This window comes from Coffea arabica, chromosome 8c (assembly GCF_036785885.1).
Source record: "Coffea arabica cultivar ET-39 chromosome 8c, Coffea Arabica ET-39 HiFi, whole genome shotgun sequence".
NCBI classification, from domain to species: Eukaryota; Viridiplantae; Streptophyta; class Magnoliopsida; order Gentianales; family Rubiaceae; genus Coffea; species Coffea arabica.
The window spans coordinates 42,843,544-42,896,456 of NC_092325.1; the positions used below are offsets into that span (position 1 = coordinate 42,843,544).

Here is a 52,913-nt window from a genome sequence, read left to right on the forward strand (position 1 = left end):
TGCCACTCCTAGATAAGTCTTTTAATTCATCTATTGCTTTCAGGGTTAGCTTGATTTTGATTAGAAAAAGAATGAAGGGATTGTTAAACAGTTATGTGAAGGCATCATCAATATTTGGAGTATCCTATAGATACATCGATTATCCGCGTGGGGAGGATGACAAGGCTGGTGGAGCATATTTCTAAGCCAGGCATTTTACACGATTCAATTCCCGGAGCTAAGCCGGAAAATGAAGCAACTAAATTCTGAAATGTTTCAATATGTAGTAACCACGTAATGGAGGGAAGCTCTGGGGAAAATTTCTACCAAGAGAGAGAGCCCTCTAATGTACAATTTTCTTCATGCTGCACTAACTACTGAGACTCCACAAGAACATACAACGGCTTCCCGTTCAATCGATCCCGCCCCTGCATCATCCAAGGGAATGAATAATAACATAGGATCAATGGCAATCATGAATTCGTTGGATGGCAACACAAATTTTCCTATTTACTGAAAGCTAAAACTAGTCTCTCAGGTCTCGCAGCAATGTCATGGAAAGGTTCGCATTTTCTAACACCAGTCAAAACGCAGTATATGGTAGCTTACCAATCTTAAAAGCAATTCGTCTGTTATTGAGATCAAATTTGTAACTGGACTCAAATAGCAACCATGACCAAAAATGTGAAAGTAGTTGACTACCCATCATTTTATACTCAGATCTTCGAAAATTTCTTAGGAACACCTTTGCCAATGGAAATGCAGTGGACAGGCATGCTGCTGTTGATGATATTACAAGAGTAACAGGGTCACGAGACTTTGTCGGAAGCAAAAACTCAATGTTTGCCTTAGGCCAATTCATAGTGCCACTAAGCAGATAGAACGCCAAAAGCAAAAGCAACCATATGAGACCGCTATACCAATTTTGGGGGGGGGGGGAATAAGTCTGATGATTTTAACTTATTCATCCAGAAAAGGAGATCAGCAAAGAGGCATCAAATTTCTAGGATTCCTAGGACAAGTACAAGTGTTGACCACACCAGAAGGAAACAAGGGGAGTATATATGAAAGCCAAAGACAAACCTTTAGATCCGGTATTTCAATCACACAAGCACATTCAACAACTTCAGCTTCAGCACGTTCTGAAAATAAACAATCTCAAGTCAAATGAGGATTATCAATTCTAATTCATGTGGTGATGCAGAATGCATAATGCTAAAGGATATTGGTTTTCAGATATTTAAGCAACTAAACCACTGGCACAAAAGCAATACTTTGCCAGTGTCCTGCTGAATTATGACTATGATATCCAATACAAAGATAACCCTACACCAAATAACACAAGTATCATATCAACAATCCTTTTTAACCTCGCGACTACTAGGCTGGACAAGTCGCTTCTAGCTACCTATATTAGCTTGACTCCAATAAGAGTGGCAAGGAGAAGACAATGTTATTTCTGGCATTTTTAAGTTGAAAACAACAACTTTTTTTGTGTATTCTGGAGGGTTTTACCAAGACTGCATCAATTTGAGATATGACAGACTCGAAAAAAAGAAGGTGCATTATCTGGATATGTTTGAACAAATGCACTTGCTGCAACCTTGTTGTTCAACGGCTTCAATTCGAACTTATTTTCACCACATGTTAGAATGTTGTTTAAGAGACAAACAAGCTCCTCATGTCAAATTGAGATCCACTATAACCAGTCTAAGTTGCATTAGATTAGTGCTTCGCAATTAAGATGCTGACTCTTGGATATTCAGAGAAAAGTGTTTCAAATTTCCTAAATGTCACTGACAATCATTTAAGTTCTCATTGTTTAGGAATCTCGACATCTTGTAAGATGAATCTAGTTGTCTATGTAAAATCACAAGTTGTACTGTTTTTCCATATGTAAAATGGCATAAGTAAATAGTGTAATTAATGGATAACAAACAAGTACCCAATAAATTCATAGCTGCACGCAGGGTGCCACCAGTAGCTATCAGATCATCAACTACCAAAGCACGTTCTCCAGGGTCTACAGCTCCAACGTGCATCTCGATACAATCACTTCCATATTCTAAGTCATATTCTTCTCTGTAGACTTTACCTGTAACCAAATGTTTGAAATACAAACCATATATAAATCAACGGTAAATCTAAATTTTAAAATTTAAGATCACAGAACGCTAGACAAGATGCAGATTGACTATCAATAGAATTTCTGGCTTCTGATGATCTTGATCTTAAGGCAACAAATTCTGATACGTGTACATGATAAGATTTGGGAAAAAAAATCTCAACATATGTCACTGAAGCAAATTGAAGGATAAATACTCTTGGTTTGACTGCAATACTTAGACGCCTAAACCTATTTCAGTAGTGAGTATTAACCAGGGGACAGCAATTGAATTCAAAGCAGGCAGGCCTTATGCTATACGTATGATAGTTGCATCTTATAGTATATACATTGAGTAAAGAAAATTCACCAGATCTATGGCATCTGTGTATATGCATTCAAAACCGTTCACTTCCACGTATTAACTTGATAATAGCTTCCATATTATCCTTAATGGCATCACTAACCCATATGATCAGAAGAAAGATAAGATTCTAAGACTTGTTTCAAATCAGACAACAGAGTTTAACAACTAAAGTAGCAGGCACCATAAAAATCCAGAAAGGGTAAACTTCCATTAAACCATTCCATTTCTGCCTTTCTCTTGGCTTATTGTCCTTTTAAAGCAATGTTTCTACATTGAAAAACTATGTTTTACCATGTCCTTGAAAAGCATCACTGTTGAATAGCTGGTTCTCCACAGTTTTGTCACCTCATTAAGACTAAAGAACCTAAAGCACTAGAAGAGTATTGATAGTGGAGTAACCATGATCTCACCCAAAGGGGAAAAAAAAAAGTCAATAAAATTATACTAAATCACATTCTGAAATATGCCAAAAACTTGTTGGATCAGCCGGCCATTTAATTCTAGTGGCCATATGAATAGATTTGAAGCAAAGAAAGAGATACTGGTGAAATTACCTAAGCATAGATAGACAAATAGATGCATCCAAGAAAGACCCAATTTGCAACCACATAACTACTAAAACAAACTATGCATTATAGTAGCAACAACTTTTTCTACGCAAAGAACAAAGCTTTTATTGATAGAGAGAAGTCATATAGTAGGAAAAACTTACCTGGCAGTTTTTTTCGTTTTCTCAAGGGAACAAATTTTGCCCCTATTGCCAATGCTATAGGAGGACCAAATATAAAGCCCCGAGCTTCTATTCCTGGGGACAGCAGAAGCAACACAAAATGCTAGTTATCATTTTATGCACTCTGATATGGCTTTGTTTTGACACATGATTCCTTATTTATCTCCAGAGCAATGCACACTTTATTGAATGACTTGATGAGAGAAGAAAATTCATCACGTCACCCTTGATAAGCAGAAGGGAGCATGCTAGTAAGAAATGCTACAGTAGTCTTAGTAATTAACCTAGTCATTATGTAAGGCAGATAATCACAATCCCGCCTGACTTTTTTTTTTGGAGGAGGGGGGGTATTATTCGGGACAGAGGAATGTAAAAATTAGTGACGTTTCAGGCAAAAGTGCAAGATGAACTGCTTAACAATCTCCTAGCACATTTTCCATATAACATCCACAACAAAAATGTGCAATTTGCCCATCTATTCGACTGCATCCCTGAAGAGTTTTGCAGCTACTTTATTTTAAGTCTCACTGGGGATTGTAGGTTGTCTGCGGTTGGAGTATGAAGGGGAAAAAGGATAAGAGGGCATTTATGATGAATAACACTATAGCATGGTTAGTGCTAATTTACGGGAGTACATCATCATACCAGCTAAAAACATAAATGAACACTACCTCATACAGTTTAGAAGACCAAGGCACCTGACAGTAGCAACGAGGGGAAAATTCAAAAGAAACACATAGATTTTTGCTTTAAAGACTATGAAAAGCTTAAACCCACTTGGATGTAGATTTCATAAACACAGTCTACTTCATTTTGACGTTTTCCGAGTTGTCTATTTTTGGCATATGTAAGAGACAAAAAAAAAAAAAAAAGAACTAAAAGATATATCGAGAAAATAGGAAGATGCCTTAAGGCTCATAATTGATATCAGACCAAAAAACAGTAATCAGCACCATCATTTGACCAACTAACAAACTTTATCATGGCCCACCCTTTTCTTGCTGGTGAGATAATGCCTTTTCTGTTGAAAGAATACTGATTAATCAAATCCCTCACAAGTACAAGGGATTTGCTTTATAGGATACTATGATGTCAACCAAAGCAGCAATTAGAGTAATGAGGCTAGTGCTTATATAATCAGAATACAAGCATACTTTAGTCACATGGAACCAAACAGTGACAAAATTCTCCTAACAGCTAAACCACTCCCAGTTATATAGGCACAAAAGGACAAGAATGGCCATATGCACCGAGATTTAAAGGAATTAACCCGGATACACATCAGGACAAAATAAGAAGTAAATAAATATTGTAGCCAAACTTTGCTGGTTCATCCTTTCAGGCATAAGGTGTAACTAGGCCCCTGCAATTGAAAAGTTTCATAAAGGGAAAATCCTATGAACTTTTAGAAGGTGTGACAGTACTCTAGAGAACTGCAATCATATGCAGAAGGAACTCTTTATTAACCATAATGGGCAGCATAACAGAAAAAAGCACTAAACAAATAAGAAAAAGACATATCATAATTCCATCCTTCAAGCACTTAACAATCAGAAATAGACCATATTGCAAAAGCTTATGGAAGTCACTTTTTAAAATTGTCAAATGACTTTAGATATCTAAAAAGATAATGATCCATGATTTACAGAATCAAAACATGGACTGATAATCTAGATGAATATTGAAAATAGATACCAGTGGGGAATACTGAAAAAAAGAAAAGGAAAAAGGGACTTCGAAATAGGAAATGAACTACTCATTGACAGTCTTAAACCTCGATAAGGGTTCAAGAAACATAGCATGACATAACAGAGCCGACAGAGAGCATTCACCAATGGCACTGAAAAGGACAAAGAAACTACCCATTATAGTGGAGTCTGGACCTCCATCAACAATCTATCCATCAATAATTGATGGTCATCATTCACCATAAAAACCTCATTGCCACTCAGGTGTCATACTGTCATCATGTATCACAGCATTTCTATTGTACACCCCCAAAACCAAAAAAGAAAAGATAAGTACTTGAGGTCCAGAATTACTCATCCAACAGTAATTTAGTGAACCGTCTTACTACCAACTGAGACAAACAACAAAATTACAGGGGAAAATCATCAATACAGTGGGGCCCTATCCTCATTTCCACAATGTGGGCATCCATCACCAACCAACACCACCATTAAACCCCAAAATCCAAATAGTAAGATGACTGAGCACATGCCTCCCATGGGAACACTCTCACCCATTCATATTTATTTCTTCTCAGAAAGAAATCAATAGCAGACCCCCTCCCCCTTCTCAACCCCAAAAGAATAGATAAAGAGGAAGCCAAATGATAGTCAACTCCCCAAAATGCCCCAAAAATTAAAACCGGTAATTACTGCCTACATTGCCAGTCACCAAGTACAAAAACTCATCACAAACTTGAGTGGTAACACAGCTCAAGCCTTTCTGTGTTGAAAAAACCGAAAAATTCAACCTTTTCAACTAGAGAAGTGAAAAAAAGAGCCAAACAAAATTCCCATATGTGGAAAGGCCCCACAGTGTAATATGCAAAGTGGAAGGAAAAAAATGAAGGGTCCCGTAGTTGAGAGTATATACCAGCTACAACAGAAATGTTTTTGCCTTTGTAGCGATCCACAAACAAGTCTATGGAATCTTTGAAGGCTTTGGGATCAAGTAAAAGTGTAGTTATGTCTTGAAACATTATCCCTGCAAAAACGCCGACGTTAATATGCTCAAAATCGCCTCTAAAAATCTGAATGAACTTTATGCATATTTTGCCCAAAAAGAATTGTCGGGCACAATTATAAATTTACAATACACAGGTTTACCTGGTTTGGGAAAGTTGGGTACGACCCGGATTTTGGATTGAATGGAACGGATACGCGGATCATCATCTCTGCAAGCTGACATTGTTGGATTTAGTGAAAAAAGAGTTAGCCCGCAAGCAAATTCCTTTCTGCCTCGCCCCTTACAGTGTTTGTGTGTGGTTCTTTATGGTGGAGGTAAATATGTAGTGTTGAGTGGTGAAGTTTTAAGAGAAGCTGTGTTGGTGTGTGTGTGTGTGTGAGAGAGAGAAACAGGAGAGAGGAGGGAAGATGGAATGGAGAAGGGAGGGAAAGAAGGGAAGGATAGGGGTATTTATAGGGAGAGAGAAATATTTAGAATCAGAGAAGGTTCAACAGTGGAGAGGAGAGTGCCTGTATGGCTTAGGGCAGTTAGGGGACGGTGCTCATAAGAGTGCAGTTCTAGTTAATTTTTCAATTTTCTATATTTTGGCTAAATTTAGACATTTTTAGGTGTTAGAAGGGGAAAAAAATGTATTAAAAGAAAAGGCAAGATATATAAACTCTATCATGCCAATAAAATCAAAATTTAAGATTTTTAATCATATGTATGCACATACGTACATAGGCATATGTATACATATAGAAATATATATACACGCACACCAAAAAAAAAAAATTCTGCCAATAGTGGATTTAAATGTTTGCCATCAAAACTTCTGCCACTACCTATGTAATGCTTATTAAAAATCAAGACCTGGCCTCCTTGTAAAGATGCACCGATTAATAGCTAATCACTAATCTAATCTAGGCATTTGATAAATTAATGATGGACTCATAGTCAATACTTTGTCAGCGTCCAATTAAAACATCCACAGTTGGTACAAACTAAATAATAATATGAGTGTGTTTCAATTGTAATTTTTTTCTCAAATATTTTTTAATTGCATAGTTATCATGGTCAGTAAGAAATAGTTTGAATTAATGCAAATGGATGTATCCTTTGGAGCAAGCAAGCAAGCTTCATAGAACATCGATCAATAGAAATTAAAAGAAAATTTGTTGAGCATCGTAATTTCACGAAAGTTTATGTCTTTATAGAAAATTAGTAGAAAAGGTTTCCAGTTAATAGGTTAAATTAATTATTCATTAAAAAAATAAAAAATTTAATAAGTTAGGGTAAAAAAAAAGAATAGGTGAGAATCAAACTCAAAAAAAAATCAGAAAATAATAAGTATAACAAGTCTAACTCTCTATCAAGTCAAAAAATATATTTTTTTTTATAAGAGCACAACTAACCTATAATAGTAGATCAAGACAAACTAAATTATAACTAATCACGTGATTAACACTACACCCTCGAATAATGGAATAATAATAACTCACATAAAGTTTTTTTTAATTTTTTTTTTTTTTACTTCAACTAACATGAAGTAGGGCAAACTCACATTCAGTAAGTTACGAATGCTGGACGTCAAATTCCTGGACCCCTCATTGGCCAGGTTAAAATAATTCAAATCTCTGCAGTAGCTTCGTATCTTTACCAAGCTGATAGAACTCAAAAGTCCGGCCGAAATTGTCATGCTGGAGCCATGGATGTTCTAATGGGCGTTGAGGACACTGTTGGACCCAAAAATGGAACATTGGATGACCTGTTTAGAAAGCAGAACTGGAGAGGACGATCCCAACAGGGGCTTGGCTGGCCCCTTGATGATTAATGGATTCGTACAGATACATATCTCTATAGGGCTTGTTTGGTCCACAAATAAGAATTAGGTGAGGATACGGGATTCCCCCGCATTAAGAGAGTCAAGATTCTTAAATTCTTTCCAGGATGATAATCATGCACCTGGGAGCTGTTTTGGACAAAATAATCAACACTGTGTATCTTATGGAAAAAAGAAAGTAGCTTTATGCAACAGCAATAGTGAATTAATTCGGTATTCTTTAATAGGTTGCAAAATAAATGAGATCACAATTTATCTAACCCTATTAATGAATCATACGCAAAAACAAGCAAGACTTTAGTTGGATCCCCAAGACCAAGAGTGGATGCAGCAGAACGCTGCTGACATTCACTTGGTTTTTGCAGCGAACAAGGACGAGGCAAATCTACTCGATGAGCAAGACGATCATCCTCCATAAAAAGGCAACTGAAAATTCCAAAATAACTTTTCAAACAAAAGGGTATCACGAGGCTTCTTTTATTTTTATTCTTGTTTTCATCTCCCCTCTCCCTCTCTCTCATCGCTTTCTCTCTTTTGGCTCATTCCCTCTCAGCCTCTCGCTGTTAAAACTTGATACTGCTGAAAAGTGTTAAACACTCGTGGGCTTGGCTCGCTGCTGCTGCAGCGCGGTGTGCGTCTCAGTACAGCCGTGATTAGTGACTCTTCAATAATTTACTGTTTTCGAGCCTTTCGGGTTTTCGCGCGCGCTTCTTTAGGGTTGTCCTTCTTCCTGAGGACACTTTCTGGGCGTCCAAGTGCCCTCCAACCTTGAATTGAATCCTGTTGTGACCCTTTTCAACAAATTTTACTACTACATACAGTACTAGTTTTCTTTCTTAAAAGAGTCATTAAAGAAGCACCGCTGTGTTAGTCTCGCTTTTCAATATTTGAATATTACGAGTCTGGGATTTTGTTTACCAGTAGTGCATGTCATGCATATTTCGTAAAAAGTTGTGCACCGTCGATAAATTACGTCGTGCACATATTCTAAATGCCAAATCATTTTCGGGCCAAGTGTGGTCATGATACTGATTTGCGACGTGCTCCCATTCATATGGTCTTTGGTTCCCGCGGTCCTAGAAAGTTTAACTACATTTGTTTAAGTAAATCAGCAACCGTTTAGTAGTGGTAAATTTTGACTTAGTTTTTTTGTATCCTCTTAAAGGAAAAAAATCTTGTCCACACCAGAGAACATGAACTAGGACATGATAGATCACTTGCACCTTCATCCCAAGTTTGAGAATTAATGCATGGTAACCCAATTTGAATGGTAACCCTTTAAAGAAGTTATAGTCAAACTTGATGGACTTCTTAATTAAGACTAATTCTTCCCGTCCTATGTTAATATGTGGAATCTTAATTAGATTCTAAAGGTATATGACACCTACAAATTCTTCCTTCTTTTTCTTCTTTTTGTTAAGTTGTTAGCAACACGTGAAGACAAAGTATCGTTCACTTTAATAAACAATTACTATTGGAGCATACCTACCTATAGTCCATAGCTAAATCCAGGGATCAACAGGATTTCAAAGGTGTGCAATTTTTGGCTTTTTGTGAACTCAGCGCTGGTTTATTCACTATTCAATGCCCTGCACGCGCTACTAGGTAGAGAACTAGAAATTCTGTGAAATGGACAGATATCGATTTTTCTAACTGTGTTTGTGTGTTGTTGTTCCTTTGCTCGAGGACACATATCGATTTTGTCTTTGTCAAAGCGGATAGAGCGGTAGCTCATCAAACAGTGTTTCTACTCTTCCCCATGCACCTAAAATTAGCTGAGAACTGACAACATGTTGAAGGGCAAAATAGACAGTAGCATTTGATTCTCATGAATGTATGCTAGCTTATTAACATGCTTTGATGCTCGTTGTTGACGATGGCAAGTGTTTGAATTTGTGACAAAAGTACATTGTTATATTGACGATTCGACCTATATTGTCCCAAGGAAAATCCTAGTAAGTCCGAACCATTCTGATATTAGAATATGACTTGATCGAGATCATTACGTGGTGCTTGTCTGGGCTCTATTTGGATTCAGACTTTTTTGAAAAATAATTTTTTTATCTACAATGTTACAGTAATACATAAATAAAAATAACTCCAAAAATATCATATCTATACAATATATCAAAAACAACTCCAAATATATAAAAAAAATACATAACTACCCATCACTCTCCACTACCATGGCCACCACCTCGACACTCACGACCCTCTCCCCATCTTTTCTCCATTTCTCCTCCTTTTTTCCTCATTTTTTCTCTCCTTCTCCTTTTTCCTTTCTTCTTTCCCTTCCCCCACCCCCCAATTTCCTTCCTCTCGACTGACCGCAACCTTCCTAGTCACGATCAAATCCAATCACAACTAGAAGCCGAGACCAAGACGATCATGGTTAGAGTGGTGGCTAAAGTTGCAGCCACCACCCGCGAGCGGGAGAGGGGTTTGGGGTTGGGGAAAAGGAGGGGAGGGGGGAGAAGGGAGAGGAAAGAGGGAGGAGGAGGAGGGGGAGGTAATAAAGGGGAGGAGGAGAGGAAGAGGAGGAAAAGGGAGGGGATAGTGGTGGGTCGCGTAAAATTTTTAAAAAAATATCCCAAAAAAATTATAAATTATAAAAATATTCAAAAATATATTTTAAAAATACCTCTAAAAACAATTTTAAAAAATCTACAGTAAAGTTTTTCATATACACGCTACAATACAATTTTTGAAAAACACCTCAAAAATCAGCTAATCCAAACAGAACCTGTATTGTAACAAAGAAAATACGTTAAATGCTAACAAGTTCTATGAATAGTGGCATTTGTAAGTTACCTTTTACTAAAATATAAATCAAATCGTTTATGGTTTGTCACTTCTACAATCTTGCTAAACACACACTTTATAGTTAGTAATTGGTTTGGTTTTCCCTCTAATGGTAACTAGTAGGGTTTAGAACATGAAGGGATTGTGCAATATATGTTTTGGAGATAATTTCAGAAACTCCCCTCGAGATTTCTATAATTTAATCGACTACTCTTGAGATTTTTAATATTATATTTACCTTCATTGGCCTTATAAAATAATCATAATAATTTTGATATATCAATATTTTCACACAATTAAAGAATCCACTCCTAATCTTGTGCATCTGAATGCATTTCACACAATTAGACATTAAACGGAGATAAAAACAAAGTTCACTCATGGAATAACCAATTATATCCTAAATGCAAATTATTTTAATTTTGCTTGGAGGATCTAGAAATGTGTACAAAAATATGTAGGCTGAAGGTCTAAAAAAAGATAAGGTTAGTATTGGTACTCCAATATTTGAGGGATAGGGTGTTAAATTAATGCAGTTGGTGGAATTTTTTTGAATTTCACAATTTCATGAGGACATTTTGGATTATTTATTCAAAATTTTGACCACGAAATAGCTTTGCTACCAAAATGATAACTTAAAAGGAGGTATGTATAATTTTTGAAATCTTAACAAAACTAGATGAAATTATCAAAAACCTCAACAGAGGTTTCTAAAATTATCCCTATGTTTTGTTCTCATAATACAGTGAAAAGAAAAATTAACTTTTGCGCGGGTATTTTCTCCGTATAACACAAGTACAACATATTGCCGATTCCTTTGCCGAGTCTAACCTCGCAAATTGGGAAGCTCTTTGTGGTTTTCCTTTTTGCTTGTAACAAGCCGGTAGAGAAGTAAAGATTATTACATAATTACAAGCAAGACTTACCAATCAAAAGAAACAAAAACAAATGCCAGTAATCATTAGGCCAATTAACTTTTCAACTAAATTGGCCATCATCAACAATGTAATTCTGTGTTCAAAAATCAAGATAAAATTTCTTAGGTCAGTTATGATGTCCTTTCAGTGGGATTCCAGATAGATGTTTATCATCATTTTGCCCTTTTGGTGTTAGTACGTTCCACATAGCTATACGTATTGATATGATTTTATGGAGAAAGGAATAGAGGTTTTAGTCAGTGAGAGGAAACGGAGAGAAAAGCCTCCACTTCCCCCCAACCCCCCCCCCCCCCCCCCCCCGGCCCCGGGTAAATTTATGGTAGAAAGAAGAATAAGTTTTATGGTAGTAGACAATTATGATGTTTAGCCAATGTCTTGTTGATAAGCTGATATTTGCTGATGTTTGTTTATGAACACATAGAAGGGCATACACGAACATAAATATTAGTGCTTCCAATTTAATTGATATTGGAACAAAACATAGAAGCAACGTGACATTACTATACCTAGATTAAGTTTTAGGTTTCGGGTATAAAATCTTCCTCTCTTCTGCTTCGTTCGTTTTTTGCTTTAAAAAGTTAAAAGAAAAAAAAAGAGTTTGGGATGGACTTGGTGCTATGTTTCCAATAATGTATGATTTCTGCAAATAAAAGTACACTATAATTACGTACGAAGTAATTGCAGATCTCGTAATGGTTATGAAAATCGAAAGGCTGCTTGAAAGAGTAAAATCAATCGTTGGTTTACAAATTTTTGCGTCTATAAAAGTCAAAATCCAAAAAGAAAAGAAAATCTATTTTTTTTATCAGATTTTTGAAGTTAGTTAATTAAATCTATTCCTAAATTTAACCCCAAAAGCAGGCAACTCTTGAGGCAAACTTGGGGACTTAACTACCCAACCCCCAAATCCCTTAGAATCGATGTGAAATTACGGGAAAGTTAGTAGAAAAATCTTTACTAGGTCTTGAAGAAAAATTCACTTATCCAGAGAAAATCTATTTCGTAAAACAAAAAATTTAAACTAATTGGGAAGAGTACGATTTTTGTGACAGCTTTTCTTGGCCATGGCTATGGACCCCATAGGCACGGGAAACTCTTAAGAAGGAAAGGGAAAATTGGTGTTTGAGCTTTGAGGGTCCCCAAATCCCATTGGAAGAGTCAGGCATACTGGTGTAGGAACGATATGGGAATGTTCAAACCTGCCATGATCTTAAGAAAGACCGGACGAGTACTGTTCAAGCATAATAACCCAATCAAATCTCCTTTTTGAAGACACTTTTTCAATCTGATACAGGGGATTCGCTAATTGAATGAGACAGCATTTTCAAAGATAGATTTTCTTGGAGATTCATTTGACAGCTACAAATTGAAGAAATTTAACCAACGCCCTTTGGACAGTTGGCAATCACCAAAGACTTTAAGTCTTGGTGGAGTAGAAAATCAAGGGTTTAACCCCTGTTACTTTATATGACTTCTTCTAAATTCATACGGGTGTGCAGTGCATTCATCTGATTCGATGATGGTTCAGTTTCCGTTAGATCTCTCCCCCAATGAAGATTAGAGTAGGAATGGGAGTAGATTAGGATAGCTGTTACTATTTGATAAAAAAAAAATACAAATTGAAGAAATTTTGTTGAATAACTAGTCCACAAATGTTAAATATCGATATAAAATTGCTTCCTCTATTCTTTTCCAACTTCTTTCTACTTTTTCTCCTTTATTAAAAAGCCTTCTTTCATGGTTTCCCTCGCAAGAATTTCGTTTGTTTTGTTTTTCTAATAAAATCTCTTCTAAATTTTCTTAATGAAAGTTTTATGTTTTTTCTAGGGATTTCTAGCAAAAATTTTTTGTTCTCCTAGGGATACCTAAGGAGATTTTGTGTTTTTTCTTATTTTATTGTTAGATTTAAATTTATTTTGGATCTGATTGTCAAATCTAAAATTTTTTAGAATTTTGAATCCATTTCAACAATTTTGATCATCGTCACTGAAGTTTAAAACCGTTGATTAGCAGATTCGACCATTGCAACATACACAGAAGGAAGTTGTAATTATTTATCTATTAAAAGACAATCGTGAAATTTTTCATATTTTCAGATATGTAAATCAAATCTCGTTGGACAATTTCCAGCAATATGTAAATAAAATTTGCTTTAAAAAAAATCAAATATCGATCATTACTTTTCGGTTTGTGTTCCTATTATTTTCCTCATAACTATTAAGGGCAACACTATTGCACTTAATCGTACAAAACTATTCCAAAGGCTTTCCATGTGAATCTTTGGCAACAATGAAAAAGAACAAGAACCATAATCAAGATTTCCTTGCAATTTGCGCCACGAGTGAATCATTTATTTATTTGTTTATTTATTTACTGGTGTAGGAAAGTTCCCTCCACATCCAAGCCTCTCAGAACATCCAATTCCTCCAAATTATACACTAACGGGCCGTTTGATAAAAGTTCATCAATCACCATCACTATCATTGTTAACATCATTAATTAATTAGTTTATGATAACTAAAATTGAAGTGTAGGTTTCACATTTTTTTTTTCTTTCTCCTACTCTTTTTTCTTGTAAATTTTTCTCACTCTCTCAATTTCTTCTAATATTTTGTAACTTGTTTATTTTTAACTATAAATATCAATTCTACAGATAAATAAACATTGACTTCTTACTAAAAAGAGTAATTAATCACAAAACAAAAACTCATAGAATGGACCTATCATGCATCCATTAACTCGTTCAGATTAACATTTGCCAGACGATAAGTATAAGGATCACTAACTTTGAAACCCATTCCTCAGTAGAAACCCACTCACCAAATGCCCCTCTAAAAGAATTCCATGATTAACATTTACCAAACAATAAGTATTACTATCACTAATTTTGAAACCCATTCCTTAGTAGAAACCCACCTACCAAATGCACCCCTAAAAGATTTTCATTAAATCAATTGACTTGGTGACACATTTTAATAGGAAAAAAAAAAAGAACACTACAAAAACCTCTAATTTTAAAAGTTATAGGCCCCGCTCTTGGTTGCTAATTTTTCTAAATCTATCGTTATCTTATCTCTTTATATCTCTATTTTAGATATTTCCACATCATATAAGTAAAGATTGAGCCAATTTTATGTCTATATAACTTTGCTACTATGATCCATTTAACATATGCATAAAAAATTGGGGGTGTAAATAACATTTCCAAAAAAAAAAAAAGGCATTTGTAACAGTCAAGTTGAAGTCCTAGCCAGTCGCAAAAGATTAAAAAGTGAAGGATTCATTAGAAACACTTGATTCAATAACGTGCCCATCTCTTTCTTTTAACATCAAAAGTTGCTTTCAAATCTCCACAGCAATATTCTGTGGGCAACTCCTACGTGCCCCTTTTCTCCACATTAAGCCAAATATCTTTCTCTCTTGCATGCAATGAATAAATTATTGCCGTGCGTGCTACTGCTGCATTTTGCCTGCCTGGCTCCTCTCACTCTTCTTCTGCCAATCTCTTGCCAAATCTATGCAAAAGATATTGACTTTATATAGACCTCAAGATCAGGACAGATGACAGACGCTCTCATAGTCATATATATATTATAGCTTGTGTCGCAGTACTAGTATTTAATTTCGATATAGACTGGACTTGTGCCAAAATCATGTAATTGCAGATTTATTATCATTTTGGAACATGCAAATCTTTAAGGCGCATCGGACAAATTTTTAATGCGTGATCTTGATAGATTGATCGTAATATCAGAACTTTATGAGTATTGTTCTTCCCATACTTTGCTTTTGTCTTGGGTAGGTGGTGCTGTGCTCTATACCCAAGTCTCAAATATCTTTTAGATGAAGCCCTCGGGGTTCGCTCGGTGGCATCAGGGCAGCTCCTTCAAATCCTGAGGTTGCGTGTTCGAGTTGTCCCTCCTACCGTCCTGTGTATCTTTGAGAGGTAAGGTGCACAGGCGTAGAAAGATTAGTCCGGCAAATTAAATTGAGATACTCTCTCTGTGTAAAAAAAAGAAAAAATATCTTTTAGATCTAGCCTATCTAAGTATTTGTTCATAAGATTTATTTTTTGTTCCTTTTTCTCTTTCTTGTGCTTCTTTTTTACTTTTTAATAATGCGCCATATATCATTTCGGCTGTCCTAAAGAGACGAAATATGTGAAAATCTTTGCTTGGTTAAGCTATACCATCAGATATCGATTCTATTTCACATGTGGAGTTAAACCTCCCTAATTTTCGTGGTTTAAGAGATCTTCCAAATCACTGTCTACCTGGCAGCAAACCAGTAGTGTGTCTTGTGAGTTACACCAGAATAATAAATGGCATGTAAAACCCACGACTAGAGTCTAGAGTAGAAGAGAAATGGAAGGAAAAAATGTCAAACCACACAAACTTATGGTACAATTCTTGATGTACTGGAGAAGCGTGCCCGTCTATACATTATAGGTGGAGAGCATGAATAGTAGTCATCTAAGTACATGCATTTTTGCAAATTGTGATGCCATGACATCACAGCACTTCTAACGATCGGAGATACAAATCAGGTAGGAGTGGGACGGTGAATAAGATAAATTTGACGAGCAGTGATGTAGATATATCACTAATTTCAACCAAATACCCTTCTTTTTGTTTTTTGGGCCGGGGTTAACTCTCTGGTTTTCAGTTTGTTTATAAATGTGGTGGTTGATTAAATGAGGGACAGCCGGTGGGGTTACCGGAGACTAGGAAGGAGGGTGGCAGACAGCCAAACGGGAGGTTCTCGGTTGTGTACTTCGTGTTTGCTCCGTACTATATTAATGGCATAAATGAAGACACAATGGCCCAACATCTTCCTGTCTCCATTTTTTCTACGTAGACACTTTTAACTGTAATAACAAACGTACACACGAAAGCCAAGCCTTGTAAATTATCCATCTTTTTTCTTGTTGAGTTTATAGGAGAAGTGCGAGAAGAGAAGATAAAATTTCTGTGTAGAAGTTAACAAGTGAAACTCTAAATTAAATGCAAACCTAATGGAAAGCTATGTTCACGTACAAGACCAATTCACGTACAACTGATCCAAATCAACGCTGAAATAAAACTCAATGCAGATTATTTTATTTGGGATGGTTTGGAACGGAAATTCGATGTATGTACTCAAATAAAATATAGTCACATGCTAATTCAAGAATCTATGTCGCATCAGTTATCTGTCAATTTTTTTTTTTTTTTGTGTGGTACATTTTGCAATTAAGCTGAGCCAATTTCGAGGAATAGGTGAGATTTTATTTTTATTTTTTTTTATGGATTTAGCTAGCTGTTCAAACTTGGGCTCGAGGTATTTGCAAGGAGAAATATGGCTCAACCTCTTTTTTTTTTTTTTAACAGAATGGGTTCGTGGCCTTTGGCAACAGACGTAATTAATTAAATGTCAAAGGTTAAATTCCCACTTTCTTGGAGTATGTCATGGGACGTAATTGGTCGTTAAACAGATCACAAGTTGTTTGTAGTTTGTAGTCTCTACTCGACCAAATATAGTACATCCCTCTAATAGCTGTAAAACCATTACATTACATCTAATCCTTTTTTTTAAAAAAAAAAAAATTGTTAAAACTATAAAAAATTCCAAGTTTCCCACCTAGTCCACTTTGATAATTTGTTGAACCGGTGCCTTATCTATTCTAGACAGAATCATTGGTTGCCTTCTGTCTTGTCCGTTGGAATTATACTACTGTTTACGGATACTGACAAGCTGCTGCTCATGATTCAAGTTGCTACAAATTCCGCAGAATTTCTGATACCATCGTAGCAAAATCATTCAATAGGACCCTTGAGCTCCAATTCGCCCAAAAAAAAAAAAAATTTTTTTTGCATGTCATTAAGTTCAAGATAAAAAGATGGAAAGACCACGGAAATTGGGCCTACAATAACATTCATTTTTTTTTTCTACAATAACATTCACTGACGAAAAGAAAATCATGGGAATATTATTGTTGATTTCAAATTGGTAAAGAAGTTCCCTATCTCAAGACTAATTTCCAAACGCATCAATGACAAACTCTGACCCGTTTCTTATCGGATAAATTATCACATGCATTGATTGAATTGGAATTTTTGTACAAGAAGCAAAGTTATTTTGGCTCAGACAAACTAGACTCTAAGCCCTCGTTTGTTTGGTACGTAGGAACCACCTTTGATAGAACGGCTTCTCCGACTTATTGATTCCATTCTCGTATTTAGTATGAATTTTTCGAGTTAGAAAGGCCTTTTTCCCTAGAAAACTCATTCTAGCATTTTCCTGGGAACCCATTCCTCACAAAATTCTAAAGAAAGTTCTTTTGATCACCTTTACCCTGAAATGTCCAAAATTATTGGAGCCAAATTTATTATCATACATATCTTTGTTCTATTGCCAATAGATTTTTTTGTTAGTTTAATGAATAATTGACCATGATTTTTTTTTTAACAAACTATTCTAGTTATTTTTACAATATTTTTTCTTTGCTAATTTTAAGATATTGTTCTTTTAAACTTCAGTGCAAACATATAAGGACTTTTTTTTTTTGGTACTTGACATAAATGGTGAAAAAAATAATAAAGAGAGAATATGAATGTTTAATTTTTTGTAAGCTAGTAATTATAATATTGTTATTTAAAACAAAAAAAAACTTAAAATGCATATTCATAATTTAAAAATAATAAAATTTTATAATCAAATTATTTTAATAAGCACGCAAGTTATTCATAATGTACCAAGAAAAAAGAGTCAAAGTTCCTCGTATAAAGTAACAAACAGCGTAGTAGTACGAATGAACAAAACATGTAAAACTATAAAATGCTCAGTAATAGATTTCAGGGAAATTAAAGTCAATTTTATACATGTTTTATTCCATTTTGACATCTGAAAATTGATTGTACCAAATATTGGAAATGCCACGAACATTCCATTCTGACAAACATACCACACACACATGATAACGAAAAAATAAACTTTTTTTCTATATCATTTCGACTAGAAAGACATTCTGGGTAGAAAGACCTTTTCATCCAAACATAATCTTAGCTAGTGCCTGTTAATTATTTGATGCCATTTTTTTTCTCTCTCTTTTTTTTTTTTGGGCTAATACGTTTGCATCGCATCGCAAAAATACAAAACCTGCGTCTCTGGCATCTGTTAACGCCGCGGGTAATAATCTTCTTCTATGAATAGATGTGTCGTATGGAGATGTCATGATGGGCTAGAAAGCAATAGGCAGTTTGTCTCTAATCATACTGAGTAAGAATTCAGGCCCCAGATTTGCCTGCAAGAAATGATATAAAGCATGTTCCCACTTGAAAAACTAGCCACATTTATTTTGTTGTCGCGGAGACAAAGCCCCACTCCAAGGAATTGAACAAAGGAGAAAGAATATAGAATTGCCGATGCCTTTTATTGGTTTTTATTGCTAATTCACTCCCCTGTCTCTCTCGTTTTCTTGGAGTCCAGTCAAAGTTCCGTGCTTTTCCATGTAGGAAAACCCGATAAAATGGTACAAACTAGTTCCACCACCCCTTCTTTTGACATAAAACTATGGTACAAAGCCCATTGTGACCTTACAAGGGAGCCCAACGGAATTATCGAAGAGGTGAGACAAACTAGAACAAGAAGTTAATTATGAAAGCTTCTTTATCAAACCACAGGCCAGCTGGAGTAAACTAATGCTGATGGGGCAGAGGGTCTGATCAGAGATGAAAATGGCCGGAGAGGCAAGCCATCTTAAGCCAGATCTCTGGGCTATGGTGCATGGATTGGGAACTTGGACTCAGGAAGATTGTAGCGGACTCCAAAGTCTATATCTTCCTTGACGCTGGCAGAAGATCAGGGAATTGACTGCAAAATCATGGGAATGTGAGTAAAAAAAGCGCATGGACAGAGAGTAATGTCTCTGTTAATCACTTGGCCAAACTTAGCCAATATTAAGTCAGGTTTTCTTTCTTTCTTTCTTTCTTTAGACTTTATTTTGAGAAAATTATAGTTTTGATATTAAATGTTTTTGGGCCCTTAAAGTTTGGACAAAAGCAAATCTAGTCTTAAATATTTTAACTCCTAAGCATGTTTTGTCCGATTGACTAATTTTAGCAAAATTGTTACTGGAATTCGGTCACATAAGTTGCACATGCTAGCGGCTAAATTTATAAAAATATATATATATAGAAAAAAGACAAATTGTGTGTAGCTCATAATCTATAATAAAAGGGCACTAATTACTTGCATGCATAGTAGTCATGTAGCTAAAGAGTGAAGACTAATTACTCAACTTGCGACTGATTAGTGCCCTTTAATTTCAAATTATGGCCACCAATATTTTTTCCTTCTTTCTATTTTTTTTTTCCCAAAAATTAGCCTCAGGCACTTGCTACTGACATGACCGAATTCAGATAAAATCAGTCACTTGGACTAAATATCCTTAGGACTAGATTTGCTTTTGTCCAAACTTTTAAGGACTAAAACTGCTGATGCCCTAAATATTTGATACCAAAACTGCAAATTTCCTCTTTCGTTTTTGGGTGAACAAGTTATGTCAACTCTTTCCACTCTTTGAATTCACAATTTTATTATGATTATTTTTTGGTCGACTGGGAGGTATCTTGACCTGATCAGAATCACCTGAACCGGCTAGATTACTCCTCTCAGGCTATGAGAGCCCGCCCCAAGGATCACAGCACGGAAGCACCCGGTAGTCGAAGTCGAGACCTGCTCTTAAAGAGGAAACTACGAAACCGTCTGAGTTGCCCCGAGGGGGGGGGGGGGGCTTTGAATTCACAACTTACCAGGCAGTTTTTGAGTTCCAAGCGTAAACTCAACCAACACAGCCAAGCGATAATTGTTTTCCTCTCACCATCAATGACATCTACTGTTTTCTTAGATGAAGAAATTATGTCAAATTTGTCATCAAAGAACTAGTATATTGGCATGTCAATACAAAAAAAGAGGGAAGAGAAGAAACTGCTTCTAGGCGCAACCACAAGATGCTCCTACCTTCTGTCAAGAAAGTTTAGAATGTCTCAAGCCATATGTTCCTTAGGGCACATTGGATCGGTGCATGGACTGGATAACAAACTAGCAGTGATTACGTCATCTCAAATTGATTTAACTGAGCCTACACAGTGGAAGACGCAGCGTCTGTCATCTTGATCTACATAAATTTATGGTCTCTAAAACAAATGCAACCAGATATGTTCACCAATGACTGTATTTTATACCCATTAAAGGTAATCCTAATTAATATCAAGTTCATCAATAATATTTTCTACCTATATAATTGAGTCTTGACCTCCTGCTTCTTACAGGAGTGAACCAGTTCTGTGTGTTGGCCATCTTGGATCTAAGTTTTTTATACTCTCTGGATCTAATTACTCCCTCCATAATTCTAATATCTTCACAAATCTCATGCCTAGCAAGAGATGCCATGCCTGGTAGAATGTCCTTCTGGAAGTCCTTCATTCTCCTACCCCTCCTCAATCTAATTCCGTAATCTTTCTTGTCTGTGTCATTCACTTCCATGGGCATTGAAGACACACAGTAGTCTTCTACGTTGCTTTCCTGCAGCTTGAGCACCATGGATTCAAAAGTATCTGAAGAACACTGTGGCTGATCTCTCTTCCCTTTCTCAATCTCATTCATCTTGTCAACCTCAGCAACACGATCATCCTCCTCTCTACTCGATATTTCCAGCAAAAAGTACATCAGAGAAACGGCACCTTTTTGGATTAGAGCATCATCTCGTGCTGATCCTTCTGTTTTCCCATCAAAGGATTCAGATTTTGATTCAGCGTGAATAGAAGATTCATCTTGAGATGACTCAGAGTTTTGGAAGGAAACAGATTTTCCCACACGAGTCCCAGATTGCACAGTCTTAAAGCTACTTGAAGGATCAGTTCCAATACAACCAAACTTGAACGAGGCAGGGGAACTGTCTCTGTCCTCATCCTCGACGTTATCTCCCCTAATACATAAATTTGGAGACATGGCATCCACTTCGCCCATCATATCATCCACTTCGATCATCGTTTTGCCTTTATGATTTTTTCTGGGAAGATTTGACACAAATTTTGCATCTTTATGTTGCAAGTTATCAGTGAGGCAGTCATGAACATCACTTTGGTCAGATGGTGACTTGAAGCATGACTCTAGATCAACAGAGGGTGATTTACTTCCAGTCATGATAGTGCTACTATCGGTGCTGTTGGAAGCCATCACTGTAATATTCAGGGTATCTTCTTTAGTCATAGCAGAAATGCACCTACTCTCTGGTTTTCTACTAGTTCCAACAGGTGACGAGACTTTGTGCCATTCACCACTCACTCTCTCTGAAACACTAGAAGAGGCACCAGCTGAGCACTCCATTACAAGGTACTCCTCTGAGTGAGGTGCTTCATCAAGCAGAGGCTTGTTAAGGTCTATGCATGCAGCTTCACGGGAAGGACAAATGTTGGTCGCACAAGATATACCCATACTTGGAACGTTTCCAAGCCAATTTTTAGCCCCTGCACAAGGTGCAGAATCGGGAATAAAAATCAAATAACTGATGTGAATAATTTGGTACTCTTATGTGAGAAAAATGCATAGACAATGCCATGCGTGCAATATAGAGATTATCAAAGCATGGGAAAGTGCCAACCTTGATCTAAGTTGTTCTGCTCTAGAAAATTTTTAGTCTCATCTACAAGTGACTGAGTTCTCTTAATTCCATCATCAAGATATTTATTCACGCCATTTGGGCAGCTGCAACTAATCTGGAAAACATGCAGGTTTCCAGAATCAGCAGAGCAAGCAGCACAGCCGAGTGCAGACTTAGGTTGGATATCTCTACTCGATGCTGTGGGAGCTGATTCCTCCAAGTCAATTGCATATTGGGAGGATATCGAAGTGAGCTTTTTATCCCAAATTTTCTTGCAACTCTTATTTTGCATAGTGTCCCCACTGATGCTCAAGGAAAGCTGAACTTCTTCTGAAGAAGCTCCTAGCTCACCATCAAAATACTGATCTACTTGTACAGGATTTTCTGCAGTACCCCAACCATCTCCCTTCTTAGGGAAATGCAGATCACTATGTTTCACGTGGTGACTGGTTGAAACTTCAGCATCCATAGGTCTTCGTGAGATTCCTTGAAAAGAGGAGCTTGCAGACTGTTTGGTGGACACATTAAGGACATTAATCAAATCAAAGTGTAGTACTCACAAATAGGAAACTTATTGTTTGGCATATAAGATTGCAAAGAATACAGCACAAGAGGCAAAGTAAACATTTTTGCTCCATGTAAAACTAGGCTGCCATTGCCATGTGTACGAGGGAGCTAAATATCTTAAGAAAATCCTTTTCATGCACCATTTAGATGATAAATGACTAAAGACTTTTTTTTCCTTTTCTGATGGACAGGAGCATAAAACAACCATGCCTCAGAGTAGGTTGTCTTGTCCAATAAAGAAACAAAAATGCAATCACCAAAAGTTTACTCTTATACCTACAGTTTATCAATTGCACAAATGTATAATATTGCAAACAATTCATATCATGTACCACTTAATTGATAAAAGAGTAATGACTTCTCTTTCCTCTTTTGATGGACAGGAGCACACAACCCATGCCTCAAAGCAGGTTGTCTTGTCCAATAAAGAAACAAAAATGCAATCACCACAAGTTCACTCTTACATCTACAGGTTATCAAAAATCGCACAAACGTATGATATTGCAAGCAAGCCATAACTTTTACAAGCGGAAAACGTTCATCTCACTCAGATTCAACCTACCTCTTTCAACCGCAAATTCTTCATCAGAATCGTTTGTATCTGGTACAACCGATGAAGTTCCTGGACCTGAACATCATAAGCAATGAGATTGAAAAATCAGCGTGCAAGAAGTCATGCTTAGTTCATGCAAGAAAACAATTTCAGCTAAGCCAAGGACCATGTCATAAGAACAGAGTACAATGTTCAGATACTCGTAGATTCAGGAGTGAGACCCAAATTTTACACAAGTTTTTGTGGGAAATAGGCATCACCAGATTGGTTTTCAAAATCGTCCCTGCCACAACCCCAAGCCCAAATATAGAAATTTCAATTGTCTTCAAAGATACACTAACTATAAAGCAGCAGATTTAGCTGATAGATCTTGGAGCATCAATTACTGACATAATTCATTACGAACAAAATTCACTTTCAGGCACGGGCATTAGATTGAATTGACTGATCATAAAGGCTCAGAGTTTGGCTTACTAGACAGCCATCACATAATTCATTAGCATGATGAAGAGAAAAGACGGTCAGGCTTTTCAATTATTACTTCTACAGGTTGCTCTGGCTATGAAGTGCATAATCAGTTTACCTGCTTCTTGAATGTATACTCCTGACTGAGCATTTTCTGCTTTAAAGCTTCTCTGGGGGATCCATCATGACTGTACTTCTGACGTAAATAATGATCACCTCTTCTGGGTAACATCCTGTCCCCTAATAACTGAAACTTCGGTCAGCACTAATTATTTTGCATACTCACGAGTAGTGCACTCTTCTGAGGAACTTTGATGTCGTAATCCGAGCCATGTTGCTGCAAAGCTATTCGTAAGTCTCCATTACTAAAATACAAATCCATCATCAGATAATGGGCTCATATCAGAAGTCAACAAATGCTTGTCTTGAAAATCAAACAAATCATAAAAGAATGGATAAGGCAGCAATGAAAAGCATATCAAATAATGGAAGTATGTTGTTTCAAGAAGATGCATATGATTTAAATGATGGAATGTTCAACAGGCTGCCAGACATGCAAAGGTGTGGAAGCTTTGAGTCCAACTATAAAATTTTCCTGCAGCTTTCCATACATAACACGATTTAAGAAGAATACATACATAAACTAATTCTCACATACTTCTAAGATATGCCAGGCTTCTAATAACCATATGCTAAGGAGAACATAGCCAACTTCCAACTTCCAGAGAGTGACCGATGTCTGATAAAGAAGATTCAGAAGAAGAAGCACGATCAACTACATTGCTCCCCGCCCCCCCCCCCCCCCCCCCCCCCCAACAAAACCAAAAAAAAATAAAAGGCCCCTATAATGCTAGAATGAATCTAGCGACTAAAGGCCAAAAGTGTGGCAATGACTTCCAAGCTATGAAATGCCATCTTCTCAGTTCAACTTCAATCCGCCTGTCTCTGAATGCTGGAAACAGCCAAAAACATATCTTGGCCACAACGGGGTTAAAGCCAACTCATTCCCGTTAAAGTCTTGACTTGAAATGTCAAAATCCAAATTCAAGTGCAGCAAGATTAAATATTCAAAACGGGATATTTCAGCTGGCTCAACAGTTGCCCAAGTCGTTCTGAAGAATGTTTAAGGATCACGACTTGACCAAGTCTCGCAAAGTCTATATCAAAATTGACATGCTCTTCCCTTTATTTAAAAATCCAACATTATTCCTCCGCACAATAAAAAGCAAGAATAAAAGACAAGCCCAGAGCAGAAAGCCAGCCGTTAGGCATGTTACCTTGGACACAGATTATAGATAGAGCAGCCAAAGAAAGCAGACGCAGAAAAAATGGATATTATATTGTATGAACTAAAAGCTTCTGAGTCTGGACAAAGATTAATCCAAACGGCAAAGAGCATTATAGAACTACAACAGATGACCAAAAAAATAAAATAAAATTTGCAGTCTTAAGTTAGTACTGGGACCAAAAAGTTCAAGATCCAAAACTACAGTTCATTTTCTTTCTCACATTATTCCAGCTACTACGCAACAAACTATAACTATTTCGCAGCCACGTTTATGATTATTGCATGTACAGTTCGTCCACACAGATGCACAAATATCCACACCAAAAGAAGCAGAGTATCCTATTCAATAAATCAATAAAAAAACAGAGGAAAATCTTGCAATAAAAATCAGGAAAAATGCAATCCAAGAGAAGCCCACATCACGAAATATATACTAAATATGCCCACATGAATCAAAGATACAGAATGAAAGAGATACCGTGACGGAAATGAAGAAGAAAAAGAGCACTGAGCCAACATTCGGGATCAAGAAAGAAAAGCCTGCTGGGTACTTATTCCTCCACCAACCTGCACATGTTAGAATAAAACAAAGGAAAGGTAGGAAGTTGAGGACTTCACAATATTACCACATTTATTAGGCTATATTTAGTGATCCTGGACGATCAAAATAAATGCTTCTTTCCATATCCATCCATATATCTACGTAGGTATTGCTGTATGTGTATGCGTAGAAAGAGAAAAAGAAAAGGAGAAAAAAGAAGAAGGGAATCAGATTGGGCTAAGAAGTCATGGTGATGGGGAAAGGGAAAGAAAAGAGAAGGAAAGGAAAGATAAATCCTTCAGGGGTGTGTGTTTTTTGAGTTCGGCACAAGCCAGCTGCATCACTCTTTCATTCCTCCATACAAAACACACCCTTTTTTGTTTTTGCTTTTGTTTTTTTGTTTTTTTGGTTCTTTTCCCCCTCTCTCTGCCTCCCTTTTTGCTCTCTCTTTTTCTCACTGGCTTCTTCTATGGTGGTTTTTTCTTGTCAAGTCAAGTGGTATCTAAGGATTTTCTGCTGTCTGCAAAATATATAAGCACTTTGGGATTTCTGATTTTAGTGAGAGAGGGGGGGGAAGGCTGAGAAAGGGGGGGGGGGGGGGGGGGGGGGGGGCGAGGGGGCTTGTTATGTGTCAGAGCATCGTTGGGCAGTGGGGCTGTTAACCACTCTGCGAAAAGGGACAAAAAGTAGAAAAATGGGCCACTTGAGGGAACCGAAACATACTATAGTCTACAGTATGACTATTACCCTTTGAATTTACTTTTGTTTCCCTTTACCTTTCCTATCTTTTTTTTTTAATTTTAGTAATTGTTTAATTTGTTTTGCAATGCCCCTTTTGGTAATCTCCTTTCCGTCAAGCCTAATTTGGGAACAGACAAGGACACAATAAAAGATTTGTGTATGATAAAAAAGATCAATTGAAAAACATTTTTGGAATAAGAAGATAAAAAAAAAATGGAAGATGATTTTATGATTAAAATCAAAATCTTTTTCTTGCCTTTTGCAAACAAATGGATTATCGAAATGAACTGATTATTATGCATAAAAGAACCCAAGAAAAGATAACTCAGGCAAATTTCCATAAATAATACTAAAAAATATTTGACCTCCAAATGAGACAACAATAGGATGTCATGCTCGCATGTACATTCTAATATTTATTTATGGGGCAGCCATTTACTGACAGATGGGGTAATCTTATAACCCTCCAAAAAATTCACATTTGGAGGACAAAAAAAAAAAAATTTTTTTGAGTATTATATGTAGAAATTTGCCAAAAAAACTCGCGATATTTTCTCTCCTACATGCTTGGGAGTTTAGAAATTGTCCAAAGTTAACATGTTCAATTTAGATGGTGTAAGATGTCACCGTTTTGATTGCATTTTTCTGAATTTTTTTGTAGAAAAATTATTGTAGCAATTTGATATATGTGAGGTAAAAAGGTGATTGAAAAATATGTCTACGGGAAAACGTAGCAATTTTTTCAATCCAAACGGGATCCACATATATAAAAGTCATGGAATGATTTAAAAGTCAACTTTTGAAAAACGATTTTAAGTTTTCTTAATCAAGTTGTGTATGATTAAAACTTGCAATGATTAATAGATCTATGTTTTGCTTAGTTACAGTTAACGGATTTCTTCATAATCATGCTAGTTTAGAATTGCTTTTTATTTATAGGGTCGATGACCCGAGGCATTTTTCATTTTCGTATTGCATTTTGAGGGGGGAAAAAAATCCATTTAAGTGATTCCTTCCCAAGTTCTGCCGATGCTCATAAATATTTCATTTGCTCGGTAACCGGCTGTATATATGTTTGCAAGCCATTTTGGAAGCACGCTAGGAGTACTTAGGACTACTGCTTATGAATCATCTTTGGCCCTGGTTCTCATTGCTTTGAATTATGCATACATTGATTATGAAAAGTTATTATAAAGAATAATCAGAGTCAACAAAAATTACATTTCGATAGGTTATAGATTTTATTGTTTTTCACTATTAACAAATTTTATAATTCAAATACAAGATCAAGTGAGAAAATCAAAATAGATAATTATCCAATAATTAAAATGAATAATCAATTAAAATGATGAATGTAGAACAAGCATAGGGGGTTTTTTTTTTTTTTTTTTTGCAGAATTGACCTGATGTATGTTGAATTCTTCATGCCACCAAAATCTTTATGATTGGCTGTTTTACTTGGAATTTTTGTAAAATACGTCTATTTGAATTGCTATTTTCTAGAGTTTTTTTATTAAAAACAAATGTACTGTATCGATTTGATATATGTATTGTTCTATTGCCGTGCTGAGAATACAATAATACGATATTGCTATTTTGATACAAGAATTTTTGTATGTAAACAAATATGTCATAGATTTGTGCCCAATAATGTGGTATGCTTATACGTCAATCCATTTAACAAATACAGTGGTAGTATACGATCACACCATTTACAATTCTAACCAACCGTCCACGGTCCAGATTCTCAATCGAGATAGATCAATACGAGCCACCATTATTTTTGGAAGTAAAATAAGGCAAGGATGGAGCCCTCAAAGCTAAAAAAATGTGAAGATAGTTGTTGAAGAATCAACGTCTTCTTTATTAGTTTTAGAATTAAAGAAAATTTTGAGGTTCCTAGCCTATGGGGACCATCCTTGTAACGATCTGACTTAAAGTATTGTATCGAAATCTAATCTAACTTAAGTCAGTATATCAATCGTATGGACCACGTCGTACACACTGTTGTCTACATCTACACAACTATAAAATCAGCAATTTCCTTGCCAAGACCCCAGGAGAAATCGAGTATGTAGCGGAGCCTGATGAAGATAATAAAATAAAATAAAGAAAACATTTTTTTGACCTATAAGAATAACTTTATTTCTTATTTGGCTAAGTGGACTCATAGTCTACGTGTAAAATAGATTTGATGCTTGATAGTAATTTCTTGTCTTGAATAACTGATATTCAAATTTAATAAACTCAAATTATAGTTTTTTTTTTTAACAAAGAGCAAACTTCATTAATTAAATGCTGGAAATCGTCCAACAAAAATTTAATTTACATCATTGCAAGCAGGTTAAACATGTATTAGAAATAGCAGACCGGATCTGCAATTTAACACATATACAATGAATTTGAAGAAATTTATAGTTTAGACAATGGTTACGTGACAAAAAGCAAACTTGCACATAAAATCCAATCAGCAAATTATATAGATTCATACTTGTAATTTTTTTTTTAAAAAAAATTATTATGATTATTATTTTGCTTTGTGCAAGAAAATTAGGTCGATAACCTCGCTTTTGTATTAGGATAAGACGAGAAAGGTGTATTGAATCGCTTTTTTTCCTATATTCTACGAGTGATATCAACGGATCTAGGCAACGAAAACACAATTCGGGGCCTCTCCGGTTGTAGATGCAATCGCAAAAACAAATTTGCTGCTCAAATTAATTGGCAACCGATCTTAAACTGTTTGAACCCCATTTTTTAAATTAATTTACTAAATATTGAAGTGTAAATTGTCTTCTATAGAATGGACCATATTAATCCCAAACCAATTAAGATCATTAATGGTTCTCTGCAATGAATTGCGGCTATCCCACGGGAAAAAAAATTTGTGCAGAAGCCAACTACTAAGCGCATGCGCTTTTTGTCGAGAATTGACGCTTGATGCAATTGTGATCTTGCGTCGGGTCAGATCAGATGCTCTCACTAAAAGCTAACCTTTTAATATCTCCGCATTGTGGCGTTGACTAAACCTTTCTTGAAAGCTTTGATATTATGCATTAAGAAGGTAAAATCATAACGCGGATATTTTTCTTGACAACCAGTAGAACTCTCGTAGTTTTTTTTTTTTTTTTGACAAAAAAGTAGCAAAGCCGACAAATTAGTATTCAAATTTGTTTGATTATTTTAATAAATTTGACTGATTTATTTGTCGTATTGAGTTTGAAAGAGCTCCTTTTTTTTAATATCAAATTTGATAGTTATTGAACATAAAAAGCGGTTCGAGTTTGGTTTGAATAATTGGTCAACTAAATTCGAACCATCTCTTATCAAACTAAACTCAATTCAAAAATCGAGTAATTTGATTTATTTTTCAACCCTATTTTTAGTTTCAATGAACTGAAAGATTGAGGTTAAATTTAATTTGTGCTTAGTGTTTATTAAGCTCAACCTCGCATCCAGCATTCTATATAATTGCCATTTTTCAGCTTATTGTAAAGACCAAATATGAGAGAGATGTTATTATATTCCAAGGGTGCATGACTCGGTTGGAGGATCACTCGCAAAAATTTTTTTTTTTTTTGGAATAAGTTAGAGGTCTATTTACAATCACTCCCATCTTACCATCCGACCCAATCCTCCCTCGACAATCATTCACACCTTGCTGCCAATTTGCCAGGTGGTAAGAGATGCATTTGCTACTGAATATAATATAAAGTAAACCACGCAAGTTACGCTACTAACGCCCAGTTGCCCTCCTGCAATGCACTCAGGAGTCAGGTTCTGGAAAGGAAGGTTCTACTCTCAACCTTCTACGCACTTAAATGGCCTTAGATTAAGGAGTTCAAAAATGATGATGTCTAGTGTCTACAACCATGACCGGGTAAGGAGTGAACCCGCTTCAACTCTGCGAAACTAAGTGGTGGAATAGATAGGCTATGAACCCTGTAAATTTGACAATTAAATCCAGATTGACATTTTTAATCCAAATTTTTACAACCTCGACTTTATTTCAAAACAAAAACATTAAGGTAAAATCATAATATTCTAAGTATTTTAAATGAGTACAGCAGCTTGATATGGAAATCAAAACCTTAAGCAAGTTGGAATTATCGAAAGGGTGGTTTTGTTTTTTGTTTTCACTTTTCATAATTTAAACTTTTAATATTAATCCTTGATTTCATAGATTCCATCGGTTTAGCCAGTAAGTTAGTGACCTACTAATTGAACCATTAACCCGTTGAAAAGCCCCGAGTGAGTTGGGGTTTAATAACCGTGCTAGAAACCAAATAATGTACATGAATCTCACAGTATTTTTGTGCACGCATATGGTTGTAAAAATCACTACAATATTAGAATCCGCAGAAATCATCTCAATCGTTCAATAAGCAATAAAAACCCCCAACTATCCTTGCCGGCTTGGGCCAGTCGCCAAGGACCCCAGCAAGTGCTCATCCTCCTCTCCGGCTTGTTAATAGTGTGTAGTGTGTATGGATAATGGTGATACCAAAAAGACAAAAGATAAAGGAGGGTCATTCTGCGGGATCAAGGATTAATGCGAAGTTGGCTTCCTCTTGAACCTTCAAAATTTTTGATCAGGCCAAGCCGGGATGATTCATTCCCATTTGTAAACCTTTTATATTCAAGTCAACTTTGAAATTAGAGACATAATATGTAATCTAGGGACGTACGTTTAGTTAGTTAATCGTGCATTGCAAATGGAGTTTTCCATTTCAGACATGATTAGCTATCTCGGCCGAATTATAATCGGAACGGAGGGAATTAATACGATATTGATATCTGAATTATCAATAATTTCATATCCGCGATGATTATATATTGGCCGATTCAAACATATGATGCATGAAATCGACCAAAATATCTGAGTCAATTCGAAATCGGCTCCGATATATTTTTAGATTGTGCATTTTATGGTATTTTTTATTTTTAGTATTTTTTTCAGATTATTTGAAAATTTTTATGTGTTATAATGCGCCGATATCCAATCGATATGTTGCGATAGATGTCAAACAACTATGACCGTGATCCACGACAAGACCACGACCCGCGACGATGAACCATGATTTCATAACATTAATATAGGTAGGTGCTTAAGTTATTCTTTTATGAGTTTATCTAACGAGCGTCTAGTGAACATTCGTTAAAAGAAAAAAAAAAGTAGTTCAAGTGTTAAATTTTTTGATAAAGAAAAGTTAAGTAGAAGATGTGCAATGCATTCAAGTGATAAGTTGTGTGCAAGATTGGATTCAATAACTGTTATTTATTTATTTATGATGATGATGAGTGAGGGAAGTTTACCCTTTGTTTGTCAAAATGTATAGCGTTGGTTATTGGTATCTTACTTGCCATAAGTCGAGGACATAGTGTATATTTTTATGCCGAATTTCTAGATTCCTTATCATGGTCCACGGTCTTCATATCCAATCAACATTCACAGGATCAGAAAGACAGATATATCAACGGGGCTTCAAGGGTCGGCCCCTTCCATAATACTGCTCCGCTGTTCTTTTTTCTTATACTAATATTTTTCTCCTATACATACATATATATGTATATATATTCCCATCTCAGAAGTTTAGAAATGGGGTATCACAAGTTGTCTTTCTCTTGTACAGTAGTTTTTTTGCAACAAAGTAAAAGATAAAACAAAGTAGCAGGAGTCGTCAATCTATTTGATAATTGTGTCTTGAAACTTTTTAGTCCCTCGAAAGAGAATCCAGCTCTGTGATCAACAGACAAAATATTGCATGCACGATTAGTTTCGTATGCGTATTAAATTTCTTGCTAATGATGTTTGTGTGGTGAGACCGGACTAGGCCCCACCCTTAGTTGTATCAAAAGTCCATATGAGCTTACATCTAATCATAAGAAGGCGACACCACATTTAGTCCTAGTCCTTGCTTGAGGTTATATAGAAAATGACGAGAGTGGAAAGAAAGACCAAAAACTATTCAACCGTACTCAAAATTTTTTAACCACTTGGAATTCCATGGTATGGTCGAATTACTAGTATAATCGTGTCTTGTGAATTCCATGGCTGAAGCAAGGATGCCTCAATTTTCTTCCCTCTTGTTTCTCTGGTATCCCGAGGGGTATCATATCTGCTTTTGGATGATGGCTTCTTTGGAAAAACAGAAACAGTGGGATCGTTGAACCAGACAACTCTTTTCACTGCACATCTTCAAATCTCGTGTATCAACTCCGCTTCAGAATGCTTCTCAGGGTAACCGGGTTGCAGAAGTCTTTTCAAGAAGCTTAGGCTTTGCATCCTCTACTCTAGCAGACTGTTGGGCCTTACGAGATGGATTGTCCTTGGCAGTCCAATTTAATATCAACTTCTCAATAGTTAAAGTGGACTCTTTGATTGCCGCAAATCAGACAACATCATCAATTCTCAATGTGTATTCACCTCACTTACTTGATTGCAAGCAACTCATGGGCCGACTTGGGCAGGTCACCCCGAGGCACAACCATTTTTGGGGCTGAAAAATTCAATGCGTGAACGTGTTAGGTGTCTACTCTGGGTTGATTGATGCTACTTTTGCAGCTTACTTCATCTGAACTCCCCCTTTGCATAGTAATATTCATAAAGAAGACACAATTACAAAGCGTAGAAAATTTTTCACATCCGGAAATTTTGTTGCCATTTATGCAACGCCAAGCGAATTGAGTAATAGTTTTTGGACTGCTAGATAGGTTGAGAGGTCGGCCGTTGCAGCAGTTATGATATGTTTAATGCGCCTTAATTAGATGAAATCAACTGGAAAAGAATGGAATGGCAATAGCTTTGAGGCTATAAAGATGCATGGCTGATTACTAGTTCTCTGGGCATCATTATCAACTTTGAATACATAGGAAATTCTAGAGGACTGAATGAGGTTTTCAATCGAAAAATGGTTAGCCACACATATGTTTTTATGGGTTCAGTAATTGAAAAATACAAATGATTTGAGGATCTAAAAGAGGCAGTGGATGTTGGAGGAGGGCTTGGTGCTACTCTTGAGATGGGAGTTTCCAAGTACCCAGAATCCGAGGGAGGGATCAACTTTGACTTGCCATTTGTTATCAAGAATGCCCCACCCTGCGCAGGTATACCTTTTATTCATTTCAATTTCTGAAGATTGGATTCGAACTAATTCTTCAAATTCGTCTCACCCCCATAAGGGGCAATAGAAATTTATTCAGATCAACTGGTTCTAGTTTGTGTGTGTGTGTATATATATATTCGAATTGTCTAACCTGATAAAAGAATTAGTTCATTACGTCAATTTCCCTGCTACATCTTTTACAATGAGACAGAGACTTGGCACTACTTTTTTCTAGAGCTGTTAATCGAGCCGAGTCGAGCCGAGTATTTGGCTGTCGAGCTCGACTCGAGTTTAATTCGAGCCGAGCTCGACTCGAGCTCGTTAGGAAAACGAGCTTTAAAATGTGTTCGAACTCGGCTCGTTAAATGTATATGTGGCTCGAGTTCGAGCTCGAGCTCGACTCGTTTATCACAAACGAGTCGAGTTTCACGAGTTCGAGCTCGAGCTCGTGCAAATTAACCTTAATAAAAACCTATAATTTTTAATTTTTATAATTTTGATTTCTAAAATGACAAATATGCCCTTCATTAACGAGCTCTAACGAGCTACTCGAGTATCAAACGAGCCGAGCTTACTCGGCTCGTTAACTAAACGAGTATGTTTCGAGCTCGAGCTCGACTCGTTAACCAAAATTAACGAGCCGAGCTCGAGCCTTAACGAGCCGAGCTCTAACGAGCTTTCGAGCTACTTGATTAACTTAACAGCTCTACTTTTTTCCTAGGTGTGGAGCATGTCGAGGGAGATGTGTTTCAATGTGTTCCTAGAGGGGAGGCAATCTTACTCAAGGTCAGTGCTAAAAACACGTTAATTTATTCTACAAGTAGTGATAGACATACCCAAAAAGGAAAAAAAAAACTATAATTTGCCTAATAACTAATTAAATTTAATTGCATATCATCTTTGCAATTCAATATTAACTAAGAAACGTTATGCTAAGTGATTTTGTTTTTGGACATCATGAATTGCATGTGCATGCATGGCTTTTTTTTTTTTTGGTATAATTCACGGGTGTCTACATCCGTTTTACGGTTTGCGACTGATCCTGTTTGAGTCAGGTCGGGCCTCATAGGGGTAGCTCTCCCAACGTCATTTTTTTTATTCTCATGAGTTTCGAACCCGAGATCTCATGATTAAGGATGCAAACCCCTTAGTTGCATGTGCATGGTTCTTATTTGTCTATAACGAGTTCTTTCTAAAATGCTAGTTCTGTATACTACACGACGGGACCGATGACCAATGGCTTCAGCATTCCTATCTCTATATTCCAATGTAGAATAACGTTTTCATTTTCCAAAAAAAAAAAGCTCATAAGGTTTTCATTGGTAAAAAATGCTCTAATCCGGCCTAGCTCTTAGATTTTATAGAATCATGAGACCAATATGCTTATTACTATGTTAGCCACAGAGTGCAAAAAAGCGTTTGGTTTAATGTCACTTTTACATTGAGAATTTTATCTTATCCAAAATTACTCGCTTTGATTTCTTATATTTAAGCACACTAGTGAATGTCTCAATTTTAGTAATAAATGCATATTAAATGTAAATAGGATTTTTAGAAAGAATCCGATTCCATCCATTAATTGCGAACCATTCTCGATCCACATAATCAATGATAATTTACAATTACAGTTGCATTTGTAGAGGCCCCTCACCATGTTTTGCAATTCCTCCTCGAATTTGCATATTTTGAAAGTACAATAATAAAAAAAAAAGAATAAAAGATAAAGACAGAGATTTTCACATTCTCGGCTTTTTCGACAGCAGACAGTCACGTATGACGAGTTAACGACGCCACATGATTGTTCCAGCCCAGTCCCGATTGTCCGGTTTTCTAACCCGCCAACCATGTATCCAATTGCCTCCAAAAACGTCGCCGTCATCGGGGCCGGCGCTGCTGGGCTCATCGCTGCACACGAGCTCCGACAGGAGGGTCACAAAGTGGTGGTTTTTGAGAGAGAAAACCAAGTGGGAGGCATATGGGTCTATAATCCAGCGACCGAATCCGACCCTCTCGGAGTTGACCCGACCAGAAACCTGATCCACTCGAGCCTCTACGCTTCTCTCCGGACCAACTTGCCTAGAGAAGTAATGGGTTTTCGGTCATACCCGTTTTTGTACAAAAGGGGAAGTCACCGGGACCCGAGAAGGTTCCCGGGGCATAGAGAGGTATTGGAGTATTTGAAGGACTTTGCAGTTGATTTTAAATTGTGTGGGCTGGTGAGGTTCGGAACTGAGGTATGGCATGTGGGATTGATAGAAAATGGTAAATGGAAAGTGACGTCAAGAAAAAGGGAGGGAAATGCATATAATGATAGGAATCAAGAAAAGTTGGATGAGGTTTATGATGCTGTAGTAGTTTGTAATGGGCATTATACAGAACCCCGACCTGCAGAAATCCCAGGTACCACCTCAAAATAGAAAAAAATTTACTTGTAACGTTGAATTTTATGATTATAGTACTATTATACGATGCTCTGATTTTGTTGACTGAACTATGGAATATGCAAAATGGAAGTTATATGACTTAATCAACGATAGAGAATTGGGTTGGAAGGAATAATCTAGTGGGTTTCATCTGTCGGGAGTTTTTTTTTTTTTTTTTCCGGGTATTATGTTAAAGGTGTATGGAATTTCATTTTGTATTTGTATGAAGAACCAAACTTTAATGAGTTGAGCTTGTTGAAAAACTGGGGTATTAAGATTGCTGGCTCAAGATTGGTTTTTTATGCTGTAGACTTGTAAAAGGTGTTCCAAAAAAAAAAAAGAGGACAAACTTTAGGATGCCAATCTTGTAAGTCTCGAGAGGCTGAGTTTCAGTTTTCCCGGTAGATTTTCAGTTATTAGCTTTTTGTTTAGGCGAGCTGTTATTGGTGGAGAAACTGAGCATGATATAGCAGTATCAAACTTTGAAGGTTGCTTACGTTTTAAATTAGTTTGTAATTATTTTCTTCGTTCAGGACATTGACATTGAGGATATCTCGTTTTTGGTTTAAAAAATGTTTTGTCTGGGATAGGGATTACGAGAAAGAAAATTTCAGATGATTTGGTAAATTGCATATTAGCAGATAGTGATTTTGATCCTTATGTATTATTACAGAGGTCTCATTTCAATGTGAACCGTAAGGTTCAAGGTTGTTTTATTCGGTAATTCTTCTTTCCTACAATGGCAACTTAAATTGTTTACTTTGCTGTTCTCAAATTTTGCAACTTCATCGTTGTTCCGACTATTAGATTCCTATCGTTTTATGGCTTTCCAATGTTTGAGTAACCTACTGTGTCATTCTGCAATAGAAGTACTCATTGTATGATTCTGGTTATTCATATTATACAAACATAAATTTCGATCTGTTCTTGCTAAATTGCAGGGGTTGAAGGATGGCCGGGGAAGCAAATCCATAGCCACAACTATCGTGATCCTGAACCTTTCAGAGATCAAGTATGTGGCAGGTGTCCCTTGTTTTCCTTTTGTTTTTTCTTCATCTAAATCTCGTCATCAATCTCTTAGAGCTGCATAGCATACTTAATGGCTTAGGTTCGTTTTGTTTTTACATTTTTTATTGTTCCCTGTGAGATTTTCTAGGAGTTGTGTGCTTTAAGTTAAAGAAATGATTTTAAATGTCTTTAATAATGTTTATTACTAGTGTTTCTTATTCTCGATTTACTTGTGCCAAGATTCATTATCTGGAGCTTGTTGACCTTCCAATTGGTTCATTAGAGGACAGATAGCTCTTTGAACAGGTGTTAAATTTATATGGCATGACTTAAAGCTGGCAAACATTTAGTGCTTCTCTTTTCTGAAGGCCTTTATACCATCAGAAGTTGACTAGTCTATCGTTCTGCGATGACAATGGATTTGTCTGGGTTGCAATCTAAGCAGTAGCATAAAATTTGTTTTCACAATTTGTTTAGCACAGAGGTGCATATTCTTGCAAGCGACTAATTAGTTGATGGGCGAGAATGCATCGGTCTGTGATAGAAGGGCAAAGAATAAATTTTTGGCTTCACTTTGTACATAAGAAGTTGGCTATGGTGCAGTAGGATGTTGTTTTAGTATAATTAGAGGCTTAATCTGTGGCATTGGAAGGAGAGCATTTAGAATAAAATATGACTCAATGGCAAGATGATGGTTTTTTTAACACTATTTGTTCTCTTTTTATCAACCGGATACCAATTCAACATGCCCTGACAGGTGGTGGTATTGATAGGGAGTGCAGCTAGTGCTGATGATATCTCCAGAGAGATCGCTAAAGTTTCTAAAGAGGTTCATATAGCATCAAGAGCAGTCCAAAATGGCATCATGGGAAAGTTGGCTGGCTATGATAATATATACCATCATTCTATGGTAAAATTGCTGATCCTGTAACTGTAAGATATCCAGCACAGGGTTTTTAACAATCAGGTGCTAAACGTTTTAGAATTGGAGTGCTGAATGTAACTGACAATCACAGATAGAAAGCACACACGGAGATGGTTCAGTTGCTTTCCAAGAGGGTAGTGTAGTCTATGCTGATATCATCCTGCACTGTACCGGGTATTGCCTTGATTTTGCTTGCAACTATTAGAAACTATTGCTTGTACTATTTATTTAAATACAGAACTAAGATATTCTAGTTGAAGATTTGCAATAAATCATTATTCATGTTCTTTAAGGTACAAATATCACTTTCCGTTCCTTGAAACTAATGGCATGGTAACTGTGGATGACAACCGTGTGGGGCCACTTTACAAGCATATTTTTCCTCCAGCTTTAGCGCCATGGCTTTCATTCGTTGGGTTGCCGTGGAAGGTCTCTTGCATATATTCCATGTTCGGAGTTGATGAACTGTTCTGGTTGATAATCCATGTAATTGATAAAAGCAATCTTTTTTCCCTTTGACTGCTAGGTTGTACCTTTCCCCTTGTTTGAATTTCAGAGCAAGTGGATAGCTGGTACTTTGTCTGGTCGGCTTTCACTTCCTTCTCCCAAGGAGATGATGGCTGATATTCAAGCTTTCTACTCATCAATGGAAGCATCTGGCACTCCAAAGCGGTATACTCATAACATGGCTGGTTATCAGGTAGAAAATGCTCGCCTCCTTCTCGAATTGATGTCATTGTCTAGGATATCCTGCTTCTGATTTGATTTTGCTGCAGCTCTACATTGTCATCTTTCACCAGTGTGACCCTTTTTGCACTTGCTTTTCCATGGACCTAGGCTAGAGTTTTTAATTTCTGCCCAACTCAACTGATGCGTTGTTTTATATCGCCAGTTCGAATATGACGATTGGTTGGCTGCTCAGTGTGGTTGTCTGCCGACTGAAGAATGGAGAAAGCAGATGTATGTTGAAACTTCCATGAGAAAGAGGTCTCAGCCTGAGACATATAGAGACCAGTGGGAAGATGAACACTTGGTCAGACAGGCACTAGCTGATTTTTCACAGTACTTTTCAAAAGTTCCTAGTAGCTAGATATCAAAATCACCCTTCTAATTGGTTGATTTGTTGATCGGGTTTGTTTATTGTTTGATCCTTGATTTTCTCAAAATCATATAGACTGGTGAATGGTGGCAACACAGTCTCACGAGTCTGTAATTCTCATGAACGTAAACACTTGCAACTCAAGAAGTTGAATAAGAGGACTCGATGTTACATTTTTTGTCCAGCTAATGAGAATAATTCCTTGAACTTTATTTTTTTTCTCGTCTTAAACTCATTTGCTAAATGGGGTATCTTGTAAAGAACAGTATCAGTTAAAAAGAGTACAAAAAGATCAGCATCAGTTAAAAGGAAGGAAAAGCCATCTACGACTGCTTGTTCTCGCACCAGAGAACAAGATATCGTCCACAGAATACTGTGCTTTTGGTAAATAGGCTTAAACCGGTAATGTATTGTACAAAAAGGCGTGCACCAGCCGGGAATCGAACCCGGGTCTGTACCGTGGCAGGGTACTATTCTACCACTAGACCACTGGTGCCTTGACGCTTCTCTAAAATTCAGGTAGTCCATTAAAAATGTATTTCGTCAAATCATCGAAGTTCACTCTCAGAGGTTCTGGTCTTCTGCATTGAATCTCTATACAAGCAATATGTACAAAAATTTGCGATGCCGAAAAATAACTAAAACATATACGAAGAGTACTTGGAGACTTTGAGTATTAATTGGGAAACAATAATTAATATCTCTTAATAATCAAATTCCTTTTGAGCTTCTCTACTTCTTTTCTCAATCCCAAATAAAGTTTTTTTTGCCAATAGTTTTGCCAGTTCTCCTATCAAACTCCTAATATAGGGATAAACTACTTAAAAAGCCCTAAATTATTTCATTGTCAACTTTTGACTGCATATCTATAGTAACTCTTAAATTTGTACGTAAACAATAAAAAAAGTGTCAAATTTGGATCCTTCAATCTACCACTACTATTACATTTCATAGATCTAAATCCAAAATTTCATGGATCTAACAACATAAATAAATTTTTATTGTTGAGCGACCAATTTGAGATTTAAAATGAATGACAGACCAAAAATTGATAATTACAATAGTTTAAGGGCTCCCTAAGTAGTTTAACCTAAATTTTCTCTATTTGTAGTAGTGAGATGAAGAAAGAACTAGCAAAATTTAGAAGTTTCAATGTGTGGGAAAAAAGTTATGAAAACTTTTCAAATGAATTTATATATTGAGAGCACATTGTCAAAGAAGGAGAAGTAGAGGTACAGTTAAGTTTTTATTGATTGGTTTTGATCCAAATAATAGAGGTGAATGGTTTATTTTTCATTGGTCAGTGTGTTAGTTTGACATAGAAAAAGTGACAAACAAGGAATAACATCAAATAAATATCTTATTAAAGATGGTAGAGACAAAATTCTTTAATTATCAGGGCAAAATTATAAATTTCTAAGCAAAAATTACAGATTTTGGTGAATTTAATGTGGGCAATTACCCCCAATGCCCCATTGTCGATCCGTCTCTGGGTTAAAAACTTTGCTTTGCTGCAGTGCCTATAATCAACTCTCCGTTTCAACTTTCATCCCGTTGTATCTCCGTCTCTTTTGCTTTGCTGAAGTACCTATAACTTTAACTCTCCATTAGAAGAAAGCATAAAAATAATTAATTTAAGGACAACCAAGCTCATTATCTTCGCCTCCACATTTTCTTATACCAAAGAGATCATGGACTTCTTAGTCTTCTAAATAACAAAAAATGGTAATTAAGTGTGTGCGAGAAACTAACAAAGTGCATGAATATCATTTCGAATTAAATTGACGTGATTTGCACATTCCCTAAACGTTTGTAGATCATGGAGGAGAATGATTGAATGCTAGAGAAGTTGACCTTGCAAGCTATGCTGCAGGAGGAGTAGCGATGATGGAGGTTTCTCTCACAAACATGGCAATGGCCAGTTTCAACCTTCCATTTTCCTTTAGTAGCGGTCGGTCTTTGATTCAAGAACAGTACTTTTTTGCCATTGGATTTGTATGGATGCGTGGTTCAAAACTCCATACAAAATAAGAATATGAATGCATAGGATGAGCTTAAATATCAGCGCGGATGATGATAAGAGTAGCAGATGACCTTTTTCCCCCCCCTTTAAATGAATGGGAGAAATATTGGGATGAATGAGAATTGAACTGCCATCTAAAACGATTAATTAAAAGACACTCAACCTTTAAATTTTATTCAATTTTCCAGAGCATTAGATAATCGGAATATGTTCTTTCCGAAATGCAAAGCACCAACTGATCCCTGAGAAATTTACAAAGCCGAAGGGGCAATTAGTTCTGAAATGATATGTGCAAAAGCAACGGCCTAAGATTGATTGCCGTTTAAACAAAGATTATCACCGCAAGTGTAATATCACCTATTTGAGCAAGGATTGAACAGCTGCTAAATGCAATGTCAAATTGGTTGGTTCATCGCGTTTTGTTTCTTTCCTTTTCTTTTATTTTTTTTGTGTGCTAAATAAAAGGGTGGAAAGCGCAACCCGGATTGCTTGCCGGTTTTAGGGTTTCTAAACAGCCAATGTCACCATATAATGCATGCAACCAAATGCGTATGCTAGGACATGATATATAAATGCAAAGATATAATAAAAATTGTGTTTACCAATCAATTGCATCCATCTAAGTTCTAATTAAACCATTGTGGGCCATCAATTACAAGGTGCAATTGTAGTCCAAACCCTCTATCTGGGCATTGTGAGATTTTTCATTTAATTATGAAAAACTATCTGACCTACAGCTGCTTGGTTTAAGAAGGTAAGCACGTTATAGTAAAAAAAACCAAAGAGAAAAATCTGGGTTCATTTCGAGAAATTTTCATCACGAGTTTATTGAAAAAGAAGTAAGTTTATTCATCTACGATGATACCCCACTAACTAGGTGCATGAAAGATCCTCGCCCTCGATAACTCATCTTCATATGAAATGGTTTGGCGACTTTTAGCCTTTAATGTTTGAATATGAATTGACAATAGGAAGTACATATGATTATCTTTTATTACCTCACAACAAAATGAATGTGCCCAAGAAAAAATTGAAGAATACACGGCATCTATACCCTGATTTTACACATTATAGTTTTGTTTCAAAATAAAAGTGTAGGTGGTCCTTATTTATTTATTTGGCTATGCATTTCGATCATTTGTTATTTATTATTTATATGTAAGGCATATATATATGTGATAGGGGACCATACATTGCTGTAATTTTAAAAGAGTACTGATGAGTTGGATAATATCTGAAGTCTGAATTTATGGGTTTTGGGCAAGACAAATGACTTGGCCAAGAAATTGATAGCGGATAAGAAAGGGGGTTTCCTTGTTTTGTTTACACGTCCATAGATACACTTTATGGCACTGTGCATATGCTGGTTCACATCCAGTTGTTGGAGAAATTACTTGCACAAAATGAGTCGAGCCTCAAACCCGAATTCATAAAAGGGTGAAGTATAATCGATAAGCATTTGTAAATGGAGACTCTCAAGGGTAGAAGCCGTTCGATAAATGGGTCCATTTGGATTTAAGAATTTTTGGAAAAATTTTTCTTTTCTATAATCGAAACATGCCAAAAAGAAGAAAAGTAAATTCGAAATCTGTTAGTTAGTAAATGAACTCAATGACGATACTTGTTGAGGCGAGGAAAATCGTTCAAGGTAAAGAAAAATTAAGCAACTTAATTCTATTGATTCTGCCCCAATCAAGATGATGCGCCAAAGTGAAAAAGAAAAAAAAAACTCCTAACTTCATGACAGATATTACGGCCAGAAATTGCTTCTGGTTTTCTCCGGCTTCAAATCCTCTGTTCTCAAAGTAGTCTCTGTCCCCTATGTCCCTTATTTGTACAGCTACCACGTGTCTTTAGTCTTTTGTTAACCCAAACTCAAATAAATCGATAATAATCGGTTTACAAGTTTACTCAAAATCAATTAAAATAGATAACTCAAAACTTTTTTTTTATTTTCTTTTTAACAAAAAAAAGTCTTGTTGATTTGGGGTAAAAAATAAAGAGGAGTTTTAGTTGATTTCTATGTTTATGATCAACAAGACTTTTTTTTGTTAAAAAGAAAATAAAAAAAGTTTTGAATTATCTGTTTTAATTGATTTTGAGTAAATTTATAAACTGATTATTATCGGTTTATTTGAGTTGGGGTTAACAAAAGGTTAGAGACACGTGGCAGTTGCACAAATAAGGGACAGAGACTACTTTGGGGACAGAGGATTTGAAGTCGTTTTCTCCTTACTCTAATATGTTTCATGCTTTTTATAAAGGGATAATTGCAGAAACCTCCCCTGAAGTTTCTGACGCTAGCACTCACCTACCCTATGATTTCTAAAATTGCACTAACCTCCCCTAAGAGGAAATTGGACCTATTATTAACAATAAATTGTATGATCTTACTTTTATACCCTAACTAATTGCAGAAACTTAATGAAAGAATTTTAGAAAAGAAAATTTATTTTTTGTCAACAAATTGTGTAATTAATTAAACTAGATTACCTGTGAGTTTTAGCATTATTAGCCATTGTAAGCAAAACTAAGAAATGGTGCCAATAGAGGGAAGAAAACGGTGTACATGTTTCTATATTATGTTCTTCAAACTAGTCAATTTAAGTCAAATTTTATACAATTGCAGAGAAGAAGGTCAGCAAGCAATTTTGGAGCTTCTACTAAAGTAAGTATAAAGAGAACTTGCATAAATATATCTCCTCAAGTCATTTCTATTTCATAACCCCCTTTAGTTCAGCCTACAACTACTTTTCAAGTAGCTATATCTCTTTCCATTAAAACAGTTATAACCATATAATCTAGACATATTAGCAGCAATAGTAGTTTTAGTACATGGTTCTAATGCACTTATTGCAATTTTCATTTACTAAAAATAACTTTATCTTATTAGTATACACTTCTAATTATTTGTAACTAAACTTATCTCACGCTCAGTAACTTTTAGTGATATTTAAGTATGCTGTTAATTAGTTGATTGTTCAACTATATGTTTTTGTATATGATTGGTGCAGATAACATAAACAGTTGTGTTACCCCTACAAATAGCTATTCATATTACTAATAGAGAGATTTAAAGTGATGTGTATTGTTTATAAACTTTGCTGCAAGAACCTAGATATATAGTCATTTAACTAACCGTTGGTATCCGCTGTTGCTTCATGTATTGGTGGTAAACTTCATTCAATTACACTTATACCCCTTGAGTTTTGCTAATTCTTAATAGTTTTTCATATTTTGTCATTCCTTTGTTAATATAACTTGGTAGGCAGCATGAAGGGCAAATCTGGTACAAATTTCTCATCTCACTCCTTAAAAAAAAATTTTAATGGTAACTTTTTTGGCATGGACTGAATCTGCAACACAAACCTTAAGTTCAAGGGTGGTAAGTGCTATTTTTTAAACCATAAGGAACGTGAGTGCTTGTATCAGAAACCTCGGGGGAGATTTCTGCAATTATCCCTTTTATAAAAAGAAAAATATACTGCTACAGATTTTTCGTGCTTCCAAATGTGAATCCGCAAGGTAGGAAATTCCTAAATGATATTCATATCCACCCACCAGACGGTCTTTAGGACCACTAACTATCATTAATTTCATTGTGGTCCCAAATTAAGGACATCATTACAAATAGGGCAACTAATTAATTTAATATTATCGTCTCAGGATTGCTGATTTGCAAATGCATGTTTAACAACAAAATAGCAAGATTTCGCATTCAATGAAACACGATATGCCTGTTGCAACATAAAAGAAAAGACATTATGGTAGTCGAGAAAAAAGATCGATTGGAAACTGGTAAAGAGGACTTTAAACTGCTAGTTTTGTGAAAAAAAAGTTAAATTAAATCAAAACAAAGTCTAAAGTAATTGGTGCAATAAATATAACTACATGCGTTCAAATGACAATAAATATTTTACTATGTTGTCGCAAATTCTAATTGATATATGCGATATTTTGTCAAACTTGGTAGAAGCTAATATGCGATGGAAATTGCTTAGTGCAAGCGGACTAAGCAATTGAAGGAAAATTAAAAAAAAAGAAAAAAAAAAGAAGAGTAAATAGTATGGTTGGGGTTCAAATGGGTCCCACGAGACACCTTGGGTGACAGCAGGGAATCTGGCTCGATACAAATTAAAATAAATAAATGAATAAGTGTAGAGTGGATATGAGAATTAGTATGAAGGATTTGAAGATCCGGAAGGAAAGTTGTATGGGAAAGTGAAATGGAGGAAAGTGAGGTAAAGAAAAATATTGAGAGAAAATATATAATAGGAAGTTAATGACAGTTAGCAGTGATTATTGAAATTTCTATGAGTAATCAATTATTTTTTTTTCAAAATACAACAAATTTTGCAAGACACAAAATACAAGAAAGTGCAGGAAAAATTTTCAACATTCCTGCAAACCAAACTTGCACGAAAGAAAGGAAAAAAAAAAAAAAAGGAGCTAATTAACTTTCCTAAACTTTTCCACATTTTTTCCCTGCAAGCAAACGCTAGGAGTATAAATGATATGATTGCATCTAAAATTGGCTGTGATTGGGTTAGAAGCAGAATGGGGCTGTGAATATAAAGCAAAATCGAAAATATTCCCGTATTCCAATTCAATGGCAACAAACAAATGATGAGTATCATAAGTAGTAGACAATTTCCTTAATAACAGAAAGCAGATAAAATTAACTTTTGGAAAGAAAACATCAACTAGCTAGCTTCAGATGTAGCGAATTACCTACGCATCCCAATTTAGAGTAGGTGGGGCATCAAAATAAAACATAACAGTGTGCTGTATGCCTCCACAAACACAAACAAACTAGGCGTTTTTAATTTCGTGTCACTTTGACGAATGACGTGAATTGATGTACAGTGTACTAGATTCGCCTTCGCCGTAGTTCACGACTTCATCGCTTTTGATTAATCCTGGGACAGACGCCTGTCTCGTTCCAGTTGGGAACTTATGGTGCAAGGACAAGTGGCATAACATAATGGAATATAAACGGCGCGTGGAGTGTTGTATGGGCGCGTGGATTTCCTGTTTAAATTCTACTCCTCCTTTAATGTAATGATGAAGAAAAAGGACAGTGAAGCGGGGCCGGTGCTCTTAGAGGGGTTCTTTTACGTGCGTTTTGTTTGAACCCCGCAGTCACATTCGGTAGATGCACCATTGGACTATGCCTTTTTCCTCCCCTCCGCTATTTTTTATTACTCGAGTAGCGCCATCACACTAAAACAGGGCGGCTCTGCTTACCCTTAGGCCTCTCGGCCGCTCTTCTCTTCTCTATTCGCCTGCCGCCATAGCCGAGCAAGTCTTTTTGATATTTTGATCCTCCACCAACTCTTATTCACAGCTCTGCTCGATCTTGTGCATTTGCAGGTCTCCCTGCTCCATTCACGCCCATGCCCGCCAGCCTTTTGACGAGGTACTTATATATTCCACGATTGCTTCGTTCAGGTAATTTTGTATTTCTGATCGAACTTCTTCTTTTCTTCAACCATTTCATCAATCCGTATCAAAAGTAGTCATCTTGTACTTTCTCACTGCTAGTGCTGACTCCAAAGATTGTCCCTTTTCTTCATCATGGCTAGACTCACCAGCTTACGGTAGGTAGGGATCATAATAAGTTAAAGATTTGTGTCATGTCATCCATCCCAAAGTAGCCTTTTTTCATTTCGTTTGCCTTCGCGAATTATAAACTATTCTGGAATTGAATAAGCATTAATTGGGCCTTTGGTCATAGTTTACCACGTTAAAGAACACTTGAATGAGGTCCCAGGTTTCCATAAACGAAATCCAGGTTTTAGGAAAAGATCTTGCCTTGAAAAGCTGGACACCCAAGAGAAGGAGAAGGGAATCTGTACATAACATATCCGTTACTGTAGTACTGATGATGATTAAGATGACAAAAGAAAAGGATACATGGGATGCATTCCAACAACAAAGATCGTATTTTTTCAAAAGGGCCAAAAAAAAAAAAACCAACAACATCAAAAAAGATAGTATCATACACGGCGCGCGTGGAGTGTTCCACGGGCGCGTGTACGTTCTACTTAACCGACCTATAGAAGACGCAACTAGCATTAAAAATTAGAAAAAAAAAAAATTAGTGAAGAAGGGTTGGGTACTGGTACTGGTAGTTGATGGTGCCTGTCTCCCTCCCGTGGACGGGGCCTCACCAGATTCGTTTCTCTTCCCTTCTCTTTCTCTTTATAACCCTGAGTCTTAATTCTCTCTAAACTCTCTACCATCACCGACGGTCTCTCTGCTGGCCTCCTGCCTCAGCTAAGTAAGATTTCCCAAGATCTTTCGGTATAATACATTTCTCCTCCACCAACTCCTATTCACGACTCTCCCTTGGCCATATTCCTCATCAGTTCAATTATGCTTTCATAACACTTGTGCGTTTGCAGGTCTGCATATATACCACTGGTACCCATAGCAGGGCAGGGCCATCTGCAGAGATACTTCCACGATTGCTGTGCTCCGGTAATCTCATACTGTCACTCCAAGTTCTTCTTTTCTTTAATAATATCCTCACTTTTCTCGTAATAACTAGCTAGCTAAGAAAGTGAGGATGCATAAAGTTCATGTACTTTTCATCTTTATAGAAAACCTCTAGTTTTTCCTCGTGACTTTCTGCTCATACGTCGAGTTTTGCTACATTTCATCTGGGAATCCATCTCATTACAAACTTCCATCGTTCTTGTGCATTTACAGATCTGCACGCTGTATTAGTTAGCATACCCGGACTTCTATCGCAATTGCTTTGTTCAGGTAATCTCGTATTGTTATCCAACTATTTACCATTCCAACCATGATTGTATAGGTTTTTCTCCTGTTTCTTTTACGATTATTTCTTTCTCTTCGTTTATGTGTGCGTGCTCTTCCAAGTTTGGAAGGCAGAAAATATTGCACTCGTTCTTCCAAATTTGGAACACAGCAAATCCAGCAATCCCTTTCAAGTTTGCAGCACAACAAATCCTGCAATCCCTTAGATTCTCAAGGCCTAGCCGAGCCTTGGCAAATTTTAAAGTTTATCAGCATCTTTTCATCCTTTCTTTTTGTTCTTACCTAAAGTTATACACTTCACCATGGGTCTTTACTCGGACTCCCAGATATAGTTATCATCAGTATGCATTAGGAGGTTCTTGGAAGATAGGAAATGTCTGCAAAAGAAAGCTGAAAACCCTAGTTTTGATGCTTTTGAGTGAGAATCGGTATGTTGTCATAGAATCCCGGTACCTGCATCAGTTCCTGCAGCTTGATGGATGTAAAAATGAGAAAACTGCAGTTCCGATTCTAACTGTAAGAGAGTTTGATACGGATGATGCGGCGGGAGCGGGGCTAATTCCATTTTGCTGATATACCTTGTGGTTTTGGTCTCTTGCATCTTAGCAGAAAGAAGAAGAAACTTTGAAGGGCATGCATCTTAAAATAGACCACAAAAAGTCACATTTTCAGAACATATAGTAGTTTCTTTTATGTGATTTTCCATTCTTTTGAGGGAAATTTCTCAGGAGCATTAATTTTCCTCAGTTCTATCTATACTATCATCAACCCTTCATGGTGCAAAAATTTGTCTTTCCTGATTGTTTTGGCTAACTCTACATTGTAAAGGTTCAGTTTATGAAATAAGTTGGTATAATCATGGGTAGTTCTGTGGTTGCTGTACATGAAAGATTAGGTGCAGCTTCATGCAAAAGCAGGCACTTATATGAATTGGCCACTGGTGTATATTGTTTGTGCTATATATGTCTGTGAAAATGAATGGGAAGGGTGCATTGGTAGCTCTAGTAATGGATCTTAAACCTTGGATTTTCTGTAGGATGGCAAATCGAAGAAGGCCAAAGAAAGGTCCTCGAAGTTCTGTTGTTCTTCAATATCGAAAAGCAAAACCCTACGAACGTGGAACAAAATTCAAGGTAGAAAAGATAGATATTAGCATGTTTAGCAATTATGTAGAGCTGCAGCTGTATCTGCTCCGAAGATGTGGTGGGGGCTATCGTACTTATCCAGGGGGTGCAGACTATCCGGTGATAACCTACACCAAGTACAAGGAAGATGATAATGAGCGTGACCTGAATAGCGAGCCATGGGATAGCTTCGCTGCATCTGTCTCTTACATTCTCATAGACAGGAAAGAGGCTTAGAGTAACTTTCTTGTCATTTGGTAAAAGATATGCTTGTCATATGGAAGTACTTTCTGCAATTCCTTTTTGAGTGAAAGGAGAATGATATATGTACTAAAGGTTCCAATTATGAGGTGAAAACCTAGAAGAAAGTTTGGATCAATCATTATGAGTAATATCGAACTCTTTGTTAAGCTTTGAATTTGATCCTAATTAATGAAGACTTTTCCTTTCTCTTTGCGGGTAATTTAAAGCCCTTAATTATAGGGACAAGCATTCCAGCTCTTAGGTACGAAAATGTGGTTCCTTTTTCCGCATTCACTGTGATAATGATTTCTGCAAAGTGTAAACTAACAACTCACTGTGTGTTCTACATTAAATGGATTCTCTCACTGTGTGTATAGGTACTATTTCTTTTATTTGTTTGTTAGAAACATCTGATCACTCTATCTCTTTCTTTTTGTTACTGCCATTCTCTTTTATGGCAGGACATCTAAGCCTCTAGGCAATTTTCATTTATTAAACGAGTTGATGGAGATTCCGGGTCTCAGCACCGTAGCTTGAGATTTTTTGCTAGCCTCATTAGTCCACCATATATATATTCCTTATTACTGAAATTGAACTCTTCACCAAACTTGGCTTTTGAATTCTTCACCAAACTTGTCTTTTATTTGACGTTAACATGGCCGCTCTTTCTTTCTTTCTTTCTTTCTTTTTTTTGGCTGTAAGTGAAGATCCTTTTAAAGTTCAGGTAGGCCGGTCAGCTCAACAGGTACAGGCTATTGTTTGAAAATGAAATCATGGTCATATATAAGCCGGTACTCCATGTTGGAGGGGAGAGAGCACATCTATAAAGAAAGGCAGCATTTGACACTTCAAATGATAAGACTGGGAATTGTGGTCATGGAATGCAGTGTGAATTGATAATAAAGTATAAAACATGGCAATGACTGATGATGATGATGAGATAATGAAATTTACGCACGTATAAATAATTAATGCTTAATTATCTAGCGATCCTAACCATGTGGGATCCACTTTGAGGAAAATTTTTTTCCTTCTTTCACATTCAATATCTTATAAAAAATATATATATATATATATATCGTAAATCTTCCTCCACTTTTCGGTCCTAAGAAATCATTAATAATTCTCAAGCCTCATGGGGGTCATTAGTCTTGTGTGGAAGAACATCTTGGCTGAGGGGACTGTCATAATATGGACCAGACGCAACTGATGAATGGCAATTAATGTTTTCAACCATGCATCGAATTTCTTAATTGCTGTACGTGCCTATACAATTTTGAGCACAGTTTATAGAGGTGCATGGGCCTTCATGTATGCTTGCATTATAACCTACCTACCTACCTTGAGTTAGGGATTGTTGATTAAACAATTTTGTGGGTACATAGCAAATCAACTTACAATTCATTCTGGTGGAAAAAACCGGTTTTGTGGATGTAATATTACAGGGGGTTTTTTTTTTTTTTTTTTAAATTTGATTTGATTTGATTGTATGATAAATTCCCCTAATAATTTGATTTTGACAAATAGTGCACCTAACTTAAACACGTACGTATTACTTTTATGTATGCTGCACCTAACCCCATCTTCCCATCTCCGACATTTATGGGAAGAATTTTACTAGTCAAAAAAATAGTATGCACAAATTTAGCTGCGGAAATAACATGTAGAGCATTTGCAATTAAAACCGAAAAAGCCAGTTACTTGTGCTAATTGAACGCCATTATGCCTTAAAAGATAGCATAGCATAGTCTTCACCTAATGAAACTACTGAGTGCATGCATGCACTTTAATAAGGACACCTCAAGAAATTATATATTAAACATGGCCTTCATTTTTAGTGAAATTGATTGACAAATTTCTGCACTTATAGTGTGCTTTTGTAATACAATACATTCATCAACATTTTTTCCCCCTCTTTTCTTGGGTTAAATGAGCCTTTGTTTTGGTTGTTTGATAATATATATATATATATATATGTCAATCGATTCATATATATAGTACTGCTTAGTTTTGTTTTTTTTTTTTTTGGAAATAAAAGCGTAATTAGAGAACATCAAAGTTTTCACTTAAGTATCATCAATATTGCTATTGCTGTGTTTAATTAATAGAGAAGAGAATATTTTGTCTTTCCACAAGGCCATGTGTGAAGCTTGTTGACATATTCAATAAATTAAAGCTCCAGATGTCTCCATAGCTCAATGCAATTGAAGTGAACGGTCATTATCATAGAAGACAGACAGACATTTTTGGCTTCTTCATTTTCATCAAGCAGAAGATACTGCCAAAATGAAGAGGGCTGCTGAACTTGAAAGGTCGGTCCAGCTTTGTAAGTTGGTTGTTAGTTCCATCCCACAAGAAATAGAAAGGTCTCACGTTTGTCGTCTTTTTCATTATCCTACGCAGCACTTTTATTAGTATTTATTTATATATCGTTATCGGGATCCAAGACTTTCTGGTCCTCGCCGAATGTTGTGACGAACGCTACCTCTTAATCCATGGTGGTCGATGACTTTTTTTGCTTTTGTCCCTTAATCAAATGCTAATTCAGATGGAATTTTCTTCGAACAGAAAAGCGCTAAAGGGAAGGGAAGGGGACTATGTTTCCTTTTTTCCCCTATCCAAACCCACCCCCAACAGCCAAAACAGAAATTCTACAGATATTATTTAGGAAACCCGCAAGTAAGTCCAGGCATTAATTCAATCCTAAAACACAGTAAGGGGCCGGGAGAAAGAAAAAGTCTTTGAAGCCAGAAAAAATAGTTTTGAAAAATCTCAAAGTTGATGCGTTTGTACCGGGCCACAAACTATCATGGTGGTCGTCCCAAAAGATAAATATTATTGCATTAGGATTAGGATTAGGACAACTACTCTCAGAATTCATCTCGCCGATCATCAGAACGGTCGATTTGCAAATGCAGTTTTGACTCGTCTTGGTGACAAAACAAAACAGCATTCGTAACAGCCAAGAAAATGACAATCGAGAAGTGGGTAGAGCTGATTCAATCGGTTATTTTTCTGTCGAATTAATATCAAACGAAGTACTGGTGGAGGGTTCACAAGAAAATAAGATTTAAGCTTACCATCGGATATACATTTGGGACAAAATGATTTAATCACATTAAAAAAAAAATACGTGGCTCGCCAAGAGTATGGGTATTGCCACTATTCAGTTTATGCAATATTCACCCGAAAAAAAAAAAATTACTCCTTCCGTCATATTTTGATGGTCTTGATTTTTTTTTGACATAATTTTAAAAAAAAATTAGTTAACTTTGTTGAAAAAGTAAATTTAGAATATTAATTTTCTAAAATACCCTTACATTAATATATATTAGGAGTATGACTAATCACTATATATACAAGTTTTACATTAATTACAACAATAATACTATAGAAAGTTGCACGATTCAAAGGCATGAATCAAAGCAAATATTGAATAAGATAGGTTATATACTCATTGATAACAACGCATATTAAAGTTAACTATAATTTTGAATTGAAAAATGGGATATAATATGGAAGGGATGAAAAGCAAGAATAAGGTTATCAAAATGTGAGGGAGGGGTTTATTTATCACTGTCAAACATTAATTATTTGCTGTCTGCAATGTACTCGCGGGTGCCCGGCTTGGCAAACAGCCGAGACCGGAGGCAACATACATTTCATTGATCAGAATTTTCAACAAAGAACAATCATTGACTTGATTAAGGTTCATGCCCAAGAATTTTGCGCTGATATGCGGTGGCAGTTGCTTAACGCGAGTGGGTCATTTAATTAGCGCGCCATGTGTACCTTTATTCTTCCCAATACGGCCAGATTAGTAGTAGTACTACTACTAGTACAGTATAAGATAAGAACAACACAGAGTCAGAGCCTCGTAAAAAAAAAAAAAAAAGAACAACACAGCCAAATTAATAGTCAACAGTTGGATAACTGTTGTCGC

General features: G+C 36.3%; 3 protein-coding genes, 1 long non-coding RNA gene and 1 other non-coding gene across 8 annotated transcripts; 2 read left to right on the plus strand and 3 right to left on the minus strand.

The window, feature by feature from the left end:
- Positions 1-208: 208 nt before the first annotated feature.
- LOC140013835 (adenine phosphoribosyltransferase 4-like) lies at positions 209-6,279 on the minus strand. The gene is made up of 6 exons (XM_072064019.1): positions 6,015-6,279; positions 5,782-5,892; positions 3,163-3,255; positions 1,925-2,074; positions 1,063-1,121; positions 209-407 (listed from the first exon to the last, which is right to left on the minus strand). Exons 1-6 carry the CDS (start codon positions 6,094-6,096, stop codon positions 354-356), a joined length of 549 nt encoding a protein of 182 aa, XP_071920120.1. The 5' UTR covers positions 6,097-6,279; the 3' UTR covers positions 209-353.
- A 14,227-nt stretch (positions 6,280-20,506) lies between these two features.
- LOC113706205 (uncharacterized) lies at positions 20,507-26,063 on the minus strand. Of its 3 annotated transcripts, none has more exons than XM_072063323.1 (5): positions 25,430-26,063; positions 23,782-24,000; positions 23,208-23,273; positions 22,079-22,586; positions 20,507-21,944 (listed from the first exon to the last, which is right to left on the minus strand). In XM_072063323.1, exons 2-5 carry the CDS (start codon positions 23,893-23,895, stop codon positions 20,695-20,697), a joined length of 1,938 nt encoding a protein of 645 aa, XP_071919424.1. In that variant the 5' UTR covers positions 23,896-24,000; positions 25,430-26,063; the 3' UTR covers positions 20,507-20,694. The 3 variants fall into 3 exon arrangements, with proteins under 3 accessions (XP_071919424.1, XP_071919425.1, XP_071919423.1); XM_072063324.1 differs by having other exon boundaries at positions 23,782-24,008; XM_072063322.1 differs by having other exon boundaries at positions 23,782-24,028.
- An 8,983-nt stretch (positions 26,064-35,046) lies between these two features.
- On the plus strand, positions 35,047-38,978 carry LOC113705251 (flavin-containing monooxygenase FMO GS-OX-like 4). 2 transcript variants are annotated; one of them, XM_027227043.2, is made up of 7 exons: positions 35,047-35,739; positions 36,704-36,774; positions 37,528-37,680; positions 37,787-37,869; positions 37,989-38,124; positions 38,252-38,395; positions 38,588-38,978. In XM_027227043.2, exons 1-7 carry the CDS (start codon positions 35,184-35,186, stop codon positions 38,783-38,785), a joined length of 1,341 nt encoding a protein of 446 aa, XP_027082844.2. In that variant the 5' UTR covers positions 35,047-35,183; the 3' UTR covers positions 38,786-38,978. The 2 variants fall into 2 exon arrangements, with proteins under 2 accessions (XP_027082844.2, XP_027082843.2); XM_027227042.2 differs by having other exon boundaries at positions 35,052-35,739; positions 38,222-38,395.
- Positions 38,979-39,219: 241 nt separating this feature from the next.
- On the minus strand, positions 39,220-39,290 carry TRNAG-GCC (transfer RNA glycine (anticodon GCC)). The gene has a single exon. It is a non-coding gene; the product is annotated as a tRNA-Gly (tRNA).
- A 6,735-nt stretch (positions 39,291-46,025) lies between these two features.
- On the plus strand, positions 46,026-48,998 carry LOC140013259 (uncharacterized). Its single transcript, XR_011820340.1, has 4 exons — positions 46,026-46,268; positions 47,225-47,300; positions 47,532-47,588; positions 48,640-48,998. It is a non-coding gene; the product is annotated as an uncharacterized lncRNA (long non-coding RNA).
- Positions 48,999-52,913: the final 3,915 nt, after the last annotated feature.

Bases quoted from the DNA above. Each gene is read 5' to 3' on its own strand.
- LOC140013835 (XM_072064019.1), bottom strand. From the start codon at position 6,096: ATGTCAGCTTGCAGAGATGATGATCCGCGTATCCGTTCCATTCAATCC. The intron at 3,256-5,781 runs GTATATACTCTC...TGCTGTCCCCAG, and splicing joins AAACATTTCTGTTGTAGCTG to GAATAGAAGCTCGGGGCTTT. The intron at 408-1,062 runs GTTTGTCTTTGG...TGGATGATGCAG, and splicing joins TTGAAATACCGGATCTAAAG to GGGCGGGATCGATTGAACGG.
- LOC113706205 (XM_072063323.1), bottom strand. From the start codon at position 23,895: ATGTTACCCAGAAGAGGTGATCATTATTTACGTCAGAAGTACAGTCAT. The intron at 22,587-23,207 runs GTAGGTTGAATC...TCCACCAAACAG, and splicing joins AGAATTTGCGGTTGAAAGAG to TCTGCAAGCTCCTCTTTTCA. The intron at 21,945-22,078 runs GTTGGCACTTTC...CACCTTGTGCAG, and splicing joins GCAGAACAACTTAGATCAAG to GGGCTAAAAATTGGCTTGGA.
- LOC113705251 (XM_027227042.2), top strand. From the start codon at position 35,184: ATGTATCCAATTGCCTCCAAAAACGTCGCCGTCATCGGGGCCGGCGCT. The intron at 36,775-37,527 runs GTATGTGGCAGG...ATGCCCTGACAG, and splicing joins CTGAACCTTTCAGAGATCAA to GTGGTGGTATTGATAGGGAG. The intron at 37,681-37,786 runs GTAAAATTGCTG...TGACAATCACAG, and splicing joins ATATATACCATCATTCTATG to ATAGAAAGCACACACGGAGA.